The sequence below is a fragment of the Danio rerio genome, chromosome 15 (assembly GCF_052040795.2).
Source record: "Danio rerio strain M-AB ecotype USA chromosome 15, GRCz13ab, whole genome shotgun sequence".
In the NCBI taxonomy this organism is placed as follows: domain Eukaryota; kingdom Metazoa; phylum Chordata; class Actinopteri; order Cypriniformes; family Danionidae; genus Danio; species Danio rerio.
Window position 1 is genome coordinate 19,032,953 of NC_141035.1, and position 72,089 is coordinate 19,105,041.

The following is a 72,089-nucleotide window of genomic DNA, read 5'->3' on the forward strand; positions in this document are numbered from 1 at the left end:
AAAATTTTATTGGTCTAGCATTGTAAACATAATCTGAAAATGAAAACATATTACAGAGTTTTTTAAATTACTGCATTACCTTCAAGGTCAGCTATACTACACATTTAAGTATATTGCATGTTAATATATGATTAAACTGACTCAATGTATTTGATTCATTTGTTTATTGTGATTTTGAATCGTGAAGCTGCCTTTTATTGTCATGACCAATTAACCATTATACATTTTTTAAACATATATACACATATTTAAAAATAGTTAGCTGTTGTAGCTACACAAAGTTACCAGAAGAGGTCACAGGAACTCACAAAACACTCAAAATTGCGATTACAAATTAGGTCAATATCATTTTTAAAGCTGGAGTGTGACATTGGACTTCTGTACATGATAAACATACTTTTACAAAATGCCAACATTTAATAGCCATATAATGAGAGTATTTGCATCATCCTTTCTAAGTGTGACACTAACTGATCACAAATAAAACACACCTTTTGTTCTCTCTGGGTCATTATCACAATAAAGTGCCTATGATGTCCCACAAGATAGAATCAGTCCTATATGAACATAATGCACAATAATGAAATGCTGATGTTTTAGTATAATTGGTTAAACCTTTACACACATGCAGGTAGAATTATGTGTTTTGAAATATGCTTTTGTAAAATTTTGCCATATTCTTTCATTGGATGTGATTTTGCCATGTCCTACACACTGCTCAGCCAGTCTAAAAAGTAGATAAATTAGATCAAATTAAAAAGATTTTAAAATATTATTTTTGTCTTTAACAAGTTTTTTGACAAAATAAGTCATTTTGATCACTATTATTTTGTTTTTATAATATCATTAATCATTTTGCACGTGTCCTTGAGTTTGATCCACCACATTTACCACATCATGACCCTCTCATGACAAATTTAAAATCCCTTTAAGAAACCCTCTGATGGACTCATTGGCATCCCCATTACCATTTTGCCTTTCTTCAGAGGAGGTAAAAACATCTGCTGTGTTTTCCTCATATTGTGTTTGAAACTGAACGTTGTCAAGCTTAAAGTGACCTCCCTGTCATAGTGAAATATTAATTACTTTTTTGAAAATCAGAAATCATAAATATAGCTTTTAAACTGTGCACAAAGAGCTTAAATAGGGAAACACTATACATGTTGAATAAATACTATCTTTAGCCAAAAATGTCCTCCCTCTCAATGTCCACCCTGTCACAAATCCTTCCTTGACAGGGTGAACATATGCATTGTTAATAACACTGTATTTATTTATTTATTTATTTAATATTTGATTGTTAATGAGTTCATGTTTTTATGTTACAACACTTATACACAGACATACTACAATATAAACCTTTTATATCTGTCTCAGTGGATATAAAGGATATCCTTTTAAGTCCATATAATGGAGCTCGTTGGCTGTTTGAAATAAAAATACAGCATATTTTGTACATTTATGTGAACATCTGTAATTTATTTGCCTTCTGAAAAAAACAAAACAGTATTAAGGTGTTTAACTTGAGTTGCTTCCAGCATTTCCCTCACTCCTCCAATACAATGTACAATGTAAAGATTTGCACTCCCCATTAATTTGCATATTGATAAAACCTAGTTGAATACAGAATAGGTGGCATGGTGGCTCAGTGGTTTGCAGTAGTTAGTGAAAACAAGTTGAATTCTTAAAAACTTTTGCAACCTTTTTATATGAACCCTTTAATATTTCTTGTTGTACCTGTTGTTTTTCAAATGTTCCTCCATATTTAGTTCACTAAATAAAGCCTTTGTCCACCCTGTCACGCCAATGTCCACTCTGTCATATTGTTTTTTATGAAAATAAACAAATTAATTATAATCTCAGCAAAACAGCTTGTGTGATTCCTTAATTAACCAGTAAGGGCCAGATAATATTGTTGGAAACTTTGACAAAATATTTTAGATATTGGATTTTATTTTGAAAAGAATGTGCAACGATTGCATATTTTATAGGGAAATAAATGTTTTGTCAATTAGTTCATTAACATAAATAGACTATTTTCATAATCTACAAAGTTTGGTTGGTAAAAGGACACATTATCTTACTGAAAATATGCATTTTATAATCACACTGCAATGAAAACATACTTTGAATTTGCCCGTGACAGGGTTGACATAATTTGAGTTTTGTTTACTCTTTTTCTGCTTGCAGATTATTTATAAAAAGTGCAGGACATTCATTTCTTAAGGTCTAAGTAATACAACATAAAAAATAAAAAATCTCAAACTTTGTTTTGAAAATTCTTGTCTCAATGGCACTTTATAGTGATAATGACCCCTCTATAGAATATACATGTTCATAATACATACTACATTGTCTCTTTATCTTTCTTTTTTTTAAATAAAGGTCATTATTTCTACAGAATATTCTGAATATTCTGCAGAATTCATGAATACAAATACACCACATTCACTAAATGGCGATTCATTCATTGACTCATTGCAGTGAAGAGTTTGACAAAAGACTTCCAACTGTCCTCAGTGAACTCGTGTTTCCTTTGACGATGGTATCATGGCACACTTTCCCACAAAGCCAATTAGAGCTGTGTCACACAAATGCCCCGAGGATAACTGAGCTCCAACGCAAGTGCCAAATCTGTCAAGATTCTGTGGGTGGTAATCCATGTAAAAATAAAGTGTTTTTCTGCACATGGTAGACACTTTAAACCCCTTTGACAAGATTATTATTGAGCCCACAAATACACTAATGACAGGTTTACCGAACACTGGGAGTGAATGATGAAATGAGGCAGTGTTTAGTTGTAAACCCTGTCGAATTGGTTTTTATGTTTCATTCATTCATTCATTCATTTTCTTGTCGGCTTAGTCCTTTTATTAATCCGGGGTCGCCACAGCGGAATGAACCGCCAACTTATCCAGCAAGTTTTCACGTAGCAGATGCCCTTTCAGCCGCAACCCATCTCTGGGAAATATTCACACACACACTCATAGACTACGGACAATTTGGCCTACCCAATTCACCTGTACCGCATGTCTTTGGACTGTGGGGAAAACCGGAGCACCGGAAGGAAACCCATGTGAAGGCAGGGAGAACATGCAAACTCCACACAGAAACGCCAACAGAGCCAGGTAGCAGCATAATATTAATTTTACTGAATATTTTATTAAAGTAATTTATTCACTTATGGCCACAACTGCACGGTATAAGCGGAAGTCCCCTCAGTCCTAATTAAATTAAACTCGACCGGAAGTTACGGTTGTATTTTTCTTTTCAGGATTGTAAGTAGCCCTATTTGAGGAAACATTTAGCAATTTACCTGAGTTTCTCTTCATTCTGAGAGGTCTCCAAATGTTTACATCTCTCTGGCGAGTTGTTTAGTAATCTTACAATATATTGTTTATATCCATTTGCTTTTAATTTAATTTTACTTCAGTTCACGTAGCCTAGCTAGGATCATAACGTTGAAGGTTGTCTCAGGTTTGTGACTTCTTTTAGGTGCCTCAAAGTATTTCTCTTAAGAGCAGTCAAATGTCCTCAGTTATTTGTTTTTAAATTACAAGTGTAAACCAGTACAAACAAAATAGTAGTTTTATTAACCCTGTTAAATTTTGACAACAAAATGAGGATTAAAAATATTGACTGGAAAAATAATAATAATTTTTATGTCTGGTAGTGCCACTGAAAATATACCATTACACATACAAACCTTGCTGATTGAAGTAGAAGAAAAAACGCACACATTTTAAAGGAACACTCAATATTCTTTTTGAAATATACTCATTTTACAAGTCACTTTTTTGAGTTTGACCATATATTTTTTTTATCTATTCAGCTGATCTGTAGGTCTGGCGGGAGCACTTCTAACTTAGCTTAGCATAAATCATGATGTTTTTTGGCCAATATTACTGGTTTAATCAAATTCTATGCCAAGCTAAAAGTGCTCCTGCCAAACCGGGGCCCAGTTTTTCCAAAAAATTTATCTGGATCAAACTGGTCACATGTGGAAATTCCTTGTTATGCTATTCAAGATGAACTCATCTTTTATGACAGTTTTTTTTAAAGGAATATTGGCTTGGATCACTGTAATACACCAATAACAAATTTTAGGATTACTAAATCCTGTTTACCAGAGCCTTAAATGGAACCAACAGTGTAGCCTACTGGCTAAGCAAAGAACAACAGGTAGGCAAAATACCAGTGGCCACAAACAGCCAGCTACATATTTTTGTGAGTTTGGATATGCACACGAAACAATCAAATATTTATTATTAAATATTTATGAATATTATTTATTAAAGGCTGACGCAGTAGCGCAGTAGGTAGTGCTGTCGCCTCACAGCAAGAAGGTTGCCGTTTCTGTGTGGAGTTTGCGTGTTCTCCCTGCGTTCGCGTGGGTGCTCAGGTTTCCCCCACAGTCCAAAGACATGTGGTACAGGTGAATTGGGTAGGCTAAATTGTCCGTAGTGTGAATGTGTGTGTGGATGTTTCCCAGAGATGGGTTACGGCTGGAACGGCATCCGCTATGTAGAAATGTGCTGGATAAGTTGGCTGTTCATTCCGCTGTGACGACCCTGGATTAATAAAGGGATAAGCCGACAAAAAAATGATTGATGAATGAATTATTTATACTGATAAAGATTGACGCAGCTTCTCCTATCACAGCAAATTCCGTTTTTACTTTTGACATTTGCCACCAGTTAATCAGGAAGAGACGATTTTGTTCTTTTTGACTGGTTGGATGGAAACGCTGCTTTATTCACATGTCTTTTATGCGATTTTCCAGTTTTGCGCATACATTTAATTTGCATCTTTGGATGGAAACATAGCTATAGATTGTTTTAATGGTAAGAAACAAAAACAGTGAAATCAACAAACATTCAACATTTTTTTGTTACTACATTAATACAGTACTACTTTGATATTGTTTTGTTGTTTACCATCTCAGTAGATGCGGCTTCAAATATTAAAGAATTTTTATACCATCAGTAACCATTAAGTTTGTGATCATTCTCTGATCTGATAAGTTTGTGATCATTGGTCTGATCTTAATTCAAAATCCCTCTGTCACTTTTGACTAACCCATTTCCAAGATTTGATCCAATCTGTGATGCAAAATCCTACTGGATTACTTTTGAAAAACCAGGCCCTGGAGATCGGATGAATGAATTAAAAAAACACGGTAAAACTCAAATGCAAAGCAGAAACAAGACAAGCACTGAGGACCAGAATTAAAGTAATGTCGAGGGAGCAGTACGAGTTGTAGGAGCAGGAACATATCAACCTGTAAACATTTTTTTTATATTTTTAAACGTGCAAAATAAACAAATTATGTATGTGACAAAAAAGCCTGTAAGTTTACAGTTTACAACATACTTAGTCAATTAAACTGCACAGCCCAAAAGAAGCAATGCTAATCAAAAGGATAAGAGTTGACTCTTCATAGAACAAACATAATTGCTTTTATTTGATTTGACATTTTTGCATTTACAAGGAAAAAGCTTGGTTATGGATGTGCCATCTCTTTGTTATGGATGTGAAATTGCCACTTGTGTGACTTTAGTAAATCAAATAGAATTGTATAAAAACGCTGACAGAGACATTTTTTGTAAAATACAAGCCAACACACAAAAAAAAGCAGAAACGGTTTTGCTATTTGGCGAAAATGTAATTTTTTTTCATGGCAAGGTTGACATTTGCATTTGATTTCATGCTTACTTTAAACACTACTCTGTTAAAGATACTGCTGCACAAGCAGACAAAAAGAGACCCGACACACTTTTGCAAATGCAAGTCAAACTTTATTTTGGTTAGAGGGGAATGTTTGTGCAACACGTTCCTGAAAAAAAGTGTATCTGGAATGACAGTTTTCGGTTACACAAAACAGGTGCGCACTGCTACCATTCAAGTGACATTTTGTTCTTTGGTGGAACAAGATGAGACACACTCAACTCCTGCTAACACACACTCCTGTAGTCCAAAACTGCCATTGTGTTGGTTTTGGGAAAGGGGTGGTGAGAAGGGGGGTGGCTGGTTATTGGGGATGTTGTGATGGGGGGCAGGAGTGCATGTGCTCCAAAAGACAAAGAACTTTCCAGAGCATTCCTTCGAATGTTTCAAGGACACTAGGGAGTAGCAGCGTAGCTCTCGCCACCTAAACTAGTGATTCAGCAGCAACTATTCACATCCAAACAGATCTTGCACCTGCAGCAGCACACAATCTTCTTTTTTCTGAACGATAATCAGTAGTTTTTTCTTTTTTCTTTTAAGTAAGCTCGGTCCCCTGTTCATGAGCAGTGCACTACATCTATGGAATGTGCACTAGCGCCGGTCCATTTTCCAATCCCGACGGTCACATACACACAGTCCACATCAGCCAAGAGGAGGCACTTCACATAGAGATAGTAACTATTAAAAGAGTAACCTGACTTGTACTCTTGAGCTGTAACAAGGCATGAAATGAGGATCGAAAGAAATACAAGGAGTCTATATGTTCAAGCTTTACAATGACATGGTCGACAGGCAAATGGAATAACTTAGTGTCTGCTGATACTCAACATATTAACAATATTGCATTGCAAAAAAAAGGCATAATATAAATTAGATCTTAACTCTATGCTCACAACATTTAGAAGAAATAACTTTTTTGTAGTTGGGATAAAATAGCAGCTTCATGAGTAACACGCTTCAGCTTAAACTAGGCCTGCTGTTGTGAAAAACAACACTAGACGCAAAGCGTTCAGTCAAGCTTGTGTATCCAACGCGTTCACCCATGACAGGAAACAGATTTAGGACTTAACAGATTTTGCTGCAATGGTAGACAGAGCAAATAAAGAGTCTAACATGGGAAACATAACATGACGTGGTGTGAACTGTTACAGCCCAGTACTACACATACATTGCTAAATACAAAAGAAACTCTTTCTCTCGGGAGTTCGCTCTCCCGTGATTTACGGTTCCACAAAAACAAATTTAGCTAAATATCATTAATTTATAATCTACACCATGCCTATTGTCAAGGACAGTTCAAGGATCAAATATTTAAGGCTTGTGAGGGGGCAAACAGGGAGGTTATGATACTGGGTGTCTCACCCATTCTCAACTGCAGTTGCTCCACTCGTTACACCAAAGTCTGACAATACCCATGCTCCACTGCCAGATGGCCTGCCCTGATAAAGGTGGAGACACTCGGCCGACAAGTCAAAGGAGAATATGAGAAGAGGCACAGGTAGACCTGAGAAAGAGAGAGACTCTCCATGGGAGTTGAACCGTGGAGCTTGACATGGGTCAGTTATCAAATCATAAGCTGAAATGGTGACTTTCGTTTGGGTTGTTTCTTAGACGGTCACCGGCAGTGCATTTCAGCTATTTTAGAGAAGACCGACATGACACATCAAGTGCCTAAGGTGGGTGGAAAATGCAGTGGCAGGCTTCAGCTGACACAACAGCATGTGACGGAGATGGAAGTGATCCCGCCAGGGAAGAACGGTATGGTGTTAATGATGGAGCAAAAGCAGGGAGCCAATCCGCCCAGACACACAGCATTCACACCAGCTAATCACACCTCTCAGTTACAGTAGCACAGCAGTGAAGCCACAGGCTAGCCTGTGGCGCTCATTTATATTGCGCTTACATCAACACACTTCCGTCATCCAATTACGGTCAAGGACGTTTTTCCTTTAAAGACAAACTAACATATGATCGGATGATGAAACTCTTCCCAAAGGAAGCTTTGGGTTGGCCGCTAAACATCAGTCCACTGTAAGACCTGTAGTGAGTCAAAGCCTGCCATTCCCATCTCTTTCCAATGTAATTCAAGTAGTAACAATTAAGTTGAAAGACAAAATAAACCCCTAAGCTATGCAATTAGGGCACAGCACAAGTCCCGAAGCAATTTCAGTCTACAGCAGTCTCCATTTAAACTGAAATCTAATAGGATACTCAGGAAAAAAAATAGAGGATAAAAAGGGTAGCGCATTAGCTGACACTTCAAGGGAAGGATTAACATTTTACACAATGTGGCTCGACTCAGCCCTAGTGTAACATTTCCATCTAAGACTTTAACCTGATTCATGTTCAACAGTCTGGAAAAGAAACAGTCTTGTCATATGTGCATATCCCAGTATCAGTTTGCACTTTCATTTCAATTCAGAATTAGTTACAAAAGCACAATATGTAAACATTGAGAGGAACAAAAATAAAATCAACCTCTTTACATTATACAAGCTGTTAGCTTAGATGGAAAAGCCAAATATTTCGGTATCATGGCACCCCTTAAATTTCCTCACGAGTTAGTACTTCAAATCTCAAGTAGGCCTACACTACAAATAAATGGCATTCACTGAGAATTGCTTCTCAGCTTTGTAAATGACAGACAGTTGCTAACCAAAAAGAAAAAGCTAATTAAATGTTACACGGAACATATTTTCCCCAACATATCTTACAGACCAGATAGGAATGGTAAAAATAGTGCTGATCTCACAAACAAAAGCTGTTATGGCTGTTTTCTGTAAAGTAAAAAAGAAATTAGAAATAAATTAAATAAATGCCTACAAATTTTCCAAACCTACTTGAGATATATAAACTACTAAAATTAAAATAATAAAAAGAATCAAAGTGGCACATGGCAGGGGGGTGTTTAGCTTTGTGATAGCCACGTAAATCATCGTACAGGAAACATTCAGTAGATCACTTTCAAGACTGAGGGAAAACAACAGGGAGGAGAGGATTTTTCCTTGCGCTCCGACTAACACTGAAAAGCGTGAATTGGCCATAGCTCATCTGTACCCTGGGTGGTGGATGTGCACATTTCTACTATCACCTGAATCTGTGGCCCTGTTGACTGGGGCTCGGTGCATCTTTGCCATTGTGCCAGGATTCTGCGCTCTGAAGCAGGGTGTCTGGAAGTCGCCACCCATGTACTCCATGTTCTGCATCAGGTTCGTCTGACTTGAAAGAGCAGCCCCAGTCCTGTACTGTGCTCCAGGGGTGCAGTCTAAGGAGGCCCCTGAGAGGCCACCGTGAAATGACCCCACCAGGTCTTGAGACCCTGAGCTGTCACTGTTTGGTGTGGGGAGGATGTTGCTCCATGGAGGCTGCATGTAGTGGCCGTTGCTGTAACTCACAGGCATCCCGTTAACCGGAGGAGATGGAGTTGGTTTATCGGTAGGGGGCTTCAAGTTGAATGGCTGTGCCATGCACACCTCCTGTGGGTAGCCCATGTTCTTTGTAAGGAACCCTGGTCCCATTAGGCCTTCTCGAGGGAGATTCTTACCCTGGTGAGCTGCTCCCTCTGGAAGGTGCTGAAGATGTCCCAAATGGTGTTGGCCCCAGGGGCCCTGCTGACGTTGTTGCTGGGGTAACTGTGGCTGGGACTGCTGCTGCTTCATCTCATTGTGGTAAAGGGGTATCCTGTTCATAGCAGCAATGTCAGGCAGTGGCAGAGCAGAGGCAGGACCGCCTTTGTCAGAATTTCCAAGAATGCAAGAAGATGGAGGACCCACAGTAGGATGTGGGCACACTCGAGAGCTCGCGTTGATTAGCTGGTTGCGGCTAATGGGACTGGGGTTGGCGATCTGTCCTTCACACACAGAGGTAGAGCCCATGCCAGCCCGAGCCTGGCAGAACTGATTAATCTGATTGACGATGCTATTCAAGTCGCTGGGCCGGTTCTGGTGCAGGCTGGCAGCCATAGACAGCGGGATGGTTGAGGTAGACACAGTCACATTGGGAGGAGCATCGGCATCAGGCAGCTTTCGTGGCATCTGTAAGCCTGCCAAGGGTGGCTGCAAGACCCCAGATGCTGGAGGGCCAGCACAAGAGGCCTGTGGAATGGGTTGGGATTGAGAAAAGCCCTGGGAGTGCTGCAGGTTTACCGACTGTGCCATATCAGGCAAATGCCGTAGTCCTTGTGGAGCGGACAACTGCTGCTGCATGAGAGTCTGTTGGTGGTTTAGGGTGTGGTGTGGTACTGGCGGTTGGTGAGCCTGGCTCTGATGTAAAGCCTCCTGATGGGCCAGGCTCTGCTGTGGTTGTAAACTGCTCTTCTGCTGCAGGGATTGTGGATGGGCCTGCAAGGCCTGAGAGTGACCGAGACTCTTCTGGCCTAAAGGAGTCTGAAGATGTGGAACAGTGTGAGGAACATTTAAAGTGCTGGGATTGGCGTAAAGCCCACTGTGCGGGTTCATGATGAGCTTGGGGAGAAAACGGGCTCGGCCGCCTTCAATGTCCTTGAGGATCCCTTTGACAGGAACTTTGACTATGGCCAAGAGGCCCGTCCGGGTGTTGACCTGAGGTGGGTAGGGGCTGTAGCGCTGACTGGAGGTGTCGAGACCGTTGACAGTGCGGCGAATGTGTTTCCTCTGAGGTACTTTTACACTATTGGGGAAGATTTTTATAGTCAGTGGGTTATTGGCAACTTTCTTAGCATAGGCATCCAATTCTGCTGGGGTGGGATAGTGTGCTGATCTCATCCTCTGTGTAGTGTCCCCTGTGAGAAAGAGAAGGCCAAACATGAAGAATAATACAAAAAATGTGGCGCTCATATGATAGCACATTACTGCTTATCAGGGCTCCTGCGGAGTTAGAGCATCTGTTTCACTAACAAAAGGATATCTAGGTCAAACATACATGTAGTTTAATCAGAACCAAGCTTATTTCAGTTAAAGGCTGCTTACATTTCTGAAGTCCAGTGTTCATCTGCGTGTGCGAGAGAAGCTGGAGGGAGGGGTTTGATACCGGCAGACAGGCCAGCATGTCACAATGAGACTAATGCAACATTGGACTCTTACTCCTCATCACACTGCAAAGGAAAGAATCACGTCAGGAACAAAAATGGATTCACATCATTCGTCTCCTAAAATACATGTTGTAAAAAAAGAAACATCGGCTATTTTCTCCTCCGAGGGCATCATTATAGAGATCCAATTTTACGTGTAGATGTAGGTTTAATTGAACACACTGTGCAATGGGATTTAATGAGTGTAATAAATTATTACAGAGGAAATTTCTAGTTTAATTAGTGGTGCTTTGGTGCAACACAGCAGCAGAAGCAATAATCAAAACGTCTTAGATTAGAAGACTTGCAGAATGAAAATCAGCACACCATGAATATCCCAACAACCTAAGTAAGTAATATTGAGTGGAGCGTGCTGCTAGTCAACAAATGACATGATTTACAGCTGGCCACGAGAAAACCGGCAATCGCAGAAGTGTAGAAAGGCCCTACCCTTGCTAATTCACCTGAACATCCATCAAACGCTGAAGCTATAGATCTTTGTAATTGCCTCATTGTAGCCATTTATTTAAATATCATCCATTCAAGCATGACCTTTTTAAATAGCTCTCTGAAACAGCTGGTGTCAGGGCCCACGGTGCACACCCTGCAGTTTGAGTGTCAGGAGTGCGATGCAAACGCATTCTCCCGCTTGCCTGGCAGGTGCCCAGGGGCACGGCAGGGGATGCGGCAACACGACCACAGGCCACATGCTCCCAGCTGACTCCTCCAATCGGAGATGTGCAGGTGTCAAAAAGTGCAGTCGAGACAGAGCCTGACATGTTCTGAGCACCCAACCCCCAGCTATTTTCATCCGTGAGCTGCTTTTAATGTCACTCAGAATGAGGTGTTATCAGCTGAAATGGAGACTCACGGTGTCTAAAACATCCTGAATCACTGAAAGACCAGTGATGACCAATGTACGTCATGTTATATCTTGGCCTGTGGGATAAGGGGAGTTGTTTATTTAGCTGGTGCTCTCAAAAAAACCTTTGAACGGAGTTCAAAATCTAAACGAACTCACAGTTCACAGCTTATACAAGCAAAAACTGTACAGCCAAGCACTTTACTTCAGCTGACACGAATTTACAGTCTTAATTAAAAACAACAGGAGCTTTGAAACAGCTGAGCTACACTGTAAAACACCAAACATAATGTGCCAAACATAAAACATAGAGAACTGAAAAGTTTAAAGCACAATGTGTGAATGCTATAACCTCAACCCCATTAAAAATATGCTAGCCAGCAAACTTTACTTAGCTGCAAGCTACACACATCACAATCATCTCAGACCAACACAGACACACTCACATGATTTAGGGTCACTGTAGCACACATCAACCCTGTAGATAACATGTGTCCAGTTGACCGAACGCCCAACTAACTAGCAACCCATCGAAAGGGCGATCAGAGAGAGATTTGAGCCTGTCCTGGCACCTCTGCCTCTACACTTGCTACTGCCACTAGCATATAGCCTGTGTCTTCTTTGTGCGAGCCACTGCCCGGCTTTCATCTTACAGCTTCTTAAAAACGCGTTCAAATGGTCAAACTGGAGATGTTGAAAACGAAACTTACTCTCTGGCTTCGGGATGAGACGTGCGATTGTTTAAAAGAGCATTTTTGCTGGGTTATTCGGCACCTGTGTTCTGCTTGTGTCGATAAAGCGCTTGTCTAGTCACTGCTGCCCAGTGCCCACTGCTGCAGCCTATATCCGCGCATGCGCAGTTCGCTTTCCTCGCTTGTCTTCCTCGCTGAGCTCAAGGAATCGCGAAGGGATCTTTGGCTCAACGCGCCATCTGCTGAGTGGGAATTACACAGTCTCCTAGTTCTACCGACGTCTTCATTTTTTTGTGGAAAACAGTGATATATTTACTATTTATTAGCTGATTAAAAACGAGAGGAAGAACTTTTATAATGTCGCAAAATATTTTAATAAAATGCTGTTAAACTGGACATCATAGGACAAGTAAAATGTGTCAAGTTTTGGTCTGTTTTCACTATAATTAATGATTGTGGGTTTCAAACTAATTTTAATTGTATCCTTTGCTTGTTTGAAGATGCAGGAAATATCATTTGGTATGAACAATTAATAACATACCACAGTTTCCCAACTTTTAAAGAATATAACAAAGTGGTTAAAGCAATATCACCCAGTAGTTCAGTTTAACCCAAGGAGCTCAGTGGATATTCAATCTCCTTTGCGATTAGAAGGTGTTAGTCTGTTAGATAAGAGATGTAACAATAGGTTTGTGCAGCAAATATTTCAATTTGAAAGGAAAATTTCTTCTAGAGAAAAGTTTTACTACACTGTAAAACCCAATAAAGTTGAGGAAACCGATTGCAACCAAACATTCATTCATTCATTTTCTTTTTGGCTTGGTCCCTTTATTAATCTGGGATCGCTATAGTCGAATGATCCGCCTGATTCCGCCAACTTATGCAGCATATGTTTTATGCAGCTGATGTCCTTCCAGCTGCAGCCCATCTCTGGTAAACATCCATACACACTCATTCACACTTATAAACAGACATTTAGCCTACCCAAATATCTGTACCACATGTCTTTGGACTTGTGGGGGAAACCGGAGCACCCGAACGCAGAGAGAACTTGCAAACTCCACACAGAAACCCTAACTGACCCAGCCGAGGCTCGAACCTGCAACCAAACGTTTAAGTTCAAAAACTAATCCTAATGAGTACTGTGAACTTACCCCATTTAAGTAAATGAATCAATTTGAGCACAGTAAACCCAATACATAAAGAGAACTCAAACCAACTCAGTTCTGTAAAACCCAATAAGTTAAGGCAACTCAAACCATTTGAGCAAACCGATTGCTACAAAACGTTTGAAATAAACTAATCTTTATGAGTACTGTGAACTTACTCTATATAAGTTGAATTAATGACATCATTATGTATATATACTCAAGAAGTCGCTGGTTTGAGCCTCGGCTCAGTTGGCGTTTCTGTGTGGAGTTTGCATGTTCTCCCTGCGTTCACGTGGGTTTCTTCCAGATGCTCAGGTTTCCCCCACAGGCCAAAGACATGCGATACAGGTGAATTGCCTCTGATTAATAGGAACTAAGCCGAAAATAAAATTAATGAATTATTATTATGATTTTATTACTGTTATTTTAATTTTTTTTCCCTTTCTGTCTAATGATATGTTAATTTTATGTGAATGTGACTATATTTTTTATGACAGTGTATATTATTGACCTTTATCTGATCTTTCTATGATACCTTGGATTCTGTTCTGATGTTCTTGTATTGTCAGTTCAAGCTATAAACATGATTGGGGATCAAATTTAACCACATGAATAAATTACATTTAAAATACGTTGTTAAATAATTATTTAAAAGTGTAAATATCCATTTAACTACAGTATACATAGTTTTTTTTAAATAAATTGGTCTTAAACTGGGCCAGATATGTTGGTTTATAATGATGAAATGTAATGTTGGACTGCAATGAATTTGATATACCCATTATGCATTTTGCTTAACGGCCCTGCTTTTTCTCGGAGCAATTTCAAAAAATATTAAAAGTGGGTCAAGACAGGTCAAACCTACGTGGCCCACATATACATTTTTAACATCTTGGCCAAATACTACATTTGACTTCTGGCCCAAGTCTTGTGTGCCACCTTAAAGACGATGCCACCTCTTCGAAACCCGGGCCGTGTTTAGCCCACATGCTGTATGCAAGTGCCGGACGAATGACTGCTGTGCAGCTTTATGCCAAATCTGGGCCAGAATTCTTTGCTACCTGCGCACTGAAAACTGCATCACTGACACTTGAAATTCAGCTTTGACAAACAACACAAACAACATTTGACAATATTTTCACATAGAAAACATTCATTTATTCATTTATTTTCCTTCGCTTAGTCCCTTTATTCATCAGGGGTTGCCACAAAGAAATGAACTGCCTACTTATCCAATGTGTTTAACACAGTGAATGGCTTTCCAGCTGCAACCCAGTACTGGGAAACATCCAAACACTCTCACATTCACACATACAGCCAGTTTAGTTTATTCAATTCACCTATAGCGCATGTCTTTAAGTTGTGGGGGAAAACCGGAGCCCCCAAAGTTTTTTTTTTTTTACGTCTGAAATGTGCTATTCTATTCTATTCTATTCTATTCTATTCTATTCTATTCTATTCTATTCTATTCTATTCTAAATAAAAGAACACAAGGTATATTTTACTCTTTTCTGCCTGTAAAATATATATTTTTTTACTCTTTTGTATTAAAATATATTAAATACTTTAAAATAAATATGCATTAATGTATATCTGCATAGGTTAAAACATGTCAACAATATAAATGTCATGCTTATTTTTATTTTAATTTACCGATAAATCAGATTTTCCTCTTCTTTCAACAACAATAAGTAAAAAACTTGTTGTAAAAGTTCAATAAATGTCTTTTTCAGGCCACTAAAATTCAAAACGAACGTGAAAATGAGCATGAGCAAACCACTGGATATATCCATAAATCTCATATTCCATTGGCGTGGCTACATGCAGCATTTACAGTAATCATGACAACACAGATCCCGTGACTCAAAACCTAGTAAGCTGCCTACCTAGCCAGCATTTTTCACCATCACAGGCGCATTGGAAAGCTCAAGTGTGCTGTCTATGTAGGGAACTTACTCGGGTTTACAACACAGCCATACAGTATCACGTACCGTCTTCCTTCCAGTGGTGGGCAGGGTCGCTTGTGTTGACAAACATTTATTCTCCCAACAGGGCGGGGATCTTTTCATTTTACGAGTCAAAAAGCTGTTAAATAAACGCCGTGATAAATATATAGGAATAAACACGAACGGATTGCTGATTGGTGTCAAATACAAGAATGGGTTGCTGCTTGACTGTTGGACCAAATGAAGCGCTCGTTGTGTCAGGTATCGTCACAAGGTTTTTACTATAGCACGTAATGTTAGGACTCTTGCTACTTTTATGCATTAATTCGTTAATAGATCATATATTTAAGTGTTTGATTTTGCATATAACGTTATTGTGAAATGTGTGGTTACGTTAAAAAACCTCATCCATACGTGTATTAGCTATAGCTAACGTTACTATGTTAACGTTAGCTCATCTCTTCCGCATTGACACGAGATCCATTCATTCATTCATAACTGTAAAAACATTGTTTGTTTTCGTTTTTGATGCAAGTTATCACATTTATTGTTAACTCACTGGAAATGTAAACCTGCTTAACTGAAGTTTGGTATTTAGACGTTCTCGGTTGCTATGTGCCTCCAGTCACCATGTAATAGTAATTTAATTTAAATGTAACGTTAACTGCTATTCATTCACGTTTCTGTGATCTGAACTCAATTACTTTTGTGCATAATAATAGCAATATGCTATCTACAGTATATCTACTGAGTCTTTCAGAAAGACATTTGAGAAGTGACAACCTAATAGTTTTACATGTATTTGCCATTAAAAATACCACATATACATTAAGAAAATATGGTAACACTTTACAATAACAGTACATGAATAATGATGTTTTAATATGTAAACTAAGCATTAGGTTATTATGAATTAATGATGGGTTAAGGCAGGGGTTCCCAAACTTTTCAGCCCGCGACCCCCAAAATGAGAATGCCAGTTACTCGTGACCCCCAATATTCTCTGAGGTGGTGGTTATAAATACAGAAACCTTGTATGCAATGACGCACACACACCAATAGACCCAAGTCTATTCTATGTTTTTTTTTATGTATGTCAGTGCTGTAAATGGGCTAGAAAGTTTAACCTGGTGTTACAAAATCTGCTGCATCTGACAGTATTGCTGTGTCTTTAGTATATTGTAATTACCCGAGAAGTCGCAATCCAATAGAACTAGTAACTATAAGCTACTATAGTAACTATATAGTTTATAGCAACTATAAACGACTATTTTTTCTCATCAGTAGGTTATTGATAAAATACAGTAAGTCTTAAGGTTTAATAAAAATTTATTGATTTTTTGAAAATCACCAGGCGACCCCCCTTCATTGTCCCGCGACCCCTCGGGGGGTCCCGACCCCCACTTTGAGAACCTCTGGGTTAAGGTATGCACTAATCATGAATTAACTTTAACTACAACATGATTCACATGAGTTCATGTGTGAATGAAGGCTACCTTAATTACTTGTTAGTACATGATTGTTTGTTAATTAGTGTATTAATTACCACATTAGCTTATGCTTAATTTAACCATGATGAACTCATGATATGTTATTCTATAATTATGTTGTGACTTTACTTGGAGGGGCACATCATCATTAACCCATTCTTAACTACGCATGCAACTAGTGAGTTTACAGTGAATAACAATAGAAAAGTGTTCTGTCATGAACTGTCTGTTCATGAGTAGTTAAGGATGAGTTAATAGTGATGTGCCCCTCCAAGTAAAGTCATGAAATAATTATACATTAACAGCTCATGAGTTCATGTTGGTTACATTTAGCCTAAACTTAAATGTTAATTAATACATTAATTAACAACATGTACTAACAAGTAATTAAGGTAGTCGTTATTTACACATGAACTCATGTGACTCATGTTGTCAATTCATGATTAGTACATACCTTAACTCATCATTAATTCATGATAAAGTAATGTTTAGTTTACATATCAATACATCGTTATTTATGTACTGTTATTGTAAAGTGTTACCGAAAATTTTGTGCTACAATAGCATTATCAAATGGTAATACCATGGTGTGTACATTACGTGTACAATTCTACCATGGTACTATATATAGTGCCACTATAAATTGTATAAAGTTATTGTATAAGAATATCATTAATCTATATAAGATGAATTTTCAGCTTCATTGCAGTCACATGATCCTTTAGAAATCACTCTTATATTAATAATTATTATTATGTTTATTACTATATTGTTATTATTGTTAATGGTAATAGTAATAAAAGCAATAATGACTGGAGTAATATCATTCATTCATTTTCTTTTCGATTTAGTCCCTTTATTAATCTGGGGTCACCACAGTGGAATGAACTGCCAACTTATCCAGCACATTTTTACATTACGTTTGGACCCAAATATTTTTCACTCTCTTGAAATTTTTGGACCTCAAATATTTTTCAATCTCTCAGCCTAAAGTCACTGCGAAGTTGAACCCTAATAGAGTAGAATTGTATCATTAGCATGTGTTTTTAAGGCCCGTGACTGAGCGTTTCAAGAGAGTTTAAAATATTATTTAAGATTATTTTACTCGCCCCATTGGCAGATAATTTTGGTTTGTTTTAAAGAAAAATTCAGACTTCTCTCTTCTGAAGGTGAAAACAAAACAATTTTTTTACTTACAGATATTTAGACTAAAAACGAGACAAAGCAAAGTAAGATTCTGTAAATGAATACGGTTATTCTCCCCAGAAAACAGTCAAACAGAGCTGTTCAAGCATCTTGTGAAACTGTATTGATAGCACAATATTTATCGCAGAAAAATAAAATATCACAATGTCAAATTTTCCCAATATCATGCAGCCCTAGCATGCATGCATACATTATTTGACAAAATGTTTTTTCATAACACTGTACAAACAAGTCAACTATGCATACATTTAAATCACTTTTTAAAAATATTCCATTTAACTTCTTATGCCATAAATCCCTCAAATGTTATTTTTAAAATGTATCCTTTTTAAATACATTTTTTAAACTTTATTTTACATTCTTACTGTTTAATTTCTCAAACATTTTCACGGTCCCCCACTCTTACTATGCTGTTGCATTTTTTTCTAGGCTCTTCTCTCAAATGATCTTCCAGTTCGTCTAGTGCTTTATAATCACCTTTCACACAGATCATATCCTACCTCTGGCTTTGTTCATTGAGATTATCACTACAATGACAAGTGCTTTTTCTCCATCAGGTGCCTGTTGTGGGTCAGATGCAAAGACGTATGTGGTGGGCGGCTGGGCGTGGGCATGGTGGCTTATATCAGACACTCAGAGGTACAACAAGTCAAACAAATGCAGATCACAGGATCACTGTTCTTTGTGCGCTGCAGTAAATGTAGTCAAAGTTCACTAAAACAACACACAGTCAATGTTTGTCCGTAATTGTAAGGCCTGACCTTTGCATAACTAACCACCGCACCTGGTCAGGTGGGTTTGTCAAACCAGTTTGTTTCTGCATGTCGTACGGAGATTTTTAAAAACTGCAAGATAATACTTTAACATGCCATTCAGATATTGATCTGTCCATCTTAAATTTCCATGATCAGCTGAATGAGTTGATTTATGAGCTGAACTCGGGCGTTGTTTGCTTGATGCTTTCCTGCTTCATCTCTCTAATTGCATACCATGTACTTCCTGTCAGATTGTCCTTTGGACGTTTGTCCCATTTTTGACATACTGCATTGCTAAAATGTTTTGAAAAATCAGGTTCGTCTTGTTTCAAGCATTGTTTAGTTGTGTTAAAGGTTGTGTTTGACTTGTGGCATTTTCTTTTTCTCTGCAGAATTACACTAGAGATTATGACACTACAGCCAAAATGCGAAGATGTGGAGACAGCGGAGGGAGTCGCCATTACAGTCACGGGAGTTGCTCAAGTAAACACATGAAGCGATTATCGCTCAATTACTGTTGTTTTATTAGATTTATGTGTGAACACAAATGTTGGAGGGATCTGTTTCTAAGTTTCTGGATCTCTAGGAACAGCATTAAAGGAATAATTCACCCAAAATGTAAAATATACTCACCATTTTTTCATATTCAAGTGCTTTCAAACTGTTATGACTTTCTTTTTTCTGGTGAACATAAGAGACCCCATCATACACCCAGCGCAATAAGGTTCAAGACGTGTTTGGCATGATATGTTGCTATTTCCAGTTGAGGGTATCAAGAACGCACAAAAGTAAGAGAGTACAAAAAACAAATTTTAATAGTAAAATGTATAATTTTTATTAACTGTAACATATTTACCATATAATACATATGTAAAAATATTTAATCATTTAAACAAATAAGCTTGCAAGTATTGCTAAGTACTACTTAATTATGTATTATGCATAGCAGAACATTACTTTGAGCTTGCTTTTTTCCTCTGCTTTTCTTTTCTTCTTTTATTTCAGCACCAGAAAGATGCCGTTTTGGATAGCATTTAATTTTAAATTAAAATTCAATTAAGATCGATTACAAATAGCAATGACATTTGTGATGTTATATTACTTAAGACACACTCATCGGTGTGCCGGTCTAAAAAGGAGGTGTGTTAAGGCACATTGTTGGCGTGTTGCTATTTTAAAGAGCTGAAACAGACTGCGCCATTGACCGACTTAAATCTGGTCTAAAGTCCAGGGCTAAGCACATTAGTTAAGTGCCTTTGCAGGTTCTAAACACACATTGCTTAAGACACAAGTTGTAAAATGTTACAAAAATTATTATTTTCTGCATAAATATAAAAACACTACCTCTGTGTCTTCTTAAAGGTTCAAGAAACCCTTGAGTACTTTTTCTGAGATTTTAACAGATTTGTGTGTGTTGAGCATCAGTTAAGACAATGTTAGCACCTGTCAGCTTTAAATGTGGGGAAACTGGCTAATTTTGAGCTTTTGTCAGCTAATTTCAGCTTCCAGGTTTAAAATGATTTTTGGGGCGTGATCAAAATCGGCGACGTAGCGCAAAACTGCATGTGTAAAGATGACGTGTTGGTTTCTCATTATTATATATAGCGGAGTTTTCTTATCCTATGAGAAGAGCCTGCTTCTTCATTATTCATGACTGCCCGTGCTTTCTGAAGGCAAGACAGACCCGTAGTGCCAAGCTGTTTGACCCTATGTTGAGGACTGGGTGAGATTGCATTCAAGTGCATTCAACTCCATCAGTGGAGTTCGTTCACATTTAGACACAACGCCGTGCTGCTTTGTTTGCCTAAATCCTCCAGGTGACCAACAGGGCTAATGGTTGAAATAGGCAGGGCAAGAGACCTGCTGCACTGAGTCTGCATTCAGACCCAGGGATGGAGGGAGAAGTCCTCATTTATAGTGTGTATCTAAACACGATTATATTTGTATTAATATAAATAGTGGTTACGTGCATATGAAAAAAAAAATGTAGCAGGGCATTAAATTACTGTTTATTTCTTTGCATTTCACTTTGTAAACTATAAAATCATGCGTCTATTTACGGTTTGTGTACAACACTGTTTCCTTATCCACAAAAAAAATAAAATGAGTGAGGTAGAGTAAAAGTAAAGTAAAGAGAAGATAAAGAGGCCAAACGGAGGAGGCTTATTCTTTATCCTCACACAGATGGTCAGTTTTACATGAAGTCCATCATTTAAATAAAGAATGTGCCATTGCGTGACATGACATACTCTTAAATGGAATGTGAGAGCTTATTTTTTGTTCTTTAAACAGCAAAAGTGGATTCGGATACACCCTTAATGCTTTTGCGCCATGCGCTTTACACTAAAATGACTTCCATCAGTTTATAAAAATATTTTTTTTGTGTTCCACTTTCTTGTAAATATGTTAATTTTATCCTTCAATTAAAAAGTTGAGTTTTACTTTTCTCAATCCATTCAGCCGATCTCCAGGTCTGGCGGAAACACATTTAGCTTAGCTTAGCATAGATTGTTGAATCAGTTTAGACCATTAACATCTCACTTCAAAAAAATTAAAGAAGTGTTTTGATAATTTTTCTATTTCAATCTTGACTTTTCTGTAGTTACATTGTGTACTAAGACTGACAATTTTTCTTTCTCAATTTTTCTCTGACAAAATTTTCTAGGCCGATATCTTTAGGAACTATATTTTCATTCTGGAAACAGCAGGTGCAATGATATTATGCAGCATTGTTAGCTAGTTTTCTAGCTGAGAACTATTTTTAGGCACTATGTAATATCATTTTACCTGCTCTAGCTACGGTATGGATATATATATATATATATATATATATATATATATATATATATATATATATATATATATATATATATATATATAGATATAGATATTTTTTATATTTTTTATTTTTTTTTATAAAGGATCATGTGGTCAAATTTGTTAAAACATCCACAAGGTTACTGACTGAACACGTGGTCATTATGGAACGTGCTTTGAGTGCTTTGAGCGAGCACACAAAAACAAAATATTCATACTTTGGTGTGTTGAAACAAAACACACAGATTATTATCAAAATTGTAGTTGTCATCTGCATTCTTTTCATTCTATTGCTTCTAATCTTATTCATAAAACTGCACAGCATGGGTTCATTCATTGCGCACTCGTGCACGTGTGTTAAGTGAGCAATTTAGAGATTGGATGAAGTAAGATGGAGGAGAGTCAAGAAAAATCAAAACATGAGTTACAAGAGACAAACTTGAAAACATGTTCATTTTAGGTGGGAATCGCAGTCACTTGCGATCTGGTTATATTATAATAAGATGAGTTCGTCAAATACAGTATAGGTTATATAGAATGTAGTGTGATATTAAGCATATATTAATGGTTGAATCAATTTTACAGCTTGATAGATTGTCTTTCTCTTACATAAAAGCATAAAATCTAAAAAAAAAATTATAATAAGATTTATTAATATTAATATTTTTAAGTCCTTCATTAATCTTCAGGACACAAATTAAGATATTGTAGATGAAATCTGAGAGCTCAGTCATCCTCCATAGACAGCAACACTCCCAACTTATTCAAAGTTCAGAAATTAAAAACAAAATTACATGTTATGGGTAAACTGAACCATTAATGAGCGATGGAAACAACTTATCCAAAACAACTAATTCAGTAATAAACACAGGAAGTGTAAACAAAGGAGCTTCATCAATGTATCATTAAACAATGCACACCCCCTATTTCAAGTTATTTTTGAAGAGTTCAAAATGTGGATAACTGGTGCATTCTGTTTTCCAGGTCAAGGTTATGACTGACAAAGACTTGCTGGCTATTGCTTGTGAGCAGTTTCTGGGAAAGTCTGTCATGGAAATCAAAGCTGTGGTTCTGCAAACCCTTGAGGGACATTTGCGTTCAATCTTAGGTTAATACATCACCAAGAATTACAATAACCTCATTAAAACTAACACTTCCTTCTATGATTTTTAATGTTGTGTTGCTGTTCAACAACAGGCACATTAACCGTGGAGCAGATCTACCAGGACAGAGATCAGTTTGCTCGGCTGGTGAGAGAGGTGGCAGCTCCTGACGTGGGCCGCATGGGCATCGAGATCCTCAGCTTCACTATCAAAGTAAGTTATGAGGGTTTTAAATGCAAAATCACTCAAGATGCAGAATAGATGTGCATTAGCCGTCATGCATTTTGCAATAAACAAATAAAAGCACATTTTGAGAACAAACAAAACCCATCCAGAGATATTGTTTGTTTTTATAAATGTAATTATATGTTCATTCTAACTGCCTTCTAACTGGCTTCATCATGCAGTTGATTCCTTTAGACCAAGGGTATCCAATTTCTGTCCTAGAGGGTCGGTGTTCTGTTGAGTTTAGCTCCAACTTGCTTCAACGCACTTGCCAGGAAGTTTTCAGTATATCTAGTGAGAATTAGCTGGTCCAGGTGTGTTTGATTAGGGTTGGAGCTAAACTCTCCAGGACACCGGGTTGTGGCTAGATAAGATATGGTTGCAGCGGGAAGTTAACGAGACTCATTTATATTATTTTAGATTAAATTTCCCATTTATTGTATTTTATTAACGTCTATCCCCACCCCACCCCAACCCTAAACCCGATCGTCACAGTAATGTAAAAACAATACTCGTACCAAGTATTATTTATGTTACCTAATAAATTACCTAGTAAATTGTATTTTTTTGTCTACCACTACCCTAACCCTACCAGATCATCACAGTACTGTAAATTTATTAACCATTGTTATGACAATGTCATAATAAATGCTGCTATATTGATGTGCATATTGTACTTCCAGCCATCCGTGTATCTGATCTAGACTTTACCAAGACATTGGCCGTCCAGGACACAGTTTGGACACCCTTGGTCTATAGGCATCGACTTCACGATGAAGCCAGTTAGAAGGCAGTTAGAATGAACATATAATTAAATTATGAAAGCAAACAATATCTCTGTATGGGGTTTTTGTTTGTTATGTTTGAGAAATGACAGTTATGTGATATTACACAAACAAGAGGTAATATTGATTTGGTTCAATTTCAAACACAATATTGACAGTTTTTTTTTTCAGTTTTGCCAATAAAATAGTTCTAAACTTAGAACAAAAGATTATTTTTGTATGTATTTTAACAAATTTATTGATTCAAATATCTATTTATAATGATAGTTGCATTCTTTTAAAATGAATCAGCCTTTTTGAATGGATCATTTGAACTAATGTTTCAATGAATCACTACTGTTGGCTGTAGTGTCGTATTTGCTTATCCACGACCAGTTCAAAAACACAACTAGCTATCGTTAGTGTAAAAAAAATCTGAATAATATAAAGATAGGATTCTTAATAGGATTCAAAAACACCTCTCGTGTTTCAATACTTTCATATTGTTTAGTTTAGTAATCACATTTAGTATTTTATTATTGTAGTATTTAAAGCAGCGTTTTAAAATTTCAGTTTAAGATATAGTAATAATTTTAAATATAATAAGTGTAATATTTTAGTTTTTTTTTCTATTTAGTATTTTTCTAGTAGTATTTCTATTTTTTATATTCAGTAATTATATCATTAACTTACTTCATTTTTATACATAGGTGGCAAATCAACAATATAAATACATTGGTGTTTTTTTATTTAAGTTTAGGCATTTTAATTTTTTTCATATTTGTTTATTTTTATTATCAGAAATCTGACATTGTTTATTGTGTTTATTGTATGAAGTTATTCAAAGTTTCTAAATAATAATTGTATGAATCAAAAGGTATTACTCTCTTAATGAACAGATTTTAAGACATTAAACATTCTTTACAATTATCAATTACACATTACTATACTGTATTATATTATATTATATTATATTATATTATATTATATTATATTATATTATATTATATTATATTATATTATATTATATTACCCTCGGCTGTGTCAGTTGCCATTTCTGTGTAGGTTTTCTCAGAGTGCTCAGGTTTCCCCCACAGTCCAAAGTCATTTGGTATAGGTATATTGGATAGGCTAAATTGTCCATAGTGTATGAGTGTGAATGAGTGTGTATGTGGATGTTTTCCATTGATGAATTGTGGCTGGAAGGGCATCCGCTGCGTAAAACATATGCTGCTGGATAAGTTGCCGGTTTATTCCTCTGTGGCAACCCTGGAATAATAAAAGGACTTAGCCAAAAAGATTGAATGAATATTATATAATATTATACAATATTATATTATATTATATTATATTATATTATATTATATTATATTATATTATATTATATTATATTATATTATATTATATTATATTATATTATGTTGTTATGTTATATTAGATTATGTGTATCCTGTTGTTTAAAGGTCTTAAAGTCCTTCAGAGTTTCCACAAAAATATTGAGCAATATTTCAGCATTGATGGATATTTTGAATTATAGTTAATAAAATATTCTTCATCTAATAATGTATCTATAAATCAACCATAAAGTATCATTTCCTAACACATTTACCTCCTATCAGGTTATTTACTATACTCTGACACTTGTCTCTCCAAACAGGATGTGTACGATAAGCTGGACTACTTGAGTTCTCTTGGAAAGACGCAGACAGCTGCTGTACAAAGAGACGCAGACATCGGAGTGGCCGAGGCAGAGAGGGATGCTGGGATTAGAGTAAGAGGCTTCTGTCTTAGTTTTCTTTACGGCTAATGCATTATCCATTAGATACACGGTCTTCAAAGCTGCTGTTTTCTCCCATCAGGAAGCTGAATGCAAGAAAGAAATGATGGATGTGAAGTTCTTGGCCGACACTAAAATGGCCGACTCCAAACGAGAGCTTGAGCTGCAAAAAGCCGCTTTTAACCAAGAAGTAAACACTAAGGTCAGATTCAATGTAATTCCAGTGCCAGACCATCTTTTTTAGTCATGGTCATTGGGTTAGTGATGTTTGCGTTTGTCCTCCTCGCAGAAAGCCGAGTCTCAGCTGGCCTATGAGCTGCAAGCCGCTAAAGAGCAGCAGAAGATCCGATTGGAGGAGATCGAAATCGAGGTTGTGCAGAGGAAAAAACAAATCTCCATAGAGGAGAGGGAGATTGAGAGGACAGAGAAGGAGCTCATCGCTACGGTCAAGCGGCCGGCTGAAGCCGAGGCTTACAAGATGGAGCAGCTCGCTGAAGGATACAAGTGAGTCCTGTATCTTATCAACTCTTTATAAAGCTCACATCTGTCTATCCATATTTTTTAGAGATCTTTTTATCCTTTTTGTACCACATAGTGTTTAATTTAGAGGTGCCATAAAATGAAAGTCTACATGTATCTAGGGATAGCTGAATAATAAGAGAATAATAAGAACATAGAAATGACACTGTGAACATCAAGCATGGTTCCTCAGTCTCATGTAAATCCTGTGAGTGTAAATCTCAGTGAAAAACAGACCAATTGCAACAAAACAAAGATTGTGACAATCCACATGGGATCATTAATATGCATGCCCCAGGTCCAAGCATTTGATTAGTCACAACATTTTCTCATGAGATTACAACAGTGATAAATCTTTTCAATATTTTAAGGTCTATCTAAGCTTGTATTATACTTTCACTGTATGTGAGACTTTTATTTTGAAAATGGGGACAGGCTTTAATACTAAGTTATACTTTTGCACCATGTGCACGCATACGGTCCAGCACAGCCTTCGTGCGGTCACAGACCCCTCGCGGTGGCTAACTCCGACACTGACGGCGACGCTGACAATGCGTAGCGCAAGCTATGTGATTGGTAGGTTTGGTAGCGGTGACAAGCATGGGCGGCGCAGAGAGCAGCGAGCCTGTTGGCTTTTGTTTTATGTTTACAATATGATTAAAGTTGTTGCACATCTGCCGGTTTACACCTCTGAATGAGCTAATTTTAGCTTCTTGTACATTAAGGTAGCATTCAGAAAAACAAAACCCCTGCAAAGAATCTCGACACAAAGCAATATAAAAACCTACTGCCAGCTAGCGTTTCAGAAGTGTTGTTGCACAAACAGCACACAGAAGTATAAATGCACAACAACACGCAAGGCATGCGCCGTGGGTCACGCCGATCACTCGACGCAGGAGTATAAACCAGGCTTAAGGCAGGCGCTGTGGGTCATGCCGATCACACGACGCAATAGTATAAATCAGCCTTTAGCAGTAGTTCTGTGAATAACGCAACCATTCATGGTCTCATCTGTTTACATCCTGTAAGAAATTGCTGAACTGCAAAATGCTGGATATACAGATTCGGTAGTGTTCGATATATGGATTGTAGTGTTAGGCTTTTGTTAGTTTAACACAGAGATGCTCAAAGTAGGGCCCGCGGGCTAAAGTTGGCACATTGTAACCTTTGATTTGGACCACCATCCCATCTGAGAAGAGAGTGAGAATGATGGAGAGGGTTGGGGTGAATGCCTTTAAAAGAGATTGTCATTTCTAATTTGACAGAACTTTTTTTGTTCGTGTTATTGCTGAGCTACAAAAAACATGTTTTAGTTAAATGTTATGTATGACTCTGATTTTTAAAAATGTAAATAATGTCTTGACGAATAGAGGATGCAGAAGACATCGGTGAGCAAATCAAGGCAAAAACTAGTGTCATTCTATTCTGTTATAAATGAGATTGTTTTTGTTTTTGCTGTAATATGTTCATTGTATAATGTAAAAAATGATGTGGTATTAGTTAATATATTAGACGACTATATTTACTTTCGGTCCACTAGCCTCAATCAAGTTTAGTTTTTGGCCCTTAATAAGAAAAAGTTTGGGCACCCCTGCTTTAACACATACATTGTGAAATTTGCTGTGAATTTTTTGTAATGAGGCAACAAACACATACTGCACACAGACTGCTGAGTATAAGTGTTTGTCATCATTTTCTTTTCGGCTTAGTCTCTTTATTAATCCTGGGTCGCCACAGCGAAATGAACCGCCAATTCATCCAGCACATGTTTTTACACAGCGGATGCCCTTTCAGCTGCAACCCATTTCTGGGAAACATCCATACACACCCATTCACACTCATACACTACGGACAATTTAGCCTACCCAATTCACCTGTACCACATGTCTTTGGACTGTCGGGGAAACTGGAGCACCCGGAGGAAACATGAACGCAGGGAGAAAATGCAAACTCCACACAGAAACGGCAACTGACCCAGTCGAGGCTCGAATCAGCGACCTTCTTGCTATGAGGCGACAGCACTACCTAATGCACCACTGCGTCGGCCTATAAGTGTTTATTGCATGTTAATTAATATATTGCATTAATGCAGTCTATAGCACCTTTAAATGATTTGTTAATAGGTGTGAATAAATTGAAATACCAATAAAATAGCTTTTTATTTAAAATAATTGAAATAAAAATTGAAATTATTTAAATGACAATTAATCCGCACAAAATTCAAAATTATGACAAGCCTTATTGAAATCCATTTTAACAACTCACAGGATCAGGATTTTTACATCTGAAATAAGAAAATCATTTACACTGGATCTCAATATTAAACTTAATATTGACAAAGTGACAAAAAACCTAACAAACAAATAGGAAGCATCACTGAATGTATAATGTCATGTTTTATTGTTTGACTTCAGGGTGAAAAATTGCCTCAGCATAATGTGTGGCTTTTAAAGGCTCGTGAATCATCCCTAATCTCTTCATGCCCACTAAGCTACACCGCTCCATATCTGTTTATACCTTCAGCTGTTTGAATAATGTTTCACAGATGTGCCACAGGATGTCTGATTAATCACGTATGATCATGTCGAATAAATTGGGCTTTATTTGTGCCGCTGACAGGATGCAGAAAGTGCTGACGGCTCAGGCGGAGGCAGAGAAGATCCGCAAGATCGGAGAAGCGGAGGCCATCTCTATCTCATCTGTGGGAAAAGCAGAGGCCGAGAGAATGAGGCTGAAGGCTGAGGCTTATCAGCAGTATGGGGAGGCCGCCAAAACTGCTCTCGTCTTGGATGCTCTGCCTAAGGTCAGTCAACTGCTTTTACTCTATATGTTTATTATAATACACTGATGGAGGTATTAGAGCTATACAGCTATAGCTTGGTTTGCTATTTAGGTTTTGTAATTGGTGTTGATATTTATATGCGTACAAGTAACATTATTAGTTTGTCTACATAGTAGGTTTTTACATAATTATTTTTTTATGTTTAGTAATCATACCTTAGCGTCAGCTTTTTTTATTTTACATTCATTCCAAATAAGCATTATCAATTATTTTTTATTATTTTTAAGTGTAGGTTTTTATATTTTTCCTAATTTCATATACAGTGGTCCCTCGTTTGTTTTGCAGGGGTTGCTTTCCAAAAATAGCCCACGATAGGTGAAATCCGCAAAGTAGACAGCTTTATTTTTTACAATAATTATAAATGTTTTAAGGCTGTTAAACTCCTCATTACACACTTTATACATTTTTCTCAGACAGGCATTAACATTTTCACATCCTTCTCTCTTGTTTGAACACTTAAAGCACTTTGATCAAAGATTTATGTTAATTTGGCAAACTGAATGCATTCTGTACTGTACGAGACACAGAGGAGATTGATTGACAATGGTTTACGGTCAATCAGGACGCAGAATACAATGTGGTTTAAAAAATAAATAAATAATTCTGTTGAACTGTGAAACTGCGAATTCTCAAAAATCTGACAGTAAAATGAATTGTTGCAAAGTTTTAATTTTTTTTTTACATTTTAATGTATTTGTTAGAAATAATAAACGTCTAATGAAATGTATTTTGTGATTTAAATTTTTTTTAATCTAAAAAAAATATTATATTATATTATGTTATATTATATTATATTATATTATATCATATCATATCATATCATATCATATCATATTATATTATATTATATCATATCATATCATATCATATCATATCATATCATATCATATTATATTATATTATATTATATTATATTATATTATATTATATTATATTATATTATATTATATTATATTATATTAAATAGGCTTTGTTTTATTAAAAATGAATCTCAGTTCCCACAAAAATACTAAGCAGCTTAACTGTTTTCAACAATGATAGATATTTTGAAATAAATTAAGTTCAATATTTATTTATCTAATAATATGTGTTCATTAATTATGACATAATTACATAAAACATTTATGCCTATTAATGTCTACTAAGGGCCTCATTTTTAGATTTTTTAACTTCTGTTGATATTTCAATACGTAATAACACTAGAATGGTTTTAAACACCATCAATTCTCCATGAAAGGGCTTACCTAAAGGATGCTAAGCCCTGTTGTCATCTATATATTTGTTCTGTTGTATTGATTTATGTTATTGGTTGTAATTTGTTTATTTGTTTATTACTTACTTTTCACGTTTGATTGATGTCATTTTGAACACAGCCTCATGGCAAAAGCTATAGGTGACCTATTATTTAAAAGCGGAATTTATGTTACCAAAAATGTCTCCAAAGCTTGTGAAAACAAAAAGCATATGTTAATTCTTTTAATTTATATAGGGTTATTTGACATGACATGGCATAACCTGCTGGTTAGAACATTTCTGCTGTGGTTTACATGTATCAAATTGTAAAAATAGACTTTTCAAAAAAAGAAAAAATAAATAAACAATATCCTACTTAATAATAATAATAATCATCATTATCATAGGCGAGGCAGTGGCACAGTAGGTAGTACTGTCGCCTCACAGCAAGAAGGTCGCTGGTTCGAGCCTCGGCTCAGTTGGCGTTTCTGTGTGGAGTTTGCATGTTCTCCCTACCTTCGCGTGGGTTTTCTCCGGGTGCTCCGGTTTCCCCCACAGTCCAAAGACATGCGGTACAGGTGAATTGGTTAGGCTAAATTGTCCGTAGTGAATGTGTGTGTATGTTTCCCAGAGATGGGTTGCGGCTGGAAGGGCATCCGCTGCGTAAAAACTTACTGGATAAGTTGGCGGTTCTTTCCTCTGTGGTGACCCCGGATTAATAAAGGGACTAAGCCGACAAGAAAATGAATGAATCATCATCATAATCATCATTAATATGATAAATATTATTATTAAAGTTAGATTTTTCCTTTTTAATAAATAATAAATATTACATTTCATAATGTAAAATAAATAGCCTCATTATTTAGTTAAATGTTTTTTATGATATTAGTTTTAGCTTTTGTAAGTGCTATTTTTTATAATAGAACATGTAATGAACAACTTCTCAATAATATTAGGCCCAATATGTGTCATTTACATATATTTCAGTTAATATGGAAAGCGAGTGCATGTTTTTACCAAATCTAATATTGGATTTTATTTTAAATGCGTGTGCGTGTAAAACAGTATAATTTGCACAAAGAAATTATGGGTTTTTCTCTAATGAAGTAGTCACTTCACCCAGTTTCGAAAATCATTAAGGGCAATTTACGTTATAACTAACTTGGTTCAAGCAATGGATCTGTGACAGAGAAACTACAGATTTGGGAAACACTCGTCACTGCATTGTTCTTTCCCAAACGATGCATCATACTATGATAGTTCAGCCACGAGTTACATCGTTGTGTTTGAAACCCACCCCAGATGGGTAGTAAAAAATCCTTAAAGTAATATTTCACCCAAAATTCTAATTTACTCCCCCTCGAGTGGTTTCAGACATGTTTGACTAAAAGACAAAAGAAAATATTTTAAAGAAAGCTGCAAACTAATTACCATTGACTTCCATAGCAGAAAAAACCAACGACAATAGTTACAGATTTCAGCTTTCTTCAAAATATCTTCTTTTGTGTTCAACAAAAAAAGAGAAAAATATTTCAAGATATAACATCAAAGTTTAGCAGTAGCACTATTTCTGACTTTTGTACTGTGTAACCGCACAGATTGCTGCGAAGGTGTCTGCTCCTCTGGCCAGGACCAATGAGATTGTCATTCTGAGTGGTGATGGCAGCCGTGTGACCGGGGAAGTGAACCGGCTCCTCGCTGAGCTGCCCGTCTCTGTTAATGCCCTCACCGGTGTGGATCTGTCCAAGGTGAGACTTCAGTACATTCAACACAAACACAACACATGACCTGGTTGGAAATCAGGCCCCGGGTCTGTTCTTCAGGCGAGGATTACTCGGTTAGCTGGATTTGGTTATTGACGATTTGACACAATCCAGGATCGTTTCGTTCTTTAAAACCCATCCCAGAGTTGTTGTCATAGCAACATGTTTGGTAGCTCAAACATGCTCGGGTTAGGAGCAGGCTTATTTCATATATAGAGGATTAGATCGGGTCATTTCCAGCAAAGGAGATACTGAAATGCTGATATTTTCTTACAGAAGTAACTCGGGCCAAACAGAATCTGCAGAAATATTTAGCTGTTTCTGCAGAGAATTTTGTTAAATATCTGCGGATTTATGCGGAATGATTTTGGCAGTATCATAAGTAAAAAATTAATATATGAAGTAAAAAATAATACCATTTTAAACTTTAATTTTATGTAAACAATGCAAATCAAATTAGATCCACTTTATTTGGTAAACAAAGCAAGTCTCATATATATCTACTAAAAGACAATATGAAAATATGACTTTACAAACTGTATTGTAAATAAATCATGTGAACATTTTCATGTTAGTCAATATATAAAATAAAATTAGTTTAAAAACAGAATAAATATAAATGCACACCCATTTATTCAAGTAAATAAACAGATTCAATAATAGGATAAAAATCTGTGGAAATCTTGCTGAATTCCGCGGTCGTAGATTCCGGGCCCTATCATACACCCGGCGCAATGTGGCGCAAGGTGCGATGCAATTGTTGTTTGCTAGTTTCAGCTTGGCGCAAGAGTCGTTTTGACATTTTTTTACGTCATGTAAATCGCAAAAGCACCATGGCGCGACGCAACTGACTCTTAAAGGGAATGGGAGATGAGACTCTGATTGGTTTATTCTCCAAACACACTGATAACTCATTAAGAAAATAAGCTCAACCCTTTTAGACCATGTGCCACGGCGCAAAGCAGATTTTTCCGTCCTTATGTTAGCAAAAGGGGATTCTGACATACCCTAAATGCGTGTGCGCCCTGCGCTTTGCACTTTGCGCATGGACCGTCAAAATAGAGCCCTTTATGTGGGCCTAATAGTAACCTATAGATTACATAAAATGAATAAAATTAAAAAATAGTAAAAAATTATACATATTTTTATATAAATAGAGCCATGCAGTCTGCACTTCGAAATAAAAGTACAAAAACTGTCATGTCGATGTTTTCTTCCCTTAAGGGGGTTTGAAGAGAACATTAATAAATATGGACTTTTCAGATACAAATGTTTGTTCGACATTACGTAATATAAGAAAAAATACTGGAGTGCATAAAAAGTTTTGCTGTATTAGTCTGCTAAAGTTGGCCAGATTAAAATAATAGATAAAAGATGAAAATATACTACAGTAATATAAAGTAAATACTACAGTTTTTTAACCATACTGACACATCCATTAGAGTTTGGATGAAATGACAGAGACTGTGCAATCAGCTACAATGTTGCTAATATTGTTTTTTTAAGTATGGGCAATATATATTACATCACAAATTATTCAGGGCATGTCCATGTGTTGTAAGATTAGTCAATATATTGATTATTGTGACAGGCTTAGTGATTGTTGATAATGTAAAAAGAAATGAATAACAACTATTTCTACCTTTACAGATGCCCCTGCTGCAGAAGTTGACCGGTGCTCAAGCATGAAGTGGATCAGCTCCGTCTTCTCCATGATATGTTGTATGCACTCACACAAACTGCCTTTAGACGACTTGGGAAATCTTTTTTTTTTCTTTTATTCTTTTCTTTTTATGGAATAAAAACAAAACAAAAAAAACAAAACAAATAACATACAAGTAGATTTTTGATACCTCTGGTGCCTTAATGTTTCCTAGGACCAGAATATCTGCATGCTCTGCTGCTCCCACAGTTCCCCACTTCACTATATTATTATCACATCCGCACTGGAAGCATTAGTACAATCAGTATTGTTTTTTGTTTTGTTTTGTTATAGTTTTGACTTTGTAGTGTCTGACCTATCACACAGACTTTTATATTTGACATTTTATACACTTTATTTTCAGCTACGTCGACACTTTATCTCCTAAAGGTGAGTCAGCTTTAGATTCCAGTCCAATTCTTGGATCCCTCCAAAGTCTACTGCTACTTTTAAGTCATTTTAGGTCACTTTTTTAACAACAAATACAATTCCTGCCAGAGTTTCATTCAGGAAAACTGCCATTGATGCAGTCTAGCGAGTAGCGTCTAGTGTACTGAGCTCTTACGGGTAAATATTACAGTAAATATTGTCATTTTAGGTAGAATTGAGAGTCATTTTTAATGTTGCAGATATGTAAAAACAGACATGGCCTTTATGAAGCAAACCATCTCCTAAATGTTCATGAGCTCATCAATAGTTTAGACTATTATTGCCTGTAAATTTTGTATGATTTTTGATTATACTCGTACTTTGGTTTGTTTTAGATTGGTATGGGACACAAATAGTTGTAAAGACAATTTAGTTGATCATTTATTTTTAGCAAACTAATACAATGATCCAATGCTGTTAAAATGGAGTTTTTAATATATATATTAACACTATGGACAATAACTTTCATTCTGTTGTTGTTTGTTTAGTTTGTGTATTTGTCACTGTGAAAGATAAATTACCTCGTTTTGCTCAGTTCGTTCAGGTTTTAAGGTTTGTCTTTTATTTTATTATTATGTTTTGCTTTTTTTTGTGCTGTGAAGGGGCAAAGTCACTTTTCCACGTGTTTTGTAATGAAGACACCAAAAGCCAAGAGATCATTCCATCTTTTTGTGCATACCGTCCATTATTATTATTATAATTATTATTAAACATCAGATGTTTATAAAGCTGTTTATGTATTCTGTTTTAGCATGAATAATACCCCCTTATTATTTTATATATTATAGAAACAGATTGAAACTAATAGGAAATGTTTTATTGTGTGAAACACAATATTATTTTTATTTAGGTTTACGACTTTGATTCAAGTTCGACTTATTCAGAACTAATAAAGCCATGTCAGGTTTAGCCATTTAGCATTAGAGCATCATAGACTGTTTATGTGCTTTGTATGGCATTGGTGATGAACTGTACTGTACTGTACTGTACTGCTGTGTATTGGAACAAAAAAAAAAAAAAAACATTATAGGAATTCTTGAACTGTATGGCAGGATGAAGGCCAGATGTGCTTTTGCTTTAATGGGTCAAACGATACACTAACTGCAAATATGCCATTGACTACGTGGGGAGAATTTGGTAGTTTTATACATGACTCTTTACACAGGTTTAACTCAGCATGTTTATGGTGCATGTAGCTATTTCCAGATGTAATAAATGTAATGTGAACCAGATTCTGTCCGTGTCAATTTTTCACTCATGACTCGTTTAAAAGTGCTGGAGGTTTATGAAACGTCACGTTGTATTCGGTAAGTAATTCCGGTGTTTGTGAAACGGCATCTTTTGTTATGGAACAACGACACCGTGTGGTTCAAATATGCAATGCAGAGTTATATCTATAAAGCACATGGGTAGTTGACGAACAGGCTGTTAAAGTGCTTCTATTATTGAAGAATAAAATGGTTCCCTGCTAGAAAAAACAGCTTATCAGCCTAGGCTAGATTTAGCTGGTCGATCGTCCTGGTTTTAGAGCGGTTTTAATCATTCCCAGGCTGGTTTCAGTAACTTCTAGTCAGATCTTAGCTGGTCAGGCTGAAAATTTACCAGCTAAAAACAGCTTGACCAGCCTGGTTTAAGCTGGACGTTGCTGGTTTTAGCTAGGCTGGTCAAGCTGGTCATCTCCCAGCCTGACCAGCTGAGACCAAGCTGGAAATGACTGAAACCAGCCTGCAAATGGCCTAAACCCCTCTAAAACCATGCTGGCCGACCAGCTGAAACCAACCCACAAGCTTAGGCTTTCAGCAGGGTAGTTTGATTAAACTGAAGAAACACAACTTATAATAGCATGAGAGCGATTTACCCTTTGATTGTTTTTGGTTTATCGCTTGTTGAACACTTAGCCTATCCTCATGCTGTTCAAGTTTTTTTCTCCAAAATGTGTTGGACATTTTCAATAAATGGGTTAGCAAAAACCAAAGGATTATAAATGTAACTTTTATTGTGGCTACAAAAAATCTGTGACAAAAACCTAACAGCTGCAGGTCCTGGGCTTCACATGGGGCTTCAGTCACACGATCTTAATTGGGGTCCTTCAACTAAAAGTTTTCTGTTGATTTGATTATTTAAAATAGTGTCACACACATGGTTTTCTGTGACAAAATGTATCGAGTTTTACATGTTTTTAAAAGTTATGAATAAAAAAAGATTTCTCAAAAGAGGCGGTTGTAATATTTCGCCTGAGATATTTTTCTTTTGAATTTATAATTATAATTTTTAAATTGTAAGCTGTAATTTTTTGAACTGTGATTGAGACCGCACCATACGGCAGATGTGGCTCAAAAATGTAAACAAAATTTAATAATACAGCAGTTTTTATAAGAAGAGGTCCATGGAAGACAAAGAAAAGTTTAAGAAGTTTACTGTATTTTAAGTAATCACAATGTTAATTATATGAATTTTTTTCATGTGTGAAAATGCAACGTGACGTCAGCAACCCATATAATGATGAAATAGTTAAAGTTTCATGACATCTAAAATCTAAAACAGAGTTTGTGTTTTGTAAAGCTGTTCATTTTAGCAAATATTTGTTGTTGAACAGGGAACTAGCAAACAGAATGCTACAATTTACAGCAAAATTTTTATATTTATATAACATTCTAACATATGTATACTGTATGGGGAAATAAATGTTAGTTTCGACTTGAACAGCAATCCAACAGTCAAAGTAGTAGAAACACACAAATTGTGTGGTTTATTGGCAACATTTTTATGTGAAAAAAATAACCTAAAAATGTTTCAAAATCAGTTTTTGAGTGTTTCACGGGTGATTTTAATACACTCCCTGTCAAAAGTCTTGTCGTCGATCCCAGTTCTAAAAACAGCAAATAATATCTTTACTTCTAGTGGATCATTTGGAAAAGTGGCAGAAGGTAGATTTTTAAAAGGGCCATGAAACCCGCTCGTTTCAGCAGGATGTTTTGTTTGGAGGAGCAAAAGAAGGATGGTGTGGGAGTGTCGATTTGAGCACGCGCTGAGTTTCAGAGTCAAAACACACACACACACACACACACACACACACACACACACACACACACACACACACACACACAGAGGGGAGAAAGTGACTGTGTTTACATGGACATCTGTAATCAAACTATTTGTCAAATTAATAAATGGTGGACTTAAACTGCAGTTTGGCTCTTTCATTCAGGAAATTCATTTGTGCCCCTCGCGACAAAAGAGACATTTGATTCGAGGAACTGCTCTAAGTGTGTATTTTTCATGCAATGTTTGATACCGCATGGTGAATGAGAGAAAAAAAACTCTGCATTTCTTTGTAACTTAGATGCACTCGGCAGGTAAGCCGCGTGTGTTATTCCGGTCACAAAATGCGGTGAAAATCCTACACGATGATAATAGTTTGGTTGTGGTGCTAACATGTTTACACTCGGTGCAATAGTTTGTTCAATACGAACAAACTGAATAAACAAAGACCACTGGTTGCTCACTTACAAAATCTGTAGAGACAGGACAATTCACAGCAACTAAAACCGCGTCTTTATTAAGAGGAGACGAGCAGCGAATCCGGATCTCCATTTGCAGAATAGAAAAGCTCTCGGGTAAACAATGTTCCTAGACGTAAGTTATTGTTGTCGTGCGTTGCGTCGCGTACACTGTAATTCACACGTGAGTCCAGCTGCACTCTCACAGAGAGAAAATGAAAACAAAACTTGACTGAAATAAATTATGAAAGCAACACTGCACGCTTGTTTTGCCAACAAAATGTGGCGTCTCTGCCGTCTAAACACTGTAACATTAATGAATATTAATGAAGTTGCACAATAGAGCGCGCTGATTGGTTTGAACCAAGCCTTACTCATGCATTAATGCAGCACACTCGGAGACGTTATGCGGTACACCCAGGTGCAGACGTCCAGCCTACATGCTGGAATATATGCTAAGATCTCATGACTGTGACGCAGCTTCAAAAATTCGTTTCAAACCGGAAGTCCGAATTTGCTCAAAATAACGCAAAAACTACCAATTTTATCTTTTTTTTATGAGATATATGTGTCCTAATACTGTTTTTAGCAGTGTGGGACACATATACGACTGTCAACAGCTCAAAAAATGTGTTTTGGTGTTTGGTGACCCTTTAACTGCATCTCAGTCATCACAAATACTGCTGAAGACCTATTGGAACCCAATTGGGGTTACATTCAGTATGGGGGTGTGCAATAGATCTGCATAGTGGATGGCAACTTTAACAACCTAAGGTATCAAAATAATTGTGCTGCTCATTACATTACAAACCAAAGGAGAGGGCAAATTCTTCAGCAGGTTAGCAAAGAAGATCAAGGTGCTCCAGGATTGGCCAGCCCAGTCACCAGACATGAACATTATTGAGCACGTCTGGGGTAAGTTGAAGGAGGAGGCATTGAAGATGAATCCAAAGAATCTCAATGAACTATGGAAGTCCTGGAAGAACGCTTTCTTTGCCATTCATGATGACTTTATTAATAAGTTATTTGTGTCATTGTAGAGATGTGTGGATGCAGTCCTCCAAGCTCATGGGAGTCATACACAATATTCATTATTTTTCCACTGCACCAAGACTTTATATTCTATACTGTACATTATTTCTGTTAAGTGACAAGACTTTTGTCTAAGCAAACTCAAACCTTACTACTCTGATTAAATAATTAAAAATCAAGGCATGATCATATTTAATTTTGTTAAAATAAGCGTAATACAGAGGCCTTTGTCTTTCACATAAGCCACTTCTGATACCAAATGATCAACTAGAAGTCGAGTTAGTATTTGCCGTTATTAAAACTTGGATAGGCAACAAGACTTTTGTCAGGCAGTGTATGTGAATTTTGTGAGACACACTTGCACACTTTAGTTTTTTAAACATATTGTTAAAATAGTACAGTGTCCATACATCTTTCTTGCTGCCATGACTTTTATATTTAAAGGGTCATGACACCCCCCACTTTCGGTAGGAGTGGGCGTGGCCAGCAGGGGAGAAGGAGGGGAGCTAACAACTGTTGTCAGTCAGCTCACAAAATGAGATACAAACTGTGAGGAGATTTATGATTTTATAGTTTACCAAGTTAAAATGTAATTAAATAAACAGTAATTTAATGCCCTGCTACATTTGTCGTTTGTAATTTCATATACAGATAACCACAATTTATATCATTATAAAGCTAATCGTGTTCATATGCCCTGCCTATTTCAACCATAAGCCCTGCTGGTAATCTGGAGGATTTAGGCGAATACAGCAGCACATTGATGTGTCTAAATGTGAACGAACTGATAAAAGACTAAGTCCTCCATTCTCTGCCATGCTCGTACTTCTCTCCGGACAAAAATGCTTACTGCAAACACGCAGCTTTGCTGTATCGACCCTAACAGGATTGTGTGAACAAACATGCAACAAACCCCGTGGATCATGGAAACAAACACATACTACTCTTCATGAATGGCTAAATACTGTGTGCCATAGGTCCGTTGACATGATCTCACAGCTTGGCACTGGCAGGTCTGTGTCTTGCCTTCAGAAAGCACGTGCAGTCATGAATAATTAAAAAGCCGGCTCTTCTCATTGGATAACAAAACTGAATAATAATGAGAAACCGACACGTCATCTTTGTACTTGCAGCTCTGTGGTAAGATTTTGATTCCGCCCCAAAAATCATTTCAAACCCGGAAGTAGAAATTAGCTGACAAAAGCTCAAAAATATCCAGCTTTTCCCCTAATTACAACTGACAGGTGCTAACATTGTCTTATCTGATGCTCAACACACTCAATGCTCAATATAAAAGCAAACATGTCTTTTTCAACACTCATTTATTGCATTCTGTAGCCAAAAAAGCAACAGCACAAACATATATTTAGTAGCATTTTTTTTCCAGCTCTAACCCCAAATTTAAAATTCAATGTTTGGTAGGTTCGAAGAAAAAACCTATTCTCCAACTCATGTTTTCAATGCAGACACGCTGTTTGATGATGTGTTTCTTGCATGTTCTAGCATATGTTTGAGTCATACCTGTGAGCTCAAACTCAGTGGCCTGCATAGAAATCCATCTTTCAATGTCGTAAGCATAACTTAGAAAGCACAGGCTCATTTCCATGCCCTCATCCATCACCATTACAGTCTAATGTCTTAAAATAATGGATTACTAAACAAATCTAAATGACCTTGCCTTCTAATCATATTATACCTAGTTCTTTGCGAAAATGCTGAAAATGTATTTGCTTGCCCAGCTAACACACACACAGACACACACAACCACAGAAGTGACCAGCAATGAACATTTCAAAACTGACATCGTTAGAGTGATCTGCTGCGAACTTTACAAAGAGGACAAACGTAGACGTCCTTTAAGTGACCATAGGAAAACGTATTGCGGATGTCTCTGAGTGAACACAAATGTTACAAATCAGACAAAATGGAAATGTCTACCGAGTCATCTTGCAAATACAAATATATAAACTCCAAAAAACTTTAAATACCAGGGGTCCGTTCTTCGTACGTGAATTATTCAATTAGCTGGATTTGGATGTTGACGACTTGACACGACCCAGGATCATTTCGTTCTTCAAAACTCATCTTAGACTTGTCATTGTAACAGCTCTGGTATCTCAAAACTCCGTAGGAGAAGGTTTATTTCATATAAACAGGATTAGATCGGGTCAGTTCAAGCAAAGATAATAGTAAAAGTGTGTACCGAATGCTGATATTTTCTTACAGTAGTTATATACACTTGGCAAAATAGTAAGTATATATATTTTTTTCTTAACTATATATATATATGTATATATATATATATATATATATATATATATATATATATATATATATATATATATATATATATATATATATATATATATATACATAAATAAAGTAAAAAAATATGTATTAATAAAACTTATGCAATCTGCACTCCGAAATAAAAGTGAAAGACTGCCATCTGGTGGTTCAAAGAGAAAATTGATTGATATTAACTTTTTAGATGCAAACGTGTGCATGCACAATATTCGACTTATTAACAAAAGGATAATAATTTATGCAGTTAAGCACTTGTTTTGATCACTAATATTCCACTTTACCGGTATTAAAATGCTTTTTTGATGCAAAATTAACTTATACAGTTATTCCTTACGCCGATTAAAATCTTAAGTAGGCCTAGGCTACTATAACAAAGAAAATCTTCTCTAAATGTTGAACTAAACACACTGATATGCATTGAAAAACATAAATTGTACTAGCTTTCTAGATATAATATAGATATCTAAACATATTTATTTAGATATTATATAGCCAGTCACATCTGTTTCTGTAATAGTTAAATCACAGTGTTCATGCAACTAGCATATTATTTTATAGCTACATTCTACTGTAACATGCTATGTCAGTTAGCAGCGGATTATAAATAGACTTTCTTATGAAAATACCGAAGATGGCTGGAAGAACAAATATAGACCATTTATTGTCGCAGTTGTGTAAATGATCAGTCAAAGCCTTTTTATGTTTATTCAGATCTTATTTTCATTCAACTACAGCAACAGCTGGATGCCTTCATCCATATTACGGATTTCCTGGAATGGTCTACCACTTTTGTGAAGGCATATATGGAAGTTAGAAATTCAAGTATCTTGACAACACTACACCATGTGTGTTTATGTATAGAATGTATCATGTGTGCATATGTACAAAGTGTATTGTGTGAATATGTATGGGGTTTATCGTGTGTGCATAAGTAAAGAATGTATCGGAAATAGAATGTATTGTGCTTATATGTTACATAAATATATGATGTGTGCATATGTATTGAGTGTATGTTTGTATATGTATAGAATGTATCAAGTGTGCATATGTATGGAGTGTATTGTGTGTGTATATATGTATTGAATGTATTATGACTGCATATGTATAGAGTGTATTGTGTGTAAATGTATAGAATGTATCACATGTGCATATGTATGTTTTTATATGTATAGAATGTATCATGTGTGCATATGTATGGAGTGTATCGTGTGTGTGTGTATATGTATAGAATGTATCATGTGTGCATATGTAAAGAGTGTATTGTGTGTGTATATGTATAAAATGTATTACAAGTGCATATGTATGTTTGTTCATGTATAGAAAGTATCGTGTGCATATGTATGGAGTGTATCATGTGTGCATATGTATAGAGTGTATTGTATATACATTTATATATAATATGTATCACAAGTGCATATCTATGTTTGTATATGTATAGAATGTATCGTGTGCATATGTATGGAGTGTATCATGTGTGTATATGTATCGAACGTAACATGTGTATATGTATAGAATGTATTGTGTGCATATGTATGGAGTGTATCATGTGTGTATATGTACAGAATGTAACAAGTGTATATGTAGAGAATGTATCACATGTGCATATGTATGTTTGTATATGTATAGAATGTATCATGTGTGCATATGTATGGAGTTTGTTGTAAGAGTTCATCAGCTCCCAGAAGCTCAGTGGTTAAATAACTCACCTTTCAAGCCATAGTCTCGGGTTCTATCCCAGACCTTGACATCAGTGTATCATGTGTGCATTTGTATATAGTGTATCATGGTTGTATATGTATAGAATGTATCATGTGTGCATATGTATGGAGTATATCATGTTTGTATGAGTATAGAATGTATCATGTGCGCATATGTATAGAGTGTGTCGTGTGTAAATGTATGGAGTGTATCATGTGTGCAAATGTATTGAGTGTATCATGTGTGCATATGTGTGTGTGTGATTCAAGGACATTTAGACTTGTTTTCAGTTGTTTGTGTGTGGTGCTAGAAAGTTTACTCACTGTTTCCTTGGTTAGTGTAAGAGATTGTGTGTAGATCGCGGACGGTTTTGCGCCATCCGCCTCAGTTTCTGTCGTTGTTACTCTTGAGGCGTGTCCAAGCGCCAGGTGAAGGGTATATATTCAGTGCACTAGGTTTAGTTAGTAGGAGAAGCACTTTAGCAACGATGTCATATTGGTTCATCAGCTCCCAGTGGCTCAGTGGGTAAGTCACTCACCTTTCAAGCCAGAGACCCGGGTTCAATCCCAGATCCTCTTGACATCAGAATGAATAATGTAGAAGAATGTATCATGTGTGTATATGTATAGAATGTATCGCATGTGTATGGAGTGTATTGTGTGTGCATATGTATGGACTATATCATGATTGTATATGTATGTAGTGTATCATGTGTGCATATGTAATGAATGTATTGTGTGTGCATATGTATGGAGTGTATCATGATTGTATATGTATAAAATGTAGAGTATATATATATATATATGTAGAATATATAACAAGTGTGTATAATGTGTCTGCATCGTTTGTCAAAGGGTTACATCAGCTCTCAGTGGGTAAGTCACTCACCTTTCAAATCAGACATCTGGGTTCAATCCCAGACCTTGACATCAATGTATCATGTATGAATATGTATAGAGTGTATTGTGTGTACATATGTATGAAGTGTATTGTTACGTCCCAGAACGTATTTGTTTCTGTTTTGTATTTTCTTTCTCTGCTACACCCTAATAGGTGATGATGAACGTCACCTGCTGCCACTAATGACCCATTCAGGAATTGGAGAACGAGTAAAGTCGTGGGCATTTAAGTAGCTTGTCTCCAATGGAACAGTGTGTTTTTGTGTGTGTGTGTGTGTGGAGGCTCTTTTTGAGACTTTAAAAATATGCTTTGTTTAATCCTTTAAGCATTATTTGTTGATTAGGAGCTTTAATTTGTTTAAGTTCTGTTGATTCTGTTGACCACCTCATACCGCCTTTGTTTCAACCTCTTTTTGATTGTAAGTTTATGTTTTCAATACTAATTAGTTAAACACTCTTTACTCTTTGTTAATCAGGGATTGGGTTAGTAGAGAGGGGCTGCCATTTTTCTTTTTGTAAGTTTTCTCCTGTTTATGTTAGTAAGGCAGTGAGAGTATTTTTGATGTATTTTTCTTTTCTAGATTATTTAGTTCTTCCCTTTCTCTCAGTTAGAGAATTTTTGTTTGTTGTTTTGGCTTGAACCCCCTCTTGAAGTTTTTTTGGAACCCTCCCTTAATCCTTTAATAAATATTATTAATCTTCATTCAGGTTGTATTATTTCTTTAGTTTAGTCCTTTGAGAAGTGTCTCATAGGACCTCAATACTAACACACACACACAAAACTCCATTAACATTCTGTTGCGTACCCGTGTCCCCCTAGACAGAGTTGAAGGGAACGTAACATTATCATGAATGTATTTGTAAAAAAAGTATCATGTGTGCATTTGTATGATATGTGTATGTGTATAGAATGTATCATGTGTGCATATGCATGGAGTGTGTGTCTATGTATAGAATGTATCATGTGTATTTGTGCATTTGTATAGAGAGTATCATATGTATAGAGTGTATCATATGTATATGTATAAATGTATCGTGTGTATATGTACAGAGTTTATCATATGTATAGTGCGTGCATATGTATGGAGTGTATCGTATTTGTATCGTATCATGTTTGAATGTGTACAGAATGTGTCATCTATGCATATGTATGGAGTGTATAAGGTTTGTATGTGTATAGCATGTATCATGTGTGCATATGTATGGAGTGCATCGTTTTTCAAATGGGTTCATCAGCTCCCAGTAGCTCAGTGGGTAAATCTCTTACCTTTCAAGCCAGAAACCCGGGTTCAATCCCAGACCTTGATATCAGAAAGAATAATGTAGAAGAACGTATGGAGTGGGTTATGTGTGCATATGTATGGAGTGTATATGTATCATGTGTACATATGTATTGAGTGTATCATGCTTGTATATGTAAAGAATGTATCATTTGTGCATATGTATGGAGTGTATAATGTGTGTATATGTATAGAATGTATCGTGTGCAAATGTATGAAGTGTTTTGTGTGTATATGTATAGAATGTATGACATGTGCATAAATATATATATATATATATATATATATATATATATATATATATATATATATATATATATATATATATATATATGTGTGTGTGTGTGTGTGTGTGTGTGTGTGTGTGTGTGTGTGTATATATATATGTTTGTCTATATATAAAATGTATTGTGTGCAGATGTAAAGATTGTATTGTGCTTATATGTTACATGAATATATCATGTGTGCATAAGTATTGAGTGTATCATGATTGTACATGTATAGAATGTATTGTGTGCAGATGAATTGAGTGTATCATGTGTGCATATGTATGGAGTTTGTCGTAAGAGTTCATCACCTCCCAGTAGCTCAGTGGTTAAGTCATTCACCTTTCAAATCAGAGACCTGGGTTCCATCCCAGACCTTGACATCAATGTATCATTTGTATTTTTTATGGAGTGTTTCATGTGCGCGTATGTACAGAATGTGTCATGTATGGAGTGTATTAGGTTTGTATGTGTATAGAATGTATCATGTGTGCATATGTAAGGAGTGCACCGTTTGTCAAATGGGTTCATCAGCTCCCAGTAGCTCAGTGGATAAGTCGCTCACCTCTCAAGTCAGAGAACCGGGTTTGATCCCAGTCCTAGACATCTGAATTAATAATGTAGAAGAATGTATCATGTGTGCATATTTATGGAGTGTATCATGTTTATATGTATAGAGTGTATCATATGTATATGTATAAATGTATCATGTGTATATATGTACAGAGTTTATCATATGTATAGTGTGTGTATGTGTATTGTGTGTGTGTGTTTTTGTATAGAATGTATCTTGTGTGTATATGTATAAAATGCATCACATGTGTATATGTATGGAGTGTTTGTATGTGTATAGAATGTATCATGTGTGCATTTGTATAGAGAGTAACATGTTTGTGTATTTATAGAATGTATCATGTGTGCATATGTATGGAGTGTATATGTATCATGTGTGCATATATATGGAGTGCATATGCGTTTATCAGGTATCATGTGTATCATGTTTGTATATGTATAAAATGTATCATGTATGCATATGCATGGAGTGAGTGTCTATGTATAAATGTATCATGTGTGTATATGTACAGAGTTTATCATATGTATAGTGTGTGCATATGTATGGAGTGTATTGTGTCATTTATCAAATGGGTTCATCAGCTCCCAGTAGCTCAGTTGGTAAGTCACTCACCTTTCAAGCCAGAGATCTGGGTTCAATTCCAGTCCTTGACATCAGAATGTAGAAGAACATATCATGTGTATATGTATAAATGTATCATGTGTGTATATGTACAGAGTTTATCATATGTATGGAGTGTATCGGGAGTGTATATTTCATATGTGCATTTGTATAGAGTGTATCATATGTATAGCGTGTATATGTACAGAGTTTATCATATGTATAGTGCGTGCATATGTATGAAGTGTATTTGTATAGAATGTATTGTGTTTAATGTATATAGCATATGTATGGAGTGCCTCATTTGTCAGATTGGTCCAGTAGCTCAGTGGGTAAGTCACTCACCTTTCAAGCCAAAGACCCGGGTTCAATCCCAGTCAGAATGAATAATGTAGAAGAATGTATCATGTGTGTATATGTATAAATGTATCATATGTATGGAGTGTTTCGTGTGTATTTGTGTAGAATGTATCATGTGTATATGTATAAAATGCATCACATATGTATGGTTTGTATGTGTATAGAATGTATCATGTGTGCATATGTATGGAGTGTATCTTATTTATATGTATAAATGTATCATGTGTGTATATGTACAGAGTTTATAATATGTATAGTGCGTGCATATGTATGGAGTGTATCGTGTGTATATGTATAAAATGCATCACATATGTATATATATAGCTCAGTGGGTAAGTCACTCACCTTTCAAGCCAGAGACCCGGGTTCAATCCCAGTCCTTGACATACGAATTAATAATGTAGAAGAATGTATCATGTGTGTATATGTACAGATTTTATCATATGTATAGTTTGTGCATATGTATGAAGTGTGTGTGTATAGAATGTATCATGTGTGTATATGTATCATGTGTGCATATGTATGCAGTACATATGCGTTTATCAGCTATCATGTGTGTCTATGTATAGAATGTATCATGTGTGCACTTGTATAGAGTGTATTGTGTGCATATGTATAAAATATGTAAATGTATTGTGTGCATATGTTTGTCAAATGGGTTCATCAGCTCCCAGTAGCTCAGTGGGTGAGTCACTAACCTTTCAAGCCAGAGACCCGGGTTCAATCCCAGTCCTTGACATACGAATTAATAATGTAGAAGAATGTATCATGTGTAAATGTATAGAGTGCATCAAATCTATATGTATCATGTGTGTATATGTACAGATTTTATCATATGTATAGTTTGTGCATATGTATGAAGTGTGTGTGTGTAGAATGCATCATGTGTGTATATGTATCATGTGTGCATATGTATGGAGTACATATACCTTTATCAGCTATAATGTTTGTATATGTATAAAATGTATCATGTGTGCATACCTCAAAACTCAGGGCTTCTGGTAGTACCTAGAATAGCAAAATCAAGTAAAGGTGGTCGAGCCTTCTCTTTCATGGCTCCTACACTCTGGAATAGCCTTCCTGATAACGTCCGAGGCTCAGACACACTCTCCCAGTTCAAAACTAGATTAAAGACCTATCTGTTTAGTAAAGCATACACTCAATGCATCACCTAGCGGGTTCCACACAGGCTTCTGCATCTTGTTTATATACACTATGAACAGCAGCTACGCTAATTATTTTCTTTATTCTCTATTTTCACCTGGGGATACTCATCCCGAGGTCCTCAGATTATGCGGAGTCACTGATTGGATCCAGGACCAGCGACGAGATGATCCCAAGGATTCCATATCCGGGACCAGGCCATATCCTGAGCTGCTGCTGCGCTGATGGTCGTGGGGAGTGGAGAACATGAGTCTGATTCTTGCGACGCTCCAGGGACAGACGAGTCTTCGCTGAGGCCATCTTCCAGCCTAAACCACGGCGAATGATGCTCTGCACAAGACTTTTGGCCAGCGGAGAAATTAAAATGGTCGTGCCAAACTGAGTCTGGTTCTCAAGGTTTTTTTCTTCACTCCCATCAGGTGAAGTTTTTTTTCCCTCTCCGCTGTCGCCACTGCCTTGCATGGTACAGGATTGGTAGAGCTACGCATCGATGAATTTGCTCTTCAGTGTTTGAACTCTCAGTAATGATTAAATCACACTGAACTGAGCTAAACTGAACTGAACTAAACTTAAACACTAAAACCTGGACCACATGTAAACCTGGATCTTATGTATATGTAAAAATGTATCATGTGTGTATATGTACAGAGTTTATAATATGTATAGTGCGTGCATATGTATGGAGTGTATCATGTGTATATGTATAAAATGCATCACATATGTATATATGTGGTGTGTATCATGTGTGCAAATGAATGAACTGCATCGTTTGTCAAATGGGTTCATCAGCTCCCAGTAGCTCAGTGGGTAAGTCACTCACCTTTCAAGCCAGAGACCCGGGTTCAATCCCAGTCCTTGACATCAGAATGAATAATGTAGAAGAATGTATCATGTGTAAATGTACAGAGTGCATCAAATGTATATGTATATATGTATCATGTGTGCATATGTATGGAGTGTATATGTATCATATGCATGGAGTTCATCACTTGTCATATGCGCTTATCAGCTATCATGTGTGTTTATGTATAGAATGTATCATGTGTGCATTTGTATAGAATGTATAAAATGTATCACATATGTATGGTGTGTATCATGTTTGTATGTGTATAGAATGTATCATGTGTATTATGTGTGTGCATCATGCATCGGAGGGGTTCATCCAAGTATCTCAGTGGTTAAATCACTCACCTTTCAAGCCAGAAACCCGGGTTCTATCCCAGACCTTGACATCAGTGTATCATGTGTACCATATGCATAGAATATATCATGTGTGCATATGCATGGAGTGTATCATGTTTGTATGTGTATGGAATGTATCGTGTGCATATGTAAAGAGTTTATCATGTGTGCATATGTATGGAGTGTATCATGTGTGCATATGTATGGAGTGCATCATTTGTCATATGCGTTTATCAGCTATCATGTTTGTATATGAATAAAATGTATCATGTGTGAATATGCATGGAGTGTGTGTCTATGTATGGCGTGTATCATGTGTGCATATGTATGGAGTGGATCATGTGTGTATGTATAGAGTGTATCATATGTATATGTATAAATGTATCATGTGTGTATATGTACAGAGTTTATCATATGTATAGTGTGTGCATATGTATGCAGTGTATCGTGTGTGTGTGTGTATTTGTATAGAATATAACCTGTGTATATGTATAAAATGCATCATATGTATATATGTATGGAGTGTATCATGTTTGATTGTGTTTAGAATGTATCATGTGTGCATATGTATGGAGTGCATCGTTTGTCATATGGGTTTATCAGCTCCCAGTAGCTCAGTGGGTAAGTCACTCACCTTTCAAACCAGAGACACGGGTTCAATCACAGACCTTGACATCAGAAAGAATGATGTCGAAGAATATATCATATGTGTATATATGTATATGTATAGAATACGTAGAATACATAGTATCACGTGTGCAATATGTATAGAATGTATCATGTGTGCATATCTATGGAGTGCATCGTTCCTTAAATGGATTCATTAGCTCCCAATAGCTCAGTGGGTAAGTCACTCACCTTTCAAGCAAGAGACCTGGGTTCAATCCCAAACCTTGACATCAGAAAGGATAATGTTAAAGAATGTATCATGTGTGCATATGTATGGAGTGTATTGTGTTTGTATATGTATTATTGGTATTGTAATGCAATAATATTTTATATCATTTTTTTAGAATTATTATAAATAATTATTATTATTGTACAGTCGAGCGTTGTCTGTCTAATATTACATGTGCAATAAAAAGAAAGACGGGATGGGCTTACAGTTATTTTTTTAATCATTTTTATTATACAAAACATTTCATTATTATTTTTAGCCTACTATAATCATTATAATTATATTATTATTGATAATAATAGATCACAGGACAAAAATCGACTCTCTCCCCCGGTCTGAGGGTGCTTAAAATGGCCACAATAACTAAGGGTTTCAAACTATTTATGCGATATTTGAGGATTTTACAGAATAGATCAATCACGAAATTACAACCAATATCATATGTTGAGTAATGAATAGTCTTACATGTGCAAATATTGAGGTAATTATCTTACCTTCACAGATCACAATGATGCCATTAGGAAGGGATTCAAAAACTGGTGCCTACATTTGCTCTGCCGCATCACGTGACCACAAGCATGCACATTTGATTGGTTGAAACATGGTATCATAAGTTCCACACTTGGCGACCCTGGAACACTTAGAACTCTGTGACAGAGGGAGAAGTCCTCATTTATATTGTTTATATAAACACGATTATCTTTATAATGATATAAATTGTGGTTATGTGTATATGAAATGACACATCCCACCCAGCACAAGACGTCATTTCGACGTCGTATTTTGGGCTAAATCAAGTCGGCCCGTCATAGACTTTATTTAGCCCAAATTTCGACGTCGAAAATTGGTCTGTATTTGGTCCGTCGGATTTGGTCTAAACATAGACCAAATATCGACGTGGTCTTTGTTTTGTCCGTCGGATTTGGTCTAAACAAAGACCAAATATCGACGTGGTTGTTTTGCCCGTCGGATTTGGTCCAAACATAGACCAAATATCGACGTGGTCTTTGTTTTGCCCGTCGGATTTGGTCCAAACATAGACCAAATATCGACGTGGTTGTTTTGCCCGTTGGATTTCGTATAAACATAGACCAAATAGCCTATCGACGTGGTCTTTGTTTTGTCCGTCGGATTTGGTCCAAATATAGACCAAATATCGACGTGGTTGTTTTGCCCGTCGGATTTGGTCCAAACTTAGACCAAATATTGACGTGGTCTTTGTTTCGTCCGTCGGATTTGGTCCAAATATAGACCAAATATCGACGTGGTTGTTTTGCCCCTCGGATTTGGTCCAAACATAGACCAAATATCGACGTGGTCTTTGTTTTGTCCGTCGGATTTGGTCTAAACATAGACCAAATATCGACGTGGTTGTTTTGCCCGTCAGATTTGGTCCACATTTAGCCCAGTATCAGACTTGAACATATGGTTTAAAAGAATTACATAAGTTCCTTACAAAATGTTTTACATCTATTGCTTTTTTCCAGTCCAATGTAGAATGCAAAATATATTTATATAGCAGTTTAGTGCCATTACATTTCAATAATGGCAAACAAATAACGACGTTACTGCTGTTAACTCCTTCTCTATTTTCCCTTCTGCTTCATGCACTGATGCATATACTTTTCATTTAAGTTGATTTATTAATAAGGCAAAAGATTGTAACAAATAATGTTAATTTAAATTTGAAGTATATCAACTTAAAAAAATAGATTAAATAAAATAGGGTAGAAAAAAATAAAATCGTAATACACTTTATAATGCCATTTTCTTTTATGATTTAATCTATTTATCTTATTATTAATAAATCATAAATGTACTATAATCCTATTTGCTGTAACAATAGGCTAAACAGGATGCTCATCAATACATATTTTTACAAATAAATTAAAAGGTTAAATTATTTTACAAGTTATTAATTTCTACATCAATATAAAAACCAATACCTTCATTCCTTCTTACCTCGGGGGAGCTTTTTCATATTGCCCACTCACCAGACAACAACAATACAACATTTTTTTGTGATGTGTTTCATAATTGAGAAAGCATATAGTGTATTTAAAAACAAAAAACATGGTTTTAAAAACCCAGGCTCTTTTACAATCAATATATTAAAATGAAAAACGTAAATAAAGTATTCTCTTGCTTTGCTTTGATCTTTTCTCTTACTCGCGTTGCTGCGTGTCCCTGACCTGTGTGAACAATATCGAGAGGTCAGTAAAACTGAACTCATTTCATTATGATTTGAAATCAGTGTAAAGTGCTGTCGATTGACGTGTTGTCCTTTTCCCTTTTAAATATGCCAAATTATCATATGTGATCTTCTCAACTGACAAGGGAAAAACGTCAAAAACATACTAGATGCTTTAAACTGTTCACTGCGGTAGTGCAATGCAAAATGGAAAATTTAGGATTCAATAATGAATTTTAAATATATATTTAAATAATTTTAGTTTTAGAGTGCAGGTCGATGCACACACATAGGCATAGAGCGCTATGATAATGCTAAATGATCATATATATTTTCTACAACCAACAAGTAGAATAATATGCAAAGATTTGCTTTTCAAAAATTTGTTTATAATATAAAAATACTGATGTCCATTGGCTCTAGTGCATTAAATAATAATTAATAATAACAGTAAGATTTTTATTTATCACAAAATATAGAAAATGGTATGTTGATATTTATTGAAGGTATCATTTCAATGTTTAAAATTCCAGCATTGTGAAAAACTAGTTACAATTATTGTAAATGTTATTATATCCATTAAAAACAATATGGGGGATTCTATATATGTTTGACATTAAAAGTAAATGTAAATTATATTAGAATTAAAGCTCTTTAAAACTGCAATTGTTTCCAGTATCTTATTTAGTTTTTATAATTCAGCTTTTGCCAATCATAAATGATTAAATGTTTTAATTTAGGGAATACAAAGATTTTTTATATTGTTTGTAAACTTACAATATGGATGAATTTAGTAATGTGTAAAAATAACACTAAATCATAGCAAGAAACCTCCTTATGGGTAATTACTAGATTGTAACTGAATTGGCAGTAACAATTTACAATTTTACAATTTCTTTAGCCAAACATTCTACTTGCTATAAATGCTAAGATCACTTGACAGTGAAATCAGGATTAAAATATTTTTTTAATTGTCCAATATGTGATTTTTATTAGCAGTATTATAGTTATATGCATATATATTTTTTTAAATAAAAAAATAATTATAATTCTATATATTCTATATATTCTATTTATATTCTAATATCATACAAATAATATAAATAAATAAATACATAAATAATGAGGCTATTTATTATAAAATGAAATGTAATATTTATTATTTTTTAGAAATGAAAAAAATCATACTTTGATAATAATAATATGATAATAATAATAATATAAATAATTATGATTGTTATTATTATTTTTATATTATTATTATTATTATTATTATTAATAATATTAATAATAATAATAACAATAATAATATTGTTGTTGTTGTATTTGTTATTATTAGGATTTTTTTTAAAGTCTATTTTTACAATTTCATACATGTAAACCACTGCAGAAAGTTCTAACCGGCAGGCCCATTTCATATACAGTACATACTTAATAAATAACTTACTATAAATTAAAAGAATTAACGTATGCTTTTTGTTTTCACAAGCTTTGGAGATGTAACATAAATTCCGCTTTTTAATAAAAGGTCACCTATAGCTTTCGCCATGAGGCTGTGTTCAAAATGACATCAGTGTTTTTAAAGTGTACTGCAAAGGGAGCACAATTGTAAACATGAAGATCGCTAAAACTGAGTTGTAAAAATAGTTTGAAAGCAAATTACACCCAAGAAAGATGATCTTAATGCTTTTTTTATATTCAATAATTCCAACTTTGAATGTTAGAATGTTCTAAATGAATAGACCGTAGGGGGGATAAGTGGCAATAGAACACAGCCAGGAACTCTTCTGCGCGAGTCAGCGTGACGTGCGTGCGCGGGCTCATCATTTGAATTAAATAACGGACACAAGCAACGGGCGGAACGGTAATCAAAGGTAAGTAAGTTACGATATTCGACGTTTCACATGTTTTATTTGTCGTTTTACTTATAATTTATGTTGAATTGAACTTTAGATGTGTAACGTTTTACATTATAATAATTTTTTAATGAACACTTAACCACTTTATACGTTTTTATGTCGCCCTGTAGTGACGAGGTCATTGACAGCAGCTAATGAATAATAGCTGTTTTGGTTATTTATTTGGCGATTTCAGCAAAATTACTTAATTTTATGTCTTCATTGCTTTCTAACCTGTGTAAAAATATAAGATGATCTGTTAAATCGACTTGGAATGAGCATAAAATATTGCTCCGGCTATAACGTTAAAGGCTAACTTAACGTTATAAGAAGCACTTTGCAAATAGCATTAATGGTGCTTATCATCGAGCTAACATTTTTTAACATGTAATAATCCTAACAAAGTGAATCGCTGTCGGTTCACGGTTTTGTTGCTCTGTTTGTAAATTTAGTGATGGTCTCCTCGCCAGAGAAGCTAGCAGCATTCAATGGGGAAGCTTTGCCATTTCGTAAGTTGTCTAACGTTAACGTTACCCTATCGCTAGTCAAGTTAATTCTTTGTGGTTTCATTCTTTTCTGATTTCCTTTGTTCACAAACCATGCTTGTCTGTTTGTTTCTGATTGCTGTGCTATGTTCTGGTGTAAGTTTTTTTTCCTGTTTATTAAAAATAATTTTGTCTACATCCTTCTCTTTCGATTCACGTAATGCAGTTTACTCATAAAAGTATCTTTAAAAATGTTTGTAAACGCATTCATTTTTTAAAATTATATCATGAAGCTTTTTATAATTTCACAAGGAAATGCAATCCAAACAAGATCATTGGATTTCTCACAAAATACCATGCAACTTAATATACTGAGTGAGGAGTCAAAATTGTGGCTAGTTTATGGTACAGATACTGTGGATTAGACATTTATATTAATGGAATTGTACTTTGTAATAGTAGATACCAGGTGAGATGTCATATTGATTAACATGTTATTTTTCTTATAACTTTTTAATGGCAGTTTCGCTGGAATCTCCAATTGAAAACATCATCGTGTGCGCTTAGACTTCTGTTCCAGTTCTGACTACACCACACTCTGCTTATGTTGATCACTGACTACTATGTTCTCTGAAGGTATTCATTCATTCATTTATTCATTCAGTCATTTATTCATTTTCTTTTCGGCTTAGTGCCTTTATTAATCTGGGGTCACCACAGCGGAATGAACCGCCAACTTATCCAGCACGTTTTTATGCAGCGGATGCCCTTCCAGCCTCAATCCATCTCTGGGAAACATCCACACTCATTCACTACGGACAATTTTAGCCTACCCAATTTACTTGTACCGCATATCTTTGGACAGTGGGGGAAACCGGAGCACCTGGAGGAAACCCACGCAAACTCCACACAGAGACGCCAACTGACCCAGCCAAGGCTCGAACCAACGACCTTCTTGCTGTGAGGCGCCACTGCAGCGCAGAATCTGAAGGTATTACTGTAGTAAAACAACAGCACCCATGACGGTAACGCTTTCTTTTACAACCCGCAAAGTACCGCGTAAGTACAGTGAAATAACGGCGTGCTTTTCTGTACATATAGTGTACCTACGCAAACGTTAATTTTATGTACAGAAAAGTACACCGTTATTTCACTGTACTTACGAGGTAGATTTCATGCTGAATATCTGGTTGTTACCCCCTTATTACCCAAGCATTACAGTTTGTTCCCTTACCTACACATACCTACACATACGTTCATTATACTTATACAATACGTACAGAAAAGTGCACGGTAATTTCACTGTACCTATGCGGTACTTTGCGGGTTGTAAAAGAAAGTTTTACCTACATTATAAACATTATATATATATATAATCCAAAGTAATTGTCTTAAAACCATGCACATTTGAATTTTAATGAGAATGAGAATTATAGATTTTTACTTGTCCTGCCAACTTTTTCTCTGGCCTACCAAAAAAATATAAAAGATAATTTTAAGCCATTAATTAAGATAAGTTTTTAACCACATGTTTAAAATTGTGTATCAAAAGAAGACAAATGTATACTAGCTGTCCATATATTAACTTTTTTTATTCAGTAATATAACTTTTTTAACAATTTAGATTTTAATGAAGGTTTAAGGTTCCAGATTACCAGTTAACTATTCATAAATTGGGAGTCTTATTCAATTATACTTGAACCGTATTAGTAAAAAGAGTGTTACTGAACAGTACTTATATTATTTTTTACCTTTACAAATTGTCAGTAGTCAGCACATGCTCTATTAGGGAGATTGTTAGTTGTATAAATCAAAAGCATCATGTTTTTTAGCACTGTGGTATGAGCTTGGTGAAATGATCTTTAATTGGATAGTAATAATCTGTTATTGACTTATTAAAGTGAATGCTTGCAAAAAAAAAAATTATTAGCAGAACTTTGGGTGTAATCAAGAGATTCTGGTGACTCATAAAATTAAGATGGAGAGCAGGAAATAAAAAATATGAATGTGAGACATAAAGGAAATCTGCATTTTTTTAATTGATACTATAATACAAAGGAGAAATAAGTTTTCTACTGAACTGAAATATATTTTCTGCCATTGACGTAACAACTGTAAGCTACTCGCATGAAAAAACTATAGTAAAAATATGTTTTTGAACCATACTACAGTTTATTGCTTATATATATATATATATATATATATATATATATATATATATATATATATATATATATATATATATATATAATTTGTTTTTCACGCTAATAATGTTATCTTTCAGACATCATCATCCTCATCATGATCATCATTGGTATTATTAATATTATGATTAAATTAGGATTTTTTTCATTTCCTAATATATAATAAAAAAATACATTTTATAATAAACAGCCTCATTATTCATTTATTCATATGATTAATATATGAATATAGAATACGTGTTAGCTTTTGTAAGTGATTTGATTTAGTATATGTCACATTCTCAATATTATTAGTAAAGGAAACATTGGATCTATATGTGGCATTAATATATATATGTCAGTTAATATAAAAAGCGAGTGCATGTTTTTGGCAAAACTAATATTTTTAGTATTTTTATTTTAAATGCTTGCTTGTAAAACAATATTATTTGCACAAATAAATGATGGGGTTCTTCTTTTAAAAAAGTAGTTTCTCCCCGTTTAAAACATATGGGCCTTTTACGCTATAACTAACATGGTTCAAGAGATGGGTAAGCCACAGAGAATTTTGGGAAACATTCGTCACTACATAGTTCTTTCCCCAAACAATGCATCGTATGATAGTGCAGTGGTGAGTTGTTTGAGAAACGCAGCCCTGCTGGTGTGTTATGAATTGCATGTTTTAAATGACTGAGACATTTATTGGCGGTGTAACCATTAAGCTTAAATAGGCTGAGCATATTTTTATTAATATTAAAACACATTAATAAAAACTAGCCACCCTTTGATTTTTTTTCGTTTCTGTATATTTTTATCAAACAAAAAATGCAATGAATTGTTTATTTTGGTTTTCATTTTATTAGAATAAATATAATTAGTAGGCGACACAACTTCTACACTGGCTCTTGCGTTTTTACATATCCTACAGAAAGACTTTTTTGGCTCAAAGACATATGCCTGTTAATTTAAGCGCTGTATTTTGACAGATTTCGCAAAGGCTTCAGCTATTCTACCTGTCAGCTGGTACCGTTTTGGGACTGTGTGGCATCTGTATCAAGTGTCTGGATGACAGCGAGAGAGAACGAGATGAGATCAGACCCCAGATTCGATGTGTGGCCTCATGTCAAAGTTACTTTACTGCATTTTTAAAAAAATATTGGCTCATCTAAATTAACTTTTCGTTCGATTAAAAGCCGAAATATTGGCAGACAGACAAAGCAACTTTCTGTTCAGTGATAACATACGCACACACACAGAATACACTCTTGTCGGCCTATTCATTATTGATTTTTTAACAATAAACGCATAATAAACAAGTGCAAAAAAGAGAGCTGAACTTCGGAAAAAGTAATCACTGCGGATGCCGCAATGGTTGCTTTGTTTCTCTGCAGTTGGCTAGGCTTATTAATGGCGCTGCATTGCTTCATCACTCGTTTTAATAAATTAGATTATTTATTATTTAAAATTGTAAGATGATGGTCGCGTGATTTTTAAAATGAGAGTATGCATTGCGGATTTATGGCTATTGATCTTATCTACCGGCGACCCACCCAGAGTTAAACATCAAGTAGGTGCGTTAAAGGTGCATGTATAAATTAGTTGTGTTGCCCCCAGATTCTGCAAATAAATCATATGAATAAATAAATACTAGGCGATTTATTATAAAATGAAATTTAATATTTATTATATATTAGGAAATTAAAAAAATATTAATTTAATAATAATAATAATAATAATAATGATGACTATGATGATAATAACTATTATTTTTATTTTTGTGTATTAGAAATTAAATTTTTTTTATAATAATATTAATGATGATAATGGAGATTCTTCTTGTTGTTGTTATTATTATTATTATTATTACTATTAATAATAATAATTATAAAAATAATAAGTAGGGTATTGTTTATTTATTTTTAGAAAATTCTACTTTTACAATTTGACACTTGTAAACCAGAGCAGAAAGTTCTAACCGGCAGGCCCTTGTCATACAGATATTTAATAAATAACCTATATAAATCAAAAGAATTCACGTATGCTTTTTGTTTTCACAAGCTTTGGAGATGTAACATAAATTCCGCTTTTAAATAATAGGTCACCTATAGCTTTAACTTAAGGCTATATGTTCAAAATGACATCAGTGTTTTTAAAGTGCACTGCAAAGGGAGCACAACTGTAAATATGAAGATCGCTAAAACTAAACTGTAAATATAGGTAAAAAGCAAATTACACCTAAGAGAGATGATCTTAATGCTTTTTTATTTTTAATCATTCAATGTTTAAATGTTATATTGTTCTAAATTAATAGGGCATAGGGGGATAAGTAAAAACTTAAAATTATTTCTGTCATTAATTACAAACTCTCCCGTCGTTCCAACCTTTAGAACACACATTTAAATATTTTAAAATATATGATATATATATATAGCAATTAAATTATGAAAATTGTGAGATTAAAGCTAGTCCTATAGTCCAGAGATCCGGTCCCCGCGTCAGGTCAGGTGCGCCCGAAAATAAAACGTGGACACAGCGATGGAGGCGCACTCAACTCACAAGGGAGAAAAGTGGGTGACATGAGATGATCAGCTTAATTAATTACATGTTTTGGTCAACTAAATCTTTAAACACAACTCTCTTGAGCTCTAAAAGGAAGAAACGCAGAAGAAATTTGCTGTTAAATAAATTTTAGCAGAGACTCAACTGCCAGTCATTTTCACATTAGTTGTTCGGGAAGATGTAGCCTAATAAAATGTTTTAATAAAAATAAATAGTTCACTGCACAGTCCCACAGTAGGCTACACTATAAATAATATTTTAATTTATTCATTAATATTATTATTACTATGATTACAATTAAGCTAAAATTGACAACGCATAGCCCTTTGAATGTTTGCTTTCATTTTGACATTGCTAAAAAGCGCACTTTTACAGTTGTGTAGAGAAACATCCCATATGCAGCAGCAGTCTAGGTATAATAAATGCCTTTTGCATTTAAAGATGACCAGCCTGCGAAGTCAAGTTTGCAGTGTTATAAATGGAATAGGTATATAGTGTTTAAGTGCAATTACAGCGGATCAACCGAGAAACCTCTCACAATCTTTTAAAAATGTGTAATTAAGGCTATACTGCTATTTGCTTATGCAAAATTAAACAACATTAAATATATTACAGCATATCGAATTTGTTTTGACTTGTAGCTCATGGCCCTAAAATAAAAATAACCTGAAAACAAGTTATTAAAATTTAAATAACTAAAAATGTTAATTTATTATAAATTAATAAATAAAATGACGGGTAGGCCTAGTAACCTAATGGTTAATGATGGTTTACAAATGACAAGCAGACAATATCACGAAAAAAAATACACTTACGATAGCCTAAGATAAATCTTTATTTTTACATTTAAAATGATGAAAAAAGTTTTATTGCCTATTAAGTTGCCTGTTATCCGTGCCAAACAAATTTTCACGGTAATAACTGAATTTAGGCATATTTTTTAGATATTTTTCTGGCTACACTAATGCCTTAAAATGTAACGAAGTAATTGTTTTGAATGACAGGGTAACATTTAGCTTTTCCCTAACACTGATGTTGGTTGGATAATAGGCTCCGCAAAGCGGGATGACTCGGTTAAGCTGATTTATATTTATTTAGCGGTTATACGAATAGTCTGATCGTGGGTCAGCTTGCATGTGTGGGCATAATTTGACGTCTTTACCTAAAACTTTAAACATTCATATGCCTGCTATTTGAAATAAAATTGAAATAAATAAGGAGATAAACATATGATTTAAAGCACTCGTTTGGCACTGAAGCCATGATCCGTCTGCATTAATAAGCGGTATCGTTGCATTACCATCATTAATAAAATCAGTAATAGCGACAATGTGCATATTAATATTACTATTAAAACGTATAATACTGCCTTAGGTCAGTAACAAAGTAAAGTAATAATAAATGTGAATAAATAGCCTAAATGAAAGGAACAAGAGAGACCAAAATCAGCCACCAGGTCTAGTGCCCCCCTATGGATTAAAAATGCCCCCTCAGTTCTGATTCCTGGCGCCGGGCCTGGATGTGAGTCTAGTTACCTGCATGAAAAACAGGTAGTAATAGAAACTTTTTTTTATTACGTGTTTGAGGCCATATTTGACTACAAAACTGCCGTCAGTAGGCTACTTCAACTTTTACCAGAGTTGTTTTAAGCATCAGTATCACTTTTTCTTGAGTAGGATGTGTGTATTTTGCCATCTCTTTCCATTTCTTAAAAATAAATAATAATACAATAAAAAGTATGGTTAAATTAACTGAAATGTGTCCTTAAACAAAAACGTGTGTATCATGCAGTCAAAATAGCATTTATTATTTGAATGTCACGTTAATTTTCTTAAAATAACACATAAGGATGTGCATTATATCAACTAAAACAGAATTTTTCTTTGTTATAGCAGGTGCAGCCAAACTGCGACACAACAGCCACCGAATTTACAGGGCCTTGAGAGATCACCTGTACGGTCTGGCGGTGGCAGACGCAGAGCTGAAAACACTATCTGATCCTTTTGTTGTTGTTAATGTTAAATTGACCAATACATGTTTTGTCATTACTTTTGTCTGCAAATATTAGGCTAATAAATAATATTTTTAAACAAAATGTTGAATTTCTGAATTATGTGAATTTTCTAAAACGTTTATAAAGGTATTTCTCACAACCAGATTTCGACTTAAAATTGACGTATTTTCGACGACATGAAAAAGACGTCTTTTCACCTTTCACTTTCCCACCTGTTTTCCACGTTGTTTGGACGTCTTACAATTACGTCTTTTCGACGACATGAAAAAGACGTCTTTTCACCTTTCACATTCCCACCTGTTTTCCACGTTGTTTGGACGTCTGACAATGTCGTCTTTTCGACGTCTTTTCGACGAACTATTGCTGGGTGGGATGTAGCAAGGCATTAAATTACTGTTTATTTCTTTGCATTTTAACTTTGTAAACTATAAAATCATGCGTCTCATCACGGTTTGTCTCATTTTGTGAGCCGAATGACAACAGTTGTTCGCTCCCCTCCTCCCCTGCTCTGCTGGCCACGCCCACTCCTGCCCTTTGCTCGCGGAGCTCCACGCCCATTATCATGCATCTTTTGAAAAAATTCTGAGGTAGACCTGTGGGGGGTGTCATGGCCCTTTAAAAAAGACATTTTCTGTTTGTTCAAGCGACTTATTTAAATTGAGCTGAAACATCACAATTATTGAGTTTTTTTTGGTGAGGAAACTTGTTCTATGGTCAATCTATGTAAAAACTAATGAGCTAACTTATTTACTTCATGTTGTCCCAACACCAAACCATTGTGTGGATTTTTTACAGTGTAATGTGTAATTTTTTATTTTTTTTTTACAAATAGTAGACACAAACAGCATTGACTTTTATCATTATGAGAATAATGACAATCTAGTGATAATGATTTCAACAATCTAGTATTTTCTGCTTCAGCTAATAGTCTTTACAGTTAACTGCCCCGGCGAAGACATTCAACACACATTAAATATTCTGCGTAATTAAGCCTAAATGCTTAGATGTCAGCCGTTTCTTCTAATCCTCTCAATATTTAATCTGCCAGCAAGTGCGGAGGGCTTCTCGTTCCACCCGCGGTAGCCTGCTTCGCCACATTAATCCAGAATTTTTAACTCCTTGAACACACATCCTCCAGGCGTGACATTAAAATAACCTCCCAGCACTTGAGAGAGGAGGAGAACTTCATGGCTCTTTGTTGAGGGCTGTAAAAGCAGCACTGTGTGTCTTTGTTGGCTGTGTGGAAGTGTCAGAGGCTCGACTCAAGCGTGGAGATGGCGGAGTGAGAAGTCCTGAGGATATAGACTGGCTGTAATTACTGTCTCTCTCTGTTGGCAGATCTGACTCTTCTAACAGCTAGTGCACTGTAGTGACAATTATCAAATGCACTAGTCATGCTTTCATGCACTCTTAGATTTCAACAGCTAATGCTAAGAGGAACACCTAAGGGCATGTAATGAAAAACAGCTTTTTAGTCAGTGCTATTGCCATTTTAATAATATTATTTATAATTATAACAATATAAATGTAACTTTTCTCTTTTTGTACAATTCATATTATTACATTTTACTATATATGTACAGTGCTCAGCATATATAAGTACACCCCTCACAAATCTCTTTTAAATTAAAATTTTTATTAGGAAGCCATACTATATTATTTGTGCATATACATTAAATTAGTCAGCACTAAAGCCAAATCTGGAACTTATCTAACAAAATAACTTACGATCAGTCCAAAAACAAGTAACCTACATTCAAATTTATGTTATAGAAAAATATTAAAGACAATTTTTTAAAAAGAGGAGAAATCAAGAGAAGCAAAAAATTTGAAAAATCGAGTTGATATTTTGTAGGTTGTAATCTATTTTTTTTGCAATATTTTGCTTTAATTTATTTGTATTTTCTTTCAATTTCTAAAAATGCTTAGTGACTTAAATAATATTTTATTGTCATAAATATATCTGTTTAATAAATCTATTTTGCTTAAATGAACCAAAATACAACATACAATATAGTTGAAGTCAGAAATCTTAGCCCCCCTGATCTATTCGCCCCCTGTTTACTTTTCCCCAATTTCTCTTTAACGAAGAGCAGATTTTTTTAAACACATTTCTAAACAAAATAGTTTTAGTAACTGATTTCTTATAACGCATCATGCATCAGAGGGGTTCATCCCAGTAGCTCAGTGGTTAAGTCACTCACCTTTCAAGCCAGAGACCCGGGTTCAATCCCATTCCTTGACATCAAAATGAATAATGTAGAAGAATGTATCATGTGTAAATGTATAGAGTGCATCAAATCTATATGTATATATGTATCATGTGTGTATATGTACAGAGTTTATCATATGTATAGTTTGTGCATATGTATGAAGTGTGTGTGTGTAGAATGCATCATGTGTGTATATGTATCATGTGTGCATATGTATGGAGTACATATACCTTTATCAGCTATAATGTTTGTATATGTATAAAATGTATCATGTGTGCATATCTCAAAACTCAGGGCTTCTGGTAGTACCTAGAATAGCAAAATCAAGTAAAGGTGGTCGAGCCTTCTCTTTCATGGCTCCTACACTCTGGAATAGCCTTCCTGATAACGTCCGAGGCTCAGACACACTCTCCCAGTTCAAAACTAGATTAAAGACCTATCTGTTTAGTAAAGCATACACTCAATGCATCACCTAGCGGGTTCCACACAGGCTTCTGCATCTTGTTTATATACACTATGAACAGCAGCTACGCTAATTATTCTCTTTATTCTCTATTTTCACCTGGGGATACTCATCCCGAGGTCCTCAGATTATGCGGAGTCACTGATTGGATCCAGGACCAGCGACGAGATGATCCCAAGGATTCCATATCCGGGACCAGGCCATATCCTGAGCTGCTGCTGCGCTGATGGTCGTGGGGAGTGGAGAACATGAGTCTGATTCTTGCGACGCTCCAGGGACAGACGAGTCTTCGCTGAGGCCATCTTCCAGCCTAAACCACGGCAAATGATGCTCTGCACAAGACTTTTGGCCAGCGGAGAAATTAAAATGGTCGTGCCAAACTGAGTCTGGTTCTCAAGGTTTTTTTTCTTCACTCCCATCAGGTGAAGTTTTTTTTCCCTCTCCGCTTACGATATATAAATAACTTACGATCAGTCCAAAAACAAGTAACCTACATTCAAATTTATGTTATAGAAAAATATTAAAGACAATTTTTTAAAAAGAGGAGAAATCAAGAGAAGCAAAAAATGTGAAAAATCGAGTTGATATTTTGTAGGTTGTAATTTTTTTTTTTTGCAATATTTTGCTTTAATTTATTTGTATTTTATTTCAATTTCTAAAAATGCTTAGTGACTTAAATAATATTTTATTGTCATAAATATATCTGTTTAATAAATCTATTTTGTTTAAATGAACCAAAATACAACATACAATATAGTTGAAGTCAGAAATCTTAGCCCCCCTGATCTATTCGCCCCCTGTTTACTTTTCCCCAATTTCTCTTTAACGAAGAGCAGATTTTTTTAAACACATTTCTAAACAAAATAGTTTTAGTAACTGATTTCTTATAACGCATCATGCATCAGATGGGTTCATCCCAGTAGCTCAGTGGTTAAGTCACTCACCTTTCAAGCCAGAGACCCGGGTTCAATCCCAGTCCTTGACATCAGAATGAATAATGTAGAAGAATGTATCATGTGTAAATGTATAGAGTGCATCAAATCTATATGTATATATGTATCATGTGTGTATATGTACAGAGTTTATCATATGTATAGTTTTTGCATATGTATGAAGTGTGTGTGTATAGAATGCATCATGTGTGCATATGTATGGAGTACATACATATGCCTTTATCAGCTATAATGTTTGTATATGTATAAAATGTTATACATATATCCTTTATATATATATATCCAGTCAGTTAATTGTTTAATATAATTTATTTTTCTTATTTTTATTTGTTTGCAGACCAAACAAGTTCTGCAATTTACAAATGAATGTTTTAAAATAATGTTACAATATATGTTTTGATATAAATAAAAGCACATGAGCAATCTATTGCTAAACTCAATTATTTATTTTTGTTATATGTACATGCATAAGATTAGGACTTTTTTGATGTTTTTCTATTATCATTTAATACATATTGCTGTTTTTATTTATAGATTTTTATAGATGTTTTAGGCTTTTGATTGTATTTTATTAATTTGTTTTTATTTGTATATATTTGGGCCCAATTTAAATTATATAAGCACTATATTAATAAACTCGAATCTTTAATTTTTGTCGTATGTAAAATAAATACTCAAGATTATATCTCATGTGATGTTATTCTATCATCATTTAATTCAAACCATGACCATTTTTATTTAAGGATTTCTGTTTTCATAATTATTTTAGTTATTGTTTTGCGTTATTCATTGTATATAATATTGATTGTATGTATATATATATATATATATATATATATATATATATATATATATATATATATATATATATATATATATATATATATATATATATGTTTTGACCCAGGGGCGACGTTTTGACCCAGGGGCGACAGGGGTTAGCAATGCCGTTTCACAGCAAGAAGGTCACTGGTTCAAGTCCCAGTCCGATTTCTCCCACAGTCCAAAGACATGTGCTATAGGTGAATTGAATAAACTAAATTATCTGTAGTGCAAGTGTGTTAATGAGTGTGTATGGATGTTTCCCAGTCATGAGTTGCAGCTGGAAGGGCATCCACTGTGTAAAACATTTGCAACATAAGTTGACGGTTCATTCCACTGTGGCGACCCCTGATGAATAAGGTACTAAGCCGAAGGAAAACTAATGAATCAATTAATAAATTTTGACCTAAAAATATGCAAATGATTAAAGTAATATCAAATTATGTAATGAGCGAACACATTACTAACATCAATAATTATTCAATGTTACTTTATATGTAACTAAAAAAAATACAAAAAACACATTAAAGTTTCATATTACAATTATATCCATATTAAATACTGTACAATCATAGTCATTTGAATGTTACAATAAATCTTAACCACAAAGGGCTTGAGTGAAGTGTTGATGTGGGTGATTGCAGTGATTTTGTTCATCTTTGCACAAAGCCTTTGAGTCGAACATGAACTTGTTTACCTAGTAACGCATCCAACCAATGCTTTTATTGAATTTTGTGAAGTCTAGACAGCTAAAAAGGCATTTTAAGAGCTTTAACCACTTAGCTGAATCACGCTTAGGAGATAAAGAGAATGGAAGAAACTATTGATCTAATACATGCTCTCCAAAAAAAGAGTTGCTAGTTCTAATTACTTATTTAAAATGAGCTGAATTAACACTATTCTTGAGATTTCTTTAGGTGACAAATTAATTGTTTTATGTTCAATTCATTCAATTATTAATAGGTAATGTTTTTTTTTTTTACAGTATTCTGAGATTTGAATTAACATGACAGCATGAAATTCCATGGAGAACTAAAGCATGCAGAAAAACAAATGCTGACAGACAGCCGCATTAAAGTTTCAGACAGAATTGGTGCTTTGACTGCTACAATAAAACTAAAATAAAATCTGAAACAATTCCAGACAACCCTTTGATTAACACAATAATTTATATTTCAATAGAGCAAAAAAATGGTCTAAAAACCTGACCTACTTCAAGCAAAATCAAAGAACGAAAATGGCATCATTTCAAACAATCAGGTCAAAACAAAGTGGAGTCATTTTTAAAGAGCCCATATTATACATGAAATATCTTGGTTGTAAGGGTCTCCAACAACAGTCTAATATGCATGCAAGGTCAAAAAACACTTTCATGGTCTTATAATCTGCATTTATTTTTACCCAATTATCCCAGCAACTCCTGTATGAATCGTCCAGTAATTCATTTGTTCCCAAACCCCTTCTTAGCGCGAAGCTAATCTGCGCTGATTGGACAGATGACAGCCTGTTGCGATTGGTCGAATGCCTTCAGTCAGAGTGAAAAGCCAAACAGCTAATCAGCAATATAAAAGTAATCACAGTTCATACACGCTCGATAGTGTAGGCGTGGATTTTAGCTGCCAGTGGGTCAATGTAAATACAGTCGATGAACTTGAAAATTCAGAAAATTCATTTTATTGAGCAAAAACTCCAAAAACTGTCGAGGAGATCACATAGCTTGTTTCACTCTGCTCTTTTCACAGACACAGACACACACACACACACACGCACACAAACACACACACACCTCCGGACGACAACGCGCGCGCACACACAAACACACACAAATACCTCCGGACGACAGCGCACGCGCACACATACTACCCTCGTCCACAGAGCTCCGTAAACCATGCAGCACGCGTCGCGTTTTTAACGTGACTTTGCACGCAATAAGAGAATATAGCCAGTTAACCTGATACAGTACACGCGGTTACAAGTAACAAATCCCAACTAAATACATTTGCAAGCTAGAGTCAACGAGGCAACAACTTTAATCGCACGTACTTACACTTGAGAAATGGAGGAAGCAACCCATCCTGATGTCCAGCAGTAAGTTACTCTTTACTGATCCTTCTTTTAACAAACGCCGATGAAGTATTCTTTGTAGCATGTAGTTTGCAGAAGTTTCCAGTAGTTTCCAACTGCTTGGTTATAATGCTGATGTTTCATCTTTGGGTAGAGACTCGATATAATATCCATCTGCAGTGTGACTTCAATCGACCGGCATGTTTGTGTACGTGTGTTTGTGGGTGTGTGTGTGTGTGTGTCTGGGTTTCTGCGTCAGAGGGCGGGGCCTCAGGTTTGAAATCTCCCGGGTTTGCGCGTGCACGTGAATAACTTGGTTTCGTTCGTACGTCATGGCGAAACACCTAATGACTCAGTATCAAGGCGACTCGTTTGAAGCACTATGAGTCGACTCTTTTATTTAGATGAATCAACCGTTTTAAACACTGTACACTATAGCAGATTTAAGCCTTAGCTGGATACTTCACTTCACTTAGAGCTGTGTTACACACTACATAGAGGGGAATTTTCAAAAACCCATAATATGGGCTCTTTAAAGTAACTCTCGCTCTCAGTTTGTTTTTCCCCCTCGTTCCATTATAAGTAAAGTAGAGATAAGTAAATTATAAAGATCAAGAGATTGATTGAAGACAAAGTTGAGCATGTACCTGCGATATTTGAAAATTACAACATCTACCATTTGTTTTTATTAAAACTAGATCAGTGCTATATATTTTTCTGACTTGTGTATACCAAATGTTTCTAAGAATGTTCAAATCCAGACAAATAAGCCAATTTATCTATGTGGCATGGTGTGGCATGTGTTCTGTGTAACCATACTACACACACCTTTGATAACTGGTTTGTTTTTATCGAAAAAAACAATTTGCTGCCCTAGGCACAATTTTATCTGATGCTTGCACTTCAGTCACAGCCAATTGCAGCAATAATCATTCTGTGCAAACATTTATACAAACAAGTTATAGCATTTTTTGAACACGGACACACATAAAGGGATAAAATAAATTCAAATTAAAACTTAGAGAAGATATTTTTCTCCATCTCTGTATTGGTGTGTATTAGTCTTGAAATGTGATTATAGATAAGGTTATTCTTGTGGTAGTATTGTATAAGGTTGTACAGTGTGTGGCATCTGTTATGTGTTATGTGGTTGTGCATACTGTGTTATAATGAAAATTAATAATATGATTTGAATAAAAAAATAAAAGAAGATTTTTGCAGAATGTATAAACTAGATCTATAAATTTGTAAAAGTAATTATTGTTTTTGTTGATGTTAGTTATTAAAAATCAATCTTATTTTAAATACTAAAGTTTCCAGTCATTCAAACATTCATTTTCTTTTCGGCTTTGTCCCTTTATTAATCTGGGGTCGCCACAGCTGAATGAAAAGTCAAATTATCCAACATATGTTTTATGCAGCGGATGCCCTTCCAGCTGCAACCCATTACTGGGAAACATCCATACACACTCATTCACACACATGCACTACCGACAATTTAGCTCACCCAATTCACCTATACCACATCTTTGAACTTGTGGGGGAAACCAGAGCACCTGGAGCAAGCCCATTAAAACACGGCGAGAACATGCAAACTCCACACAGAAATGCCAACTGACACAGCCAAGGCTGGAACCAGCGACCTTCTTGCTACTCACTGTGCCACCATGACGCCCGTTTACAGTCAAATTATGCAAATATTGGTGTATTATATTGAAACAAAATGTATAATGCACAAAATTTAATGACTTCTCTTGCATGCGCTGTTTAATCTCCAAAATAAATGAATAAGCATGCATCATTATTTTAAAACACCTGTGTTTTCACAGTCAACTCAAGAGACAAAATGAATGTAAAGGGCATGCATGAAAACCATCGTATTAGTCATTGTGTTATTGCTATTTTGTATAATAATAGTAATAATACATTTTTAAATTTTGTATCATTTATCATTTTAAAACTTAATATTTTTTACTTAATTCAAAATCTTTAAAAAATTATTTTGTATATGGTTAATTGTTATTCTATTCAATAATCAGTTAACTGTTAAATATGATAAAAATAGCATTATACCATTTCATATTTCTTTTTATTTGTCAAAGAAGGTCAGCAGTTTATGAATATATTTGAATACTATTTACAAAATGTGTTAAAAAAATTTACCTTCAAAAAGCTCAGATTTAGTACACTTAAAAAATCGGTAGGAAAATGGTCAAAAGACATAAGATATTCTGTTGAATTACAGACAAAAATTATTTTATATAATTACAAGCAGAAACTGTAAAAATACAGAACATACTTTACAGTCACAATTCATTAAATTACAGTTTATTACTCTTGATAATTGTGTAAACTGTGAAAAACGGGGGAAAAACAGTCCGAAAAAAATGTAGATAATCTGTAAAAAACAAACAAACAGTAATTTCTTGATCCACAATTACAAGTTATTACTGTCATTTTTCAGATTATAACTGTAATGAAACAGGTAGTTACTGCATTTTACTAATTTTTACAGCAATTTAGATCATTACTGTCATTTTACAAATTATTGCTGTAGATATATAATTTATTGTTGTAGTTATACAAATTAATTAATGTGATTAAAAATATTTCTGTAATTATACAGGTTATTAATGTAATGATTCAAATTAATTAATGTGATTATAATGATTATTACTGTAATTTTACAGATTAATTAATGTGATTATACAGATTAATCTTAGTAATTATGCACAAAATCTCTAAATATTCCATACATTTTTCCACTTTTTACATACCTGTAAAAGAGAAAAAACCCTTTTAAAGGATGATTAAAAAGCTTAAGTACAAATAACTGCTGTAGTCATAACACACTGTTAATATAACTATAAACTATATTAACAAATAGTTTTAGGATATGTAGTTTAAACTCCAAAACAAATAGCTTGAAAAAATACTAGACTATTATATATTTTTTATTTTATTTTTTTCCAAATAACACATTTGGTCATCATTGAACAACAAAAACAAGGTTAGTGTCATGTGAATAAAAATTACATGTTACTCTCTGAAAATGCAAAGAAAATTCCTTTAAGAAACAGAAAAATAATGTAATACAAAAATACAAGCAATAACTGTGAATTTGATGTTAGAATTTTTTTTTATTACAGAAAATATCTTTAAAACAACAGGTATTTCACTGTATAATAAAAAAAACAAAAATAAAAAACAAATACCTGTAAAATAATGTTTATTTTTTACAGTGTAGGAAAAAGAACACAAAACAAGTTGCGTTTTTGAATGAAATGACAACTAGAGTGGACAAAAGCATGTAAAAATGGACAAAACGGATCACTATGCTGATTAGGGCTGATATTATCAGAGTAGAAAAGGAAAGAGGAAGTTATACTGATTAAAGGTTACTATGGCACTTGCATTTCAAAATAAATATTGCAATCTTTGAATACAAAAAAAGGTCAGTTCTGATTTCATGGTGATTTTAAATCTTGGAGTCTTAAGGCGACTTTCTGAAACAGCCTAATATAGTCTGGCTATATCCACTCCGAAAATGGGTCACAAAACATCACCTGTGAATAATAAAAAGATTATAATACCCATGACGATCGCATTAAGATTTCAAAGCACATCATAATAGACTATTACCTTGAGTATTATGGCAAGAAAACTGAATTTGCTGCCAATTTAAGGTATAAACTCAACAAATGCTTGAGGGAGATGCATGCTGGGCATACTATATTAGATGCACAGATTTTGAAGCCGTTCCCAGACAGGTTCTGACAGCATATTATTGTACATATTTAGGCTGTAGTGACAGACAAGCTGGCAAAGTTAGGCAGCCTGGAACAAACTCTACACTCTAACAGTACAGCTTTAAATATATGTGTGGATGTGAGGGTGTGGAAGAAATGCAGTCAAATGCTGTATTTAGTTACTTATTTATAGTTTTTAAATTAAGTAATTTATTAGAAAAATAGGTACAGTAACACTTCAAGCCCACCAGAAGTTCATAGTTGTCATTTTCCCTTTATCAGTAACTATCTAAATGTTATTCATGTTTAATTTCGCAAAGACAAGCAAGCAAACGACCAAATAAAAGATTTCAAGAAAGAAAAAAGGGAATTGATTTACTTTCTGTCACATGAGGCCTTCAACTTCCTACCTAATTTCAGGATGCAAAATGGATGCAAACCCTCCCAAATAAATACAACTTTCATGATACTAAAAAAATTTTTTGTTCACAAATGTAAATCAACATAAACATAAAGGTCTCTAGATTCCTTCAAATAAAACAAATCTTTCAAGACATCTATAGTTTTTAGTATATGTTCATCTAAACATAAACATTTAACTGATATATTTACTTTAAAGTAGCCTTTTTTGATACACAATTTGGTATACAGTAAAATCCTCTAAAAATTAGTAAAATTAACT

The 72,089-nt window shown here is 35.1% G+C and overlaps 3 protein-coding genes and 1 long non-coding RNA gene across 7 annotated transcripts in view; 3 read left to right on the forward strand and 1 right to left on the reverse strand.

The window, feature by feature from the left end:
- p2rx8 (purinergic receptor P2X, ligand-gated ion channel, 8) overlaps positions 1–154 on the forward strand; it is a 30,297-nt gene extending 30,143 nt beyond the window's left edge. For both annotated transcript variants that reach the window (XM_087282526.1, XM_087282527.1), the window contains exon 13: positions 1–154. This exon is cut by the window's left edge and continues 568 nt beyond it. The gene's annotated coding sequence lies outside the window, so the exon portion shown is untranslated.
- Positions 155–5,776: 5,622 nt separating this feature from the next.
- fam222bb (family with sequence similarity 222 member Bb) lies at positions 5,777–12,476 on the reverse strand. The gene is made up of 3 exons (XM_087283838.1): positions 12,347–12,476; positions 10,674–10,798; positions 5,777–10,486 (listed from the first exon to the last, which is right to left on the reverse strand). The coding sequence occupies exons 2-3, from the start codon at positions 10,750–10,752 to the stop codon at positions 8,775–8,777; spliced, it is 1,791 nt and encodes a 596-aa protein (XP_087139964.1). The 5' UTR covers positions 10,753–10,798; positions 12,347–12,476; the 3' UTR covers positions 5,777–8,774.
- Positions 12,477–15,504: 3,028 nt separating this feature from the next.
- flot2b (flotillin 2b) lies at positions 15,505–35,283 on the forward strand. The gene is given in 11 exon segments (NM_200639.1): positions 15,505–15,686; positions 18,679–18,760; positions 19,269–19,359; positions 22,678–22,801; positions 22,891–23,009; positions 25,443–25,556; positions 25,645–25,764; positions 25,852–26,066; positions 28,701–28,884; positions 31,758–31,907; positions 33,573–35,283. Coding segments are annotated over 11 exon segments (1,287 nt in total). The 5' UTR covers positions 15,505–15,637; the 3' UTR covers positions 33,612–35,283.
- An 18,543-nt stretch (positions 35,284–53,826) lies between these two features.
- On the forward strand, positions 53,827–61,216 carry LOC147840578 (uncharacterized). Of its 3 annotated transcripts, none has more exons than XR_015509205.1 (5): positions 53,827–53,878; positions 54,355–54,411; positions 54,911–55,023; positions 55,148–55,378; positions 61,022–61,216. It is a non-coding gene; the product is annotated as an uncharacterized LOC147840578 (long non-coding RNA). The 3 variants fall into 3 exon arrangements; XR_015509207.1 differs by having other exon boundaries at positions 55,253–55,378; XR_015509206.1 differs by lacking the exon at positions 54,355–54,411.
- The last annotated feature ends 10,873 nt before the right edge of the window (positions 61,217–72,089 follow it).

What these genes read in the sequence shown, in the direction of transcription:
- fam222bb (XM_087283838.1), bottom strand. Translation starts at nt 10,752, where the DNA reads ATGCTGGCCTGTCTGCCGGTATCAAACCCCTCCCTCCAGCTTCTCTCG. An exon ending in GAACACTGGACTTCAGAAAT is followed by an intron (nt 10,487 to 10,673) that starts GTAAGCAGCCTT and finishes TCTTTCTCACAG; the next exon opens with GGGACACTACACAGAGGATG.